The sequence below is a fragment of the Salarias fasciatus genome, chromosome 18 (genome assembly GCF_902148845.1).
Source record: "Salarias fasciatus chromosome 18, fSalaFa1.1, whole genome shotgun sequence".
Classification (NCBI taxonomy): Eukaryota; Metazoa; Chordata; class Actinopteri; order Blenniiformes; family Blenniidae; genus Salarias; species Salarias fasciatus.
In genome coordinates this window covers 27,605,615-27,676,096 of record NC_043762.1, presented here as the reverse complement: position 1 = coordinate 27,676,096, position 70,482 = coordinate 27,605,615, and the positions used below count along the sequence as shown (strand labels likewise).

General features: G+C 44.1%; 5 protein-coding genes across 5 annotated transcripts in view; 2 read left to right on the top strand and 3 right to left on the bottom strand.

Moving 5' to 3' along the window:
• samd7 (sterile alpha motif domain containing 7) overlaps positions 1-508 on the bottom strand; it is a 2,998-nt gene extending 2,490 nt beyond the window's left edge. Inside the window, exons 1-2 of the mRNA XM_030115885.1 lie at positions 406-508; positions 183-306 (exon numbers count right to left, since the gene is read on the bottom strand). Of these exons, the coding sequence (XP_029971745.1) occupies positions 183-306; positions 406-508 (227 nt within the window). The remainder of the gene's footprint in view (positions 1-182; positions 307-405) is intronic.
• Positions 509-8,475: 7,967 nt separating this feature from the next.
• LOC115405561 (apolipoprotein D-like) lies at positions 8,476-10,270 on the bottom strand. The gene is made up of 4 exons (XM_030115165.1): positions 10,148-10,270; positions 9,944-10,065; positions 8,786-8,874; positions 8,476-8,717 (listed from the first exon to the last, which is right to left on the bottom strand). Exons 1-4 carry the CDS (start codon positions 10,265-10,267, stop codon positions 8,476-8,478), a joined length of 573 nt encoding a protein of 190 aa, XP_029971025.1. The 5' UTR covers positions 10,268-10,270.
• Positions 10,271-14,474: 4,204 nt separating this feature from the next.
• Positions 14,475-17,364, bottom strand: apoda.2 (apolipoprotein Da, duplicate 2). Its single transcript, XM_030115164.1, has 5 exons — positions 17,260-17,364; positions 17,054-17,187; positions 16,844-16,965; positions 14,810-14,898; positions 14,475-14,716 (listed from the first exon to the last, which is right to left on the bottom strand). Exons 2-5 carry the CDS (start codon positions 17,171-17,173, stop codon positions 14,475-14,477), a joined length of 573 nt encoding a protein of 190 aa, XP_029971024.1. The 5' UTR covers positions 17,174-17,187; positions 17,260-17,364.
• A 5,934-nt stretch (positions 17,365-23,298) lies between these two features.
• Positions 23,299-26,479, top strand: apoda.1 (apolipoprotein Da, duplicate 1). Its single transcript, XM_030115313.1, has 5 exons — positions 23,299-23,394; positions 23,477-23,616; positions 24,381-24,502; positions 24,587-24,672; positions 26,058-26,479. Exons 2-5 carry the CDS (start codon positions 23,500-23,502, stop codon positions 26,291-26,293), a joined length of 561 nt encoding a protein of 186 aa, XP_029971173.1. The 5' UTR covers positions 23,299-23,394; positions 23,477-23,499; the 3' UTR covers positions 26,294-26,479.
• A 29,780-nt stretch (positions 26,480-56,259) lies between these two features.
• On the top strand, positions 56,260-61,320 carry and2 (actinodin2). Its single transcript, XM_030115267.1, has 5 exons — positions 56,260-56,340; positions 57,534-57,578; positions 59,328-59,488; positions 59,734-60,645; positions 60,861-61,320. Exons 1-5 carry the CDS (start codon positions 56,268-56,270, stop codon positions 61,257-61,259), a joined length of 1,590 nt encoding a protein of 529 aa, XP_029971127.1. The 5' UTR covers positions 56,260-56,267; the 3' UTR covers positions 61,260-61,320.
• The last annotated feature ends 9,162 nt before the right edge of the window (positions 61,321-70,482 follow it).

Genomic DNA, 70,482 nt, shown 5'->3' with positions numbered 1-70,482 from the left:
CTTCTCCAAAAGTTAGAATTGCTTTATATGTCGTACCTATAATACTTTAAATGTAGAAAAAGGTCCAGAAAGTTTGCTGTGCTTTTTCAAAGTCAAGCTGCTGCGGCTGCTTTTTACCCTCAAGGGTGCCTGTTAAATCCAGAGCTAAACTTCTGATTTTAAGGGCCAATTGAGTTACAAACCTCTCCATGAAGCGAGGTTCAAACTGAGCGGGGACCCCTTGCAGCCTCTGCTGCCCCTGGGCGAGGATCTGTGGAGCCATGGCCATCTGGTTCCTCATTATCATCTCCTGCCGCTGCCTCAGCTCTGCGGGAGAGGGGGGTGGAAAGCGCGGCAGGTCACCACAGGCCTCCTTCACAAGGCTCACGCTCCCGGTTTCCGCCGCTCGTCCTCCGGCGGACTCACCTCCGGCGGACATGCCGTTCACCAGTCGATACCAGTGCTTCTCATCCAGCGTGCCCTGCTCTCCCAGTGCTGTCATCTTCCTCAGCTGCTCCCGTGGGGTCATGACACACAGGCGACCTTTGACCTCCACGTGAATGCTGCTAATAAGGAGAATCAGATCAATAACTGTATGCCCATTACAGCAAAATGAGACGAATGAAAAAGATAACCTTTTAGGTGACATTTCTCCTGCTCAGTAGCTGCATGTTTAAATGAGTGTGTCCTTCTAAAACCTATTGAAATGATTATTCAGATATACATGAAAAGTAATGATTACTGCAGTTTTGACTTTCTACCACCAGATGGCAGCAGTTACCTATAACACCACGCATACAGCAGCTGCAGAAGAGTCAAAGAAATTATGAACACATGTAATCCCAAAGAATAACCCGTAGCTTTGACATCATCCACGAAAAAATAACATTTAGTGAAATATATTGTGAGTTCTGCCCAGTGGCTGTGGCTGCTGCCATCCTTTCAGCGGTTTTAAGAAACTCTTTGCAGCTCAGCCAGAATAATGAACTGTGAGTGAGATCTGTGCATGCCAGTAACTAACTGTAACCTCTAACCCCCACTCTCACCTCTTACCTTTCCCACAACCCGAGTATTAAGTGTTAATCTCCAACCAACACCACCCAGCATAATGCAAACCAATCCCGAATCTGTAAATCCAAATCCGCGCCACCATATGAGGGCCAGCAAAAACACCCCGATGTGTTTTTAACCTCCCAAGCACATTTAGTCCTCTTCTAACACACACACACACGCACGCACGCACGCACGCACGCACACACACACACACACACATGCCACTCACATTGTTCTTGGCTGAGCCAGCAGCTTGTGTACACAAGCACAAGCGACTTAGGCACCTCCAATTAGCCTTCCACACTGCAGAAATCCCATTACAAAATATGATACTGTAAACGACAGCGCACTAATCCACTTCTGCTAATCCCAGGCCAGGGTGCAAAATGAATCTGGATACATGGTTGTAAATGCTCGCCATCTGGGACTTCTCCCCTTCGGGAGGATATAATTAGCTGACGCTGCCCAGATGAGCTTTCCAGCATTACGGCCGTGTTTACAGTGTGAACATGTTGAGCGGCTTCATTTCTCCACTGCCCGTCCCTCTGACGAATGCTGCCATATGATTTGATTTGACCCAAGGACTTGTGCATTATCCAACAGGCCCTCCAGTTCCTTATGAAGCCCATCTAATCTGAAGGCTGTAATCCCCCTGTTAGCTCTGCAACAGTCTGCCACCTACATCTGCTGACCCGCCTGCAGCCTGCCCCGCCAGCCCGTCTATCCCCCATCCCCACCTTCCCCGGGCCCCTGCTACCCCCAGGATCCTATTAGCTAAGTCCTGGCTATACAGCACTTTAAAGGGATGTGTTGGAGGTAATCCGCACGTTTAGAGTTTTACCCTCAGCAAACCTTGCCTGTAAGCATCCCGGACAATACACCCTAAGTGCTAAGCCTATTAGCCTCCATTAGCTCCCAGGATGTCCTAAAAACACCTTGGGGATAAATCTGGGAATGCAATCGGTTTATGTGGAGCTATGTGGCGTGAACACATGCACCCCTCCACCACCTTTTCAGCCAATGCCACAACAGCTAGCGTCGGCAAATGTTTTTCCACATTTCTGTCTGCAATGCTCAGTGAGCAGGGAGCGTCGATCCTCCGAGTGCCATGACCTTTGCGTGACCTCTGCGGGATTGTAATAATTTCCACTTTCAGATGTGATAGGGCGAGACGTCTTGGGGTAATCAGGGAATTTCCTGCGTTCGAATGCAGCGACGGCTCACCGAACGACGTCAAATGATGAAATCTGAGGTAATCTCCGAAAAATAATATTGACATGACGGCAACAGTCCATTCAGGATTCAGTAGACTCCTTCAAAACGGCACAAAGTGTCCTTGAAGAGCGTCGCTGGGCCTCCGAGAGGCTGGAGTCTGGGAACCGGAGCCGCTTGGAGGCCCTTCGGCCACTTTGATTACCTTAAGTCTGTTAGTAAAGTTGCAGCCCTGAAACTTCTGAGACGTTCAATCCTCACCTTGGAGCTCATTTGGAGGCTTCAGAGGCTCACACATCAGAGAGCATTAAGTGAAACGAGGCGTTTCGCGAGTGAAACTATCGTCAAAGGTGAGCCCGAAACCACTCCCGTCATATTTCCCTCAAACGGGCAGAGGCCGCGCCGCAGCCGCCAGATCCGGGGATTGCTCCCTGGATTTTCTGTTGCCTGGTTAATCTCATTACAAGAATGAATTAAAGGGAAAAATTGCTGACAACTTAGCTGGAGCCCTGAGGAGGTCATATCAGACAAGACAGAAGCATTGTCTGGCTCCGGCTAATCCCTTCACACAACACACACAGCAGCTGAGGCGTTCACACTGTTCACAGGCAGACCGCGCTCTTTACTGCAGCTTCAGTGTTCCACAGCAAAACAAACTGTAGCTATCGTTCATTCAGAAAAATGTGCTATTTCACAAATTCATCTGTAAAATAAAACACTCATTAGAAGTGATTATTGAAGTTTTGTGTCATTATTTTTCTTATTTTGCTGTTTGTAGAAACTGGGATGATATAGCTTAATTATACAGATATATTAGATTCATCATTTATTCTGTAGTCTTTTAATAAAATTTCCTGCTCTCATGTATGCATGGTTGAGTTTTTTCCACATTTTTGTGACTTGTAGTCACTTCAGTTTTTAATCACATAAATAAGGAAACAAAAGAAGTTAAAAGCTATGCGATGATAATAAATGATTCTATTCATAAGAAGAAAAATGGGTATTAAAATGAAAACAAAGTAACATCTGTGGCTTACCTTTAAATTAACAGCAAGATGCAGAGCCTGGGGTTGGTTTTGGTCCCAGTCAGGTTAAAAAAAGGAAGAAAAGAAATAAACTGTTGGGTGTTGAAAGCCTCAGAGAGAGAGAGAGCGCCTCTTTCCAGTGTCCTTCTCTCGCTCCCAACCAAACAAGCCAACTGGTTGGAGTACAGTCTGCTGCCAGCTAACTGCCTTAACTAAAAAAGACCTTTTAAATACTGATTCATTTCATCTCCATTAGCTGGCCTTATCTCCTGCATTAAGCCCTCCCTGTCCTGACATCACTGTGATCTCCCGTCCAACTGCACCTTGCAACTGAAGTGTAATTACTGAAGCAGCACTGGCCCTAAGCGTGGAGTGCTAAACCTCTTTCAACGTTTACCTCACTAATCCCTTGTTAGCACTTTAGGCCATGGTTAAGACACCTAAATGCTTAGCTTCCTTTTCCAGTGGCAAAATGGCCAGCCCTTCTGGAAACTCCTCGGCGATCACATGCAGGGAAACTGCCCCACGCTGCTCGCAGACCCCCAAAACCCCCCAGGATCAGTCTGGTTTGCTTTGATTGTTTTGCCCTGCACGCTCAGCTGGAGTGTCAGAGGTATTGCTCTCCCCGGGGGTGCCAAAACAGGTTGACCCAAACATGCTCGGTGGTAATTTGCCAGAAATCCGACTAAATGTTGGCCGGATCATCCTCTCAGACCTCTTAATCTGACAGTTTGTGCTCACCGGACACTTACAGAGCAGGGGCGGGACGGGAGGGTTCCATTTTAATAAACAGCAGACAAACAGTGGAGGGGCGCTGCGTGGCGCCTCCGCAGGGAGGGAGGGATCCCCTGGAGAGGTGAGTGAACCCAGAGGTCAGAGGTCAGCCCACTGCTGGGTTGTTTACCCCGCTGCACACTGTCGTCTGGGCTCTGTGGAGGCTTAAAAACATGATTCCAGGTCCCTCAGACACTAACTTCATGTTCAATTTGTGCATTTCTCAATGTTTATTTTGGCTCCAGTACATTTTTTCTTTTAAATCCTGGCATCATCCAATCAGTCTGCTGGTCATGATTTCATGTTTTTTATTTTAATTACAGTTTAAACCCATCTGCTAGACTGCTGGACTCAACAGAAACACAACCTAATTTAATTTTTATCAGCGTCTTTAAATGCATACATTTTCACACTTTGCATGTTTTTTTCCTTAAGTAAAAGAAATAATGTCATATTATGGAGCTACATATATCATACAGCGGAACCAACCATCTTTATTTTGATTACTCAGACAGGAAATGATCTTGTACAGTGACAGACTTGACCTCATCATTCATTTTTCAGGTGTAATGCAAACTTTAATTGATAGAAATAGATGGAAAATGAAAATTATAATGAGAAATATCGAGGGCTTTACAATTTCATGAGAAAACATTAACATTTTTTAAATAATTTGGTTTCTCATGTGCACCACTGACCTTTAAATATTCTTTTCTTATTAAATTGGATGATTCCTTTTCAAAATGAACTTATGTTTGTCTTAATTAAATGATAAAATGTCTTATTTTCAACACTCGATATGTATCTCTTGTGAATAAAACAGTTTTATTTGATTTGGTCACTATCACATCCTGCTTTTGGTCATAGTTTATGTTAATTCCTTTTACGATTTGGGTTTTTCCATGACTGGATCATCTGAAATTAGTTTTCTTTCCAAGTGATTGATCAATCACAAATTCATTAATTACATATAAATAAATAGAAGAATAGAGAGTTTGACTTTTAGAGATGTAATTTGGGTAAATATAGTTAAATATGCACAAAATAAGAACGATAAAATGTCAACTGTAGGCACAGCAAGTCCAACATTTTGGTAAATATTTGGAAATATTTTGATCCTGTTGTTCTGTCATTGATGTTTCAGAACAACTACAACAGTACAAACAATCATATCAGCGGCATAGTAAGTGATCTTTTATTATTAATGACATTTTTGTGAGCTTATCAACTACTGGCAGAACATTTTGATGTAGTTTGTGGGCAAATGTAAAAAATAAAAGGAGGAGGACGAAACCACTAATAAAGGAATTAGGAATTAAGAGAACAGAGCATTAGGACATCTAAACCGCTAATTTAGGAATCTCCTGGCTGTAAGCTTTTTATAAGGGATTTCTACCTGTGTTTTCTGCACCCAGCATTATGGAGTCACAGTGAGGCAAAGGGATCAGGGCTGGTTTAACCTGGAGGAACAGGCCCCGGCTATAAATTCACTGGGTCAGTGCAGGCACGGGCAGCTCCATCCATCCTCTAATTACAGCAGCAATCTGGTGTCCGGATCACCCGGCGCTTCCTGGACTCTTCCCGGCGCTCTAATCCCTGGAAGGTGGAAGCTCCCTGAGCGCGAGATCCCCATTCATTCAGGACGAGGAACCCTGGTGAAATAAGACTTCGGGTGACTCGAAGTTTCATCAGAAACTCTGAAAGCAAGGAAGACAGATTCATTCCTGCCAGTCTCTCAAACTTTCAAAGAGAGAAATTAGAAGAAAATGATTTTTTCCCCCAAATGTATTTCGTGTTTTGCCTCATTTATCACTTGATCACATTAGTGTTCAAAAATTGACGTACTTGTGTTTGTTACATCCACTTCTCTCCTGAACTGATGACTGTTGACTCATCCTCTCCTGCTCAGTCACCTCTTCAATAACCTTCACCACCAAAGGAAACATTTTTGTCCACTTGCCGCCCAGTTAAAATTTTTGTGGAGCCACAAAACATGTTGAACCTTAAAAATGATCTCAGAAATTTAGAAACTTTTGTTAAAATCTGTGAAGTTGAAAAGCAGCAATTATGAAAACAGACATTTTATGAGAATTTTTCACAATTTTAACAAATGTTGTTGAAGCCATGTCAACTTTTTTAGCCATTTTAACTGTTCATAGGGTATTATGGCACTATTTTACCCATACAGGATATTTAAGATGAAATTCGGCTGTGTGTGGTATGTGACCCCTGAACTCAAACACTTTGATACTCCTGATTTAGACAGGCCAAATCTAGTTCTTTAATTTTGTTTTGTTATTTTTCTTTAAGAGGAGTTTTAGCTGGTTTATTGAAATGAATAAACTTAATAACAGATTGAGGATGATCTGAGCAACACTGAACAGTGAAAGAACAGAGACCACTTGCAGGTTTTATTCACTGAAAAACTGAAACAAAGAATCCGCATCCATTTTTTTTGCATTTAATTCATTGTAGTTGCGGGTGTGCAGTTCCTCTGCAGTCCAACAGGGGGTGCTGCAGCACCCTCAACACCTCTGCACTGCCCTGGCCTTGACAGAGTGAATGAGAGATTGAGTACCATCAGTGTACCAACACACACACACACACACACACACACACACACACACACACACACACACACACACACACACACACTACGTGAGCATATGCTATAAGGTAGACATCCGGTCTTCTTAACAATCAGGACACCGTGTATAGATGTGTAATAATTTGGTGAAAAGGAGAGATCCTTCCCCATCCTTTCATTACACTGAGCCGTCTCAGTGGACAAAGCAACAGCAGCAGTGTGTGTGTGTGTGTGTGTGTGTGTGTGTGTGTGTGTGTGTGTAAGTGTTCATCATCACTCTGCAGAGGACACATGAAGTTGTTGAGCTTATCCTGCAGTGTGAAGTCTTCTATCAACAACATGCCGATCTGCAACAACTGGAGTCTACAAAATTTATTAGCGTGTAAACTTGATGTCTGCACAATGTTGAGATATGGTTTATTTGAAAATGTAGTGAAATTATTGAGCTTTTTGCTAATATGTAATATGTAATAAGTTAGCTGCAAGCAAGATTCATTGGGTGCATGTTTCTGAATTTTTTTTTTTTCATGCACTGCCAGACAAAACAAAATGGTGTTTTAATGTAAAAATAGCTGTAAAATGCTTTAAAACGGTTTGATACTGAAGAAGCACATCCACAAAAAAACAAAAACAAAACATACTCACACAGATTTCAGATGAGTGAGATTAGATTGCTGCATTCAGACTCCTCGGGTTGGAGTGTCACCTGGAGCTCCACCATTCAGCTGGTGTGTCTCATTCTAAATATTCAGTCACAGGTTTAAGTGAACCTAAATTGCTGAAGTATAAAAATTCTAATTTATTGCTTGAGTCTGGTATGATAAGCTTTAGTAATGTAGGGAAATTAAATCACACAGTTCACAATATTTATAACGATTATGAGGCTTTAAAGGAATACTCCGAAGATTTTGGACCCACTCCCTATCTCTATCATTTTTATAGTGAGACAAGATCATACATACCTTTATTGTCTCTCTGCGTCCAGTGGCTGGATCCCAGCTGTTAGCATTGTAGTTAGCTTAGCTCAATTGCTGAAGGTGAATGGGAGTCAGAGTGGGACTGACGAAAGTGGACAAAATCCTCCTTCCAGTGGTCCAGGGGATGGTGTATTACCACGTGAAGTAAATCCGAATGGTAATAAAACATTTTAAAAGACGTGTCTTCTTTTTAACCCGTTTAAATAACATTTTGATACACACAGATCTGCACAAGCATAGTACTCCGTGGAAGGATATACCAGCGCACAGCGACCGAGTCTATGGCTTCTACTGCTGTGCTCCGGTATATCCTTCCACGGAGTACTATGCTTGTGCAGATCTGTGTGTATCAAAATGTTATTTAAACGGGTTAAAAAGAAGACACGTCCTTTAAAATATTTTATAACCATTTGGATTTACTTCACATGCTAATACGCCGTCCCCTGGACCACTGGGAGGAGTATTTTGTCCACTTTCGTCAGTCCGACTCTGTCTCCTGTTCACCTCCAGCTATTGAGCTAAACTAACTACGATGCTAACAGCTGGGAGCCAGCCACTGGACGCAGAGAGACAATAAAGGTATGTATGATCTTGTCTCACTATAAAAATGATAGTGATAGGGCGTGGGTCCAAAATCTTTGGAGTATTCCTTTAAGATTTCACTCCAGCAAAGAACTTCATTTCTATAAGAATCCACAAAATGTCATTGATAAAACTAGAAACATTAGTTGTCTGAAAAGTGCTTTTTGTATGTAAGGCTGAATGAAATACCACAATGCATTTCTTCTAACACTTTTATTGCATTTACTTTGCACAAAGTTGCATTAAATTACAGCCAGAATCCTGCAGACTGGTCCTGTATGTCCATTCACTGGCTCATGGGGGCGCAGTACGTCTCGTCCTGGTTGGTGGGGACCAACTTGTCGACGTGGACTCCCACAGAGGACAGGATGCTGCGCAGCTCCTGGACAGTCGCCTCAGGCAGGGTGGGCTCCCTGCTCATGATCCAGGCCAGCTCCCTGTGGAACAGACCCACCTCTCTGCAGCTGTAGACCAGAGTGTGGCCCTGGTAGTCAGTGGACAGGACCCAGTAGGGACCAGGAGGAGAGTCTGGGGCACAGAGGGTCAGGGGTCAGCGGCGGGGGTCGGTCTGTTTGAAATGACTTGACCTGATTTACCTTTGGAGAAGGAGACCTCCAGCTTGGCGGGCTCAGCAGGGTCCTTGACTGTAGCGGTGCCCTCAGTGGAACTGATGGTTCCATCATCACTTTAAATTTAAACAAAAAAAAAGTTGATTGAATCATTTTATCTAATTTTGATCTTTTAAAAAAATGTAAATCATTTATCAAGCAAGTATCTAATTGGTAACTTTCTTCTTTCAATCAATTTATCTCATCATCAAAAATATGTTGACTTGAAAATATAAATTGGCTTGAGTGAAACTTAAATTAATACAATAATTTAAGTTCTTAAACATGCATGCCAAATGCTATTAAGTCATTAGTCAATAAGTCAACTTCTTGAAATAATGTTTTACCTTAAGACTGTGGATTTTAATGGTGTAGAGCTGATCATTTATGGAAACAAAGAAAATTATCAACTCTAGAGACTTTTGAAAGTAAAAATAGTTAAAATGTGTGATTATTGGTTAGACTGACTATCTTATCATGTGGAATTAAATGTATTTTAGACTGATCTTCATCCTGATGTTACATAATATTGAGAGTATTTGTTTTTATTGGATAATTCTTTTAAGTCAGCCTTGGATATGTCAAACCTCAACCTAACATTAACAACAACAATAGAATAAAAGGTTAAAATCCTGAGAATTACTGGATGTTTTTGGTAGTTCTGTGCAGGACTGGAGTTTTGTCAGTGATGTGTGCAGAGAAAAAACATCTGCAAAGTTTGACAGCAGTTTTTGGAAGTTGGCTTTTTTGTTGATGAGGAAGGTAGTAAACACACACACACACACACACACACACACACACACACTAATATATATACATACATACATATGTGTGTGTGTGTATATATATATATATATATATATATATACACACACACATTTTTTTTCCCACAAGAAACAAACTCTCTTCCAAAAACATTTGGTACCCCACATGCACCAACACAGAGAGAGAACATTTACAGGACTTTAGCATGAGGGTTGAAGTACTGAATTATCCCTAAATAGCACCAAAAAAGTCTTCAGAAATCTTAAGAAGTGATTAAATCAGACAGAAAAAAGCCCTGTTGGTTAAGAAAATGATATGGTTACAAACAATGAATTAAAAAAAGTCTGTTTAAAGAACAAAATCCGCCATGTTTCCGCTCACCGCAGCTCACTGTTCAGGACCCCGATGACTCCGGGACTCTTCAGGGTGTAGACGGCAGTGCTGCACTGGCCTTTCTGGAAGGTCGTGGGCAGCTTCTGGATCCCATACCACTTCCCGAGGTACTGCAGAGGAAGCACAACGGTCTCAAGCACACAAGTGAATACCGAACGGAGGAAAAGTAAAGATTAGAAGTTCAGTATTCACCCTGGCAGCATCGAAGTTGGCCTGAACTGCAGGTTGTGGACATTTGCCGAGCTTCAAGCCCTGAGCGCTGGCTGCAGCAGCAAGCAGCAGAGTCAGGGAGACCACCTGCAGGGAGTTCATCTTCTCACCTCCACCTGCACAGAGAAGAACAGCGTTCTGGGAACAGATCGCCAGGAGACGGTCACTGGATGAGGAGAGCAGCTGACCTGTGTGTGAGCAGGTTCCTGTGTGCAGGACTCCCGGTGTGTGAGGCTCTTTTAAAGATCGCACCGTCGAGCCGCCTCCTTGTGATGCAGAGGTGCAGTGAATGGGAATTGCGCCACCTGTTCAAATATATAAGGTTTTCAAGGATGTATATGTTAGAGTTATGTAATCATTCTTCTCAACACCTTTCTTGTCGATCGTGATACATTAAACCAGGGGTGTTAAGCTGCATTCCTGGAGGGCCGCAGTTCTGCATGTTCTCCATGTCTCCCTACTTCAACACACCTGAATCTCATGAGGATTCATGGCCAAGTCCAGCAGAAAGCCTGGTAACGAGCATCATTACAGCAGGGAGACGTGGGCTGTGTCCCGACATCCACACTACTCCCTATAGGACACTACGTAGTGAAGACGCCATCTGTAGAGCTGTCCGAATGTCCAGATAGCAAAAAAGAAGGGCACTAGAAATTTCCCACAATGCATCTTGAAAAGTAGTGAGCATCGATGGTCCCTAGACGGCTCAATATTACCCATCGTGCATTGTGAATCTCCAGCAAAATGGCGGAAGAACAGCAGGGGGGGTGTTGGCGGTAGCGGACCGGGGGACTGCGGTGTGGTGCTCGCATGCCACGTCGCTCACTCTGTCTGAATGCATGTAAACATGCTCGCGTGCGCCCCTCCTGTGCACTGCGCCCTGACTGGGGTCTTCTGGGCCCCGCCAATAGAATCCCCCCCTCCCAGCACCCCTGTGCAAACCTATATTTGTCATTGTACTATACCAAAACAAACAACAAAAAAAAAAAAAAAACCCTGAAATATTGAGTCATTTGTCAGTCTTTGTTAGCTGGTTGTGGAGTTCTGCGGTACTTTGGCTCACACACTGTGCCCCTCCCGGGGGCTGAGCCCCCCTGAACTGAGAGCCGAGAGGCGCCCCTGACGCCCAGTGTTTCCCTCGCTTCATGTCCGCCAGTCATCGTCAGTCCTCCAGCTGTCTGCCACCTTCAAAGCCCAGCCAAGCCTCCACGGACCTTCCGAGCTTCCTCGCCTCTGGGAACTCACCTCCAGCTCCTCAGCCCGTCGCCTGCTGCTCACCTCCGTCTTCTGCCTTCCTGCTCCGGTCACCGACAGACGCCGCTCCGCTCCGCGCCGCTCCAGTCCGGGTCTTCGCTCCGCCGCCCCCTGCCTTCAGTGCAGCAGTCTGCTCATCTTCATCACCCTCTCTCTCAGCTCTAATAAACTCTTTAAGCTGGACTCACCCGGTTCTGTTTGCTTTCTGCACGTGAGCCTCTGTCCTACGCACCGTAACACCTACATAAACTTGTTCAGATTTTTTGAGTAATATTTTACCAAAGAATTTACTTTTATATGTTTACAAATGTCAGTGTAAAGTCTGATAATGAAACGTGTGAAATCTTGCCAGTTTTGAACAAACAGCAAAGTTATCCTCAAAGCTGCAGTAGTGTGACTAAATGGGGTCTGGCACTCACAACTGGAGATAATGCAAAAAAGATATTCTGGAAGTTAGAACAGCTTGTGTCAAATAAATAAGCCAAACTGTTTACAGCACAGGTATCAAGCTGTAGTCCTCGAGGACTGTAGTCCTGCATGTTTTCCATGTCTGCTTCAACACAGCTGATTGCAATGAGGCTCCTTATCTGGCTTTCAGCTGGACTTGGCCATGAATCTTCATGAGATTCAGGTGTGTTGAAGCAGGGAGACATGAGAACATGCAGGGCTGCAGTTTGACACTCCTGGTCTTCAGCATCATATTAGCATATGAGTCTATGAGAACTGACCATCTACAGCACTTTTTTCCACATCTGTTGATCTTTAAACAAGTCATTTTTTAATTTAGTGCCAAAAAATATCAATTCAAGCAGAGACGAAAAAACCATCTGTCCTTTAGTTTTAATTACAACCTGACAATAACAAGTAAACATTTTTTGGGTGAACATGATGTGAAGTCTCTGCTCATGATGAATAAGGAAAATTTACTGCCAGAAATGTGGTTTGCCTGTTGAAATATTTATGAAAAGTATAGATGTTGCTTTCATAACTGACAAATAAATTTGGTAGAAGCAAGCTTATATATTTTTGCTTCTTCTTGATTTTTCCTCGTTTGATTAATTCCACTCATCAAAAGTTATAGCTGAAAGGGCCCTTCTTGAGCAGTTATTTAAACTCAGTCGTTATGATTTTTGAGACAGGAGGATCCATGTTTTCCCCCACCATTACTGATGTACCAGTTGTTAGAGTGGAGGTCTATCTTCATTGTGGATGGTGTGACGTTCCTGATACGTAGCAATCCATCCAGTCCCAGATGTTGACACTCTTGCTGTGGGTTGGTGGCTGTGTGCTGGTGGCAGCACAGCTATGGTAAGAACAGTGTTGTTCCGATGTTCCACATATTGTCCTCACCTGTGCTCACCTTTGCCTTTAACCTAAATCCCTTGTGACGCCCCAGTACAGTATCCCTCCCAGTGGTAAAAAATAATAAAAACAACACTAACCATGCATCCATTTGCGAGTCTCAGGGCAGCAGACTATGCAGGGACGCTGCAGGGACTATGCAGACTTCCCTGTCCCCAGACACTTCCTCCAGCTCTCCCAGAAAGATCCCGAGTCATTCCCAGGAGAGGGCACAACACCTTCTTCCAGTTGAAGACCATGGCTTCGAATTTAGAAGTGCTGATCCTCATGCCCATCCCGTCGCACTCAGCTGCGAACCGTTCAAGTGCATTCTGTAAGACCAGGTTTGATTATGCCAACATGAAAACATGATCTGCAAAAAGCAGAGATAAGGTCCTATCCCCCGAACCAGACCCACTTCGACACCTCGAAATTCTGTTCATAAAAATTATGAACAAAACCGGTGACAAAAGGAAGCGATGCTGGAGTCCAACATGCATCTGGAACAGGTCCAACGTACGCCTGGCAATGTGGACCAGGGTCCTGCTTCGGTCATACAGAGACCAGAGGGCCTTTAACATGGGGCCCTGGACTCCGTACTCCTGAAGCACACACACCACAAGATACCATGAGTAGCATGGTCAAAAGCCTTCCACAAATCCACAAAACACACGTGAACTGGTTGGGCGAACTCCCACAAACCCTTGAGAGCTGGTCCAGTGTTCCACGGCCAGGATTAAAACCGCATTGTTCCTACTGCATCCAAGGTTCAACTAACGGTCAAATCCTCCTCTCCAGTACTGTGGAATAGACTTTCTCAGGGAGGCTGAGGTGTGTGAACCCTCTATAGTTGGAGCACACCCTCCGGTCCTATTTTTTTATAAGAGGAACCTCCACCCTGGTCTGGCAACCCAGAGGCACCGCCCCCGACCACCACACGGGGTTGCAGAGATGTGTTAACTAGGAATGTAACGATTACCGGTAAAAATGATAAACCGCGGTAAAATGTCTGACGGTTAGTACTACCGTTTAAAATTTTATTTACCGTTAAACCGCGTTTGATTGTCGCAATCCGGAAAATCTCAGGAGTTGTGAGAAGTGCGGCAGCAGGCAGTCGATCGGACACCGGCGCCCTGTGCGCATGCGCACTGCCAGTGGCGGTTCTAGGCATAGGCGAACTCGGTGGCCGCCTAGGGCGCCACGTACTGGGGGGGCGCCGTGGCCGTACAAGGGGCACCCTGACGCTCCGTGCTCCGTGTGAGCAGCGCTCTGCGCCGCTCTGACGGTCCGTGTGAGCGCCGCACTTCACTTCTCGGCACCACTCGGCAACTTTCGGCATCGCAACCCTGTCGTTCACCGGGGTGAACTCCAACACATGGTGGCTGAGCTGTGAGGCTATGAACAAACCCACACCAGCCCGCCGCCTCTCACAGTGGGCAACGCCAGACAAGTGGAGAGCCAAGACCATCTCGAGGGATTGCGGTCCAAGTCCAGGCTGTGTGTGGAGGTGAGCCCAACTATATCTCGCCGATACCGCTCAACCAACTCAAGTAAGATATTGAAATGTTAGTTATTTGAAAGGTGTTTTGCGTTTGCAAGGTTGAACAAAACACACACCACAGTACAGTTATTTTCAAACTTTTATTGCATTTACTTTGCACAAAGTTGCATTAAATTACAGCTTGAATCCTGCAGACTGGTCCTGTATGTCCATTTACTGGTTCAGGGGGGCGCAGTACGCCTTATCCTGGTTGGTGGGGACCAACTTGTTGATGTCGACTCCCACAGAGGACAGGATGCTGCGCAGCTCCTGGACGGTCTCCTCGGGCAGGGTGGGCCCCCTGCTCATGATCCAGGTAAACTCCATGCGGAACAGGATGAAGTCGGTGCAGCCGTAGACCAGAGCGTGGCTCTTGTAGTCAGTGGACAGGACCCAGTAGGGACCAGGAGGAGAGTCTGGAGCACAGAGGACATGGAAGAGGGTCAGGGGTCAGCGGCTCATCAGTCTGTCGTGCTTCAGTTTGTTTGTAATGATTCAAAGTGATTTACTTTCGAAGAAGGAGACCTCCAGCTTGGCGGGCTCAGCAGGGTCCTTGACTGCAGCGGTGCCCTCGATGGAATTAACAGTCCCATCATCACTTTAAACAAACAAGGTTTATAAGCTCAAGACGATGTTCAAACATGTTTTTTAATAAACAATGCAAAATATCAACATGAGACCATTCAAACTTCTGATGCAGTCAGATTATAAAATGTTAAGCCCTCATCAGGCAAGCGACTATTTGGTAACTTTCTTCTTTCAATCTAATTACCTAATCATCACAAATTTCTTTCCACAGAGAACACTTTACCAGAAAATATAAACTTTGAAAAATGAGTGAGTGAACCTGATGTGAAGGTATTTTGGACTGATCTTCATTCTGCTGGCACATGATGTTGAGAGAATATGTATTTGTATTTAATTATTCTAAGTCAGTCTTGGATATGTAAAACATTAGCCAAAATGCTGACTGTTTTGCATTACATTTATTATCAGTTTTTATGTGTTAACAATTTACTATTTAAATCATAAAATCACACATTTTTTTTATTTCCCCGAACAACAGTGACACCAAGTAATCAGATTAGTACTTAAATGGTTAAAATCCCGACAGTTACTGAATGTTTTGGTAGGTTTTTGCAGGACGGAAGTTTTTTCAGTGATTCAGTGATGTGTTGCACAGAATATCAAAAATCTCTCAAGTTTTTAAAGCAACTTTTCGGAATTTGACATTTTTATTGTGGAGAATAGTAGTAAAGAGAGAACATTTGAGGGTTGAAGTCTTGAAATATCCTTAGACAGTATGCATCCTGTTTTAAAGCCTTAAAGGAATACTCCGAAGATTTTGGACCCACGCCCTATCCCTATCATTTACAGAGTGAGATAAGCTCCTAAATACCTTTTTTGTGTCTGTGCGTCCAGTGGCTGGATCCCAGCTGTTAGCATCGAAGTTAGCTTAGCTCAGCTGCTGGAGGTGAAGAGGAAACAGAGCCGGACTGACGAAAGTGGACAAAATACTCCTTCCAGTGGTCCAGGGGACGGCGTATTAGCATGTGAAGTAAATCCGAATGGTTATAAAACATTTCAAAAGACGTGTTTTCTTTTCAATCCGTTGAAATAATGTTTTGATACACACAGACCTGCACAAGCATAGTGCTCCGCGGAAGGATATACTGGCGCACAGACTGTGAACTTTCGTCAGTCCGGCTCTGTTTCCTCTTCACTTCCAGCAGTTGAGCTAAGCTAACTATGATGCTAACAGCTGGGATCCAGCGAGTGGACGCACAGACACAAAAAAGGTATTTATGAGCTTATCTCACTTTGTAAATGATAGGGATAGGGCGTGGGTCCAAAATCTTCGGAGTATTGCTTTAAAGGGGCTCTATCATGAAAATTGGACTTTTGTGAGATTTTGACACTGCTGGTGTGTTAAGTGAACTGCAGTTCACTTGGCCTGCCAGTACCTGTCAGCTGCTTCCGGAGTCCCACAAGCCAGACTTCGTTTAAGTTGGTGTTTCTCTTCATTCATTCATATTTGAGTAATCCATATGAATATTCAGTCCAAGCTCAAAGTAAATGTTGCATCTCATATGTAGCTAAAACTTGGCTGTTTTTTCTGGGGTGTTGTGGCCTGAACATGAAGTTTAACCAAATTTAGTTTAACCTCATTTTTGGAGCCAGGTTGCTATGGTCTTCTTTTATACAGTCAATGTTTCTTCCAACTGTCCTCCTCTGCCAATCCTACCCCCGGATCACCGCAGCCTCGGGGAGCTGTCGGTGGACTGTCCGCCAGTCTCCAGGCAGATCGCATTATACTTCCTTCCCCGCAAACAGTAACTAGCGCACCTTGGCACAGCTCTGTTCGGAGATTCAAAGCCTTGAGGGTTTGTGGAGAGAATCACTGCTAGCGGCCGCTGGCCGGGCTGAGCGGCCGGGGAGACCAGACTGTGAGGCCGTCGGCAGGGGCTTTTCACCACGAATCCTCTACACACCTCACTACACACTCGTGTTCAAAGAATAAAATCTGCCATGTCTCCACTCACAGCACTTCACTGTTCAGGACTCCGACGACTCCAGGACTCTTCAGGGTGTAGACAGCAGTGCTGCATTGACCTTTCTGGAAGGTCGTGGGCAGCTTCTCGATCTCATACCACTTACCAAGGTACTGCAAAGGAAGCACAGTGGACTTCATCTCAGGAACACGAGATAATACCGAACAGAGGAAAAGTAAGCATTAGAAGTTCAGTATTCACCCTGGCAGCATCGAAGTTGGCCTGAACTGCAGGTTGTGGACATTTGCCAAACTTCAAGACTTGAGCGCTGGCTGCAGCAGCAAGCAGCAGAGCCAGGGAGACCACCTGCAGGGAGTTCATCTTCTCACCTCCACCTGCACAGAGAAGAACGGCGTTCTGAGAACAGATCGCCAGGAGACGGTCACTGGATGAGGAGAGCAGCTGACCTGTGTGTGAGCAGGTTCCTGTGTGCAGGACTCCCGGTCTGTGAGGCTCTTTTAAAGATCCAAACACCAAGCGTGTCAACACCGATTACATCGTCAAGCCGCCTCCTTGTGATGCAGAGGCGGAGTGAGTGGGAAAGTTGGCACCTGTTCAAATACATACGTTTTTCAAGGATGTCAATGTTAGAGATAGTGATATAATCCCACCTTTTTAGTGGTGTTTGTGTGAAAACATCATTTGTCCTCCTTCATCCATTCTTTTCAATAACGATGCATTAATATGAAGCTTTTAACTGAGAGGAATTTGTCTGTACATCAAAAAATACATGAAAGTTCTTTTAATGACAAGCCAGATTAATGTGTCGGTCTATTCATTGTCAGACTCTATGAAGCGCCAGCTGAGGAATTCAAACCGGGCGTGCAGGAAGATGTTCTGATCACAGCCGTCCTCCTGCAGCTCCCTCTGCCTCTGGACTCACTTCTAATCTCAGCTTCGCTCTCGACACTCAGCTTTGATGGTCCGGGGAAAAAGAAGAAGTGGGTCGCAGCTTAAACGGTTTTGGGGATGCAAGAAAACAGAACGAGGCAGAGAGCTGCAGGACGCGGAGCACTCATTAAAAACATCCAGCGCGTAAACGGCAGGACAAACGGCAGAGGAAACCCTGAAAACAGCAGCAACCTTGAATACAGAGACGTTAATTATCAGTGCGCAGAGCGTGTAGCTGCGGTGTTTGGTCTGCTTCTGTGAATCTGTGGCCTCAGAATAAAACACGTCTGTTTAGTGCAGGCTGAATTTCCTCAAAGGGAAAATGTTTTCCTAAGTCCAGAACATGTAGAGGCTAATTTTTCTGTTGATCCAGAGCCTGTGATCTGATGAAAAGACCAAACTGCAGAGCTTTAAGTTTTTCTGTAAGTCAACCAATGGGTTTTTTGGGGGGGTAATTATGTCTGTGTGTTATACAACAAAAATGTGATGTTTAAAGTTACGTTAGCAATGATTTGAGATCCATTTAGGTGTAATGATGAACCATAACACACTGACTGGCTGGTGCAGGTGTGTCGAGTTTCACTGTTGTTAGGTTTTCTAACTATTTTCAGAAAAGACCTCATTTGGAATGCTGCAGGGCTCTATACTAGGCCCCTTGCTGTAGATGATTTATATCAATGATGCGGGAAATAATGTCCAAAATACAAACCCCCATATTTACCCAGATGATACTGTCATTTATTGTTATGGGGACACTACACGAAACGAAGATAAAACAAAACTGACGATCCAGAGACAAAGTCAGCTGTACGTACGTCCTGAGGAGCTCCTGTTCAGACTGTCTCTGCTTTCAGATCCCGAGGTGTCATCCTGGATGATCATTTGTCTTTCAAACTTCGATCATGTTGAAAACCTGGCAAAGAAATTAAAAATGAGATTGGACGTTTTTGTCTTTAATAAATCTTGTTAAATCTGAATTTAGAGGAAAAAAAACACCATACAGGAGATAATGTGACACTAATCAGTCAAAGTCAAGGCAGTAGGATAAAGAAGATATACAGAAAAAGACTGAACGATGTACGGACTACATGATAGAAAAGGATCTCTGCAGCTCCTTCAGAATGTGTTAAAATCACAATCATGAACAATGCAAACATTTCCCAAGTGGTGAAAAACACATTAAGCATACTCATGTATTTTGCACAGTGGGTTAGGGTTATACACACGTTATATCTCCTCTCATGTCAATGAATCATTTTGAGTCATAATAAAGACATAAGCTTCTCTTCAGATTTTTTGGTTAATATATAATCTGAAATCGATCTTTTCTGGAATGTGTTGTTGAATTCATGCCGTTCCAGACAAAGTGGAATTGACCCAGTGGAATGACCTCTGACCTTTTCGTGTGACACATTCTCAGGCGTGTTTAACCACTTCCATGAAAACAGTTCTTATCATTCACACACTCACCTCAGGCCACGTGGCGATAAGGCTGGAGCGCTGATGCTCGGCTTCCCTCAGTCTCCATCAGAGGATGTTGAGACTCACATTACTGCTGTAGTCCGATGGACATTTGTGCAAAAACTGTTCTTCAAGTGGAGAATACGCTTCATGTAAACAACATTCAAATGCCAAAAAAAAAAAAAAAAAATTTTTTTTTTGCCATTTTTAAATGAAAATTTGTGCCATTTTATGACTGCTTTTTGCCAAGTTGCATGTATGTTTGTGACTTTGGTTGAAGTGAGGGTTAAATTCAATACAGCTTCGTGAGGATCACCTATTTTCTAATTTATTCCCATCAAACATATTTCCACTGTCTGATGATCAGAGGCTTTTATGCAACGGTTAAGACACTCACTTACAAAACACTTCTCTGAAAACACCAGCAGCTGGAGATCTGAGCGGGATCAGTTCAGTCTGGGTGAAGTCATGCACAGGAGGTCAAACGTGAAGTGTGCAGCAGGGACGGTTCTCAAGCTCTGTTTGTGTGCATTTATATTCTACAACACAGTTCGAGAACACCCCCTCTTCAACCTACCATACTCTGTGTGTATGTTTTCCTTTTGAATCACTGTAAAGCCGAACAACCCTCCAACACGTCCTGCACAAACAAAAAACAATGTTGAAAGAACCTTGTGAAACAATTTGTTTGTTCTATTCTGTGATGATGACTTCCTTTTCTCTGAGGATAAACGTCTCGAGTTGTCTGTGGGACTCAGCCGGACCTTCTCCGTCTCTGATTTGCAAACAAAATAGATCGAACAGCCTTGTTTTTCATTCATAAGGTAACATATCACCCACTTTACATGCTGAACTAATGATAAATAAATACAGAAAAATCTGAAATGTAATATAAAAAACCCTACCATAATGAAAATAAGTAAATAAACAATAATAAAAGTAGTAAATTACACTTTATGCATAATTACATTTATGTAATGCTCAAAATAGCCCTTTGCAAAATAATTTATTAGGTATTAGCATTTGTACTGATATTAACTGAGTTTTGCTTTACACTGGAATCAATGTGATGCTTTTCATTATAAGTCAGAAGTAATTTTGATCAGATTGTATTGAAGGTGTGTTTTATTTTTAACCTGATTTCGTCTGTCCATCTGGTATGTTACCGAATCCAGTGGTTCATTCAAACCTGCAATAACACGCCTGTCACTTTCTCTGTCGAGCCAAATCCGTCTCTTCCACTGCAAAACAAACAAGTTCTGATTTCATCCAACTTCTACCTGAGAGCCAGAGTGTCTAAACAGCCATCGCTTTATTTTTGAGTTCCTAATGAACCATCTGGCAAGGAAAGGTGTACTGGTTTTACTGGTGGATTAAAACATCTACAGTCCAACAGCTCATAAAAAGTCCAACATGAAGGGAAATTTCAAATTAGAATAGAAGTTCTGTTCTATTCTACACAAAAATGTCAAAATTCTCTGAAAAATGGTGGAAAACAATGACAAATCTGCTAAAATCAGGTACAAAAACAGCGAAAAATGGAGTGAAATGCTCGTAACTTCATAAATGCAACATAAGATACAGTTTTGTGTATGTCTCAAAAGTGCTGAACATATGAAAGTTTAGAGGGTGCGTTCCTCATCTTAAAGGTTAAAAGTGTTTTGTGCTTTTAGATGAATTTGATTTGGGTGAAAATCACAAAAGTCACTCTTCTGGGAGCCATTAGTGGAGCATCTGTACTGAAAGTCAGAGGAAAGAGCGCCATCTACAGAGGGGCTGAAACGGTAAATGAAGAGGAGAGGCTCAATTTACTGTGCATGTTGGAATAAAACATTCAAAAGCAACCACGCACGTGAATGTAGTGACCTTGATTCTAATGTTCTCAATTCATAGCGTGCAGAACACCCTCAGCTGTCACACAGAGCTTCCTGGAAAATAAAAAAGAAGCATTTCAGTCATATTTCTAGATCTGAAACCTGACAGAGAGCTTGTGTTGTTTAATATGGCCTTATTTCCTCGACACCACAACAAAGAAAAACTTTAAAGTTTAAATTTAAAGGTTATTATGACACAGTTTCACCGGTCCGGACCACTCCAGAGTAAATCAGACTTTATTTGACCCCTGTCTGACATGAATGTGATATCTGAAGCAGCTTTCATGAGTCTTCCAGTGTTTCCCTCCATGTCAGAGGATTTCTGCCCCATGTTCGGTTGGTGTTGCTCCTCCTCTGACGGGCTGAACTCATTGCCTCCTTGCAGTGAAAGACAAGGCTTTGATATGTAGCTAACACGTTTTTTTTTTTTTCTTTCTGATGAGCATTAGATCTGAAATTGTGCCGTTTGATCGGCTGGTCCGTTAATTCCAGAGAGCTTTATCTTCCATGTGCAGACAGCGTTTAATCATGTTTGCATGAGGTTTGGGTTTAAGTGGACATCGCTGATCATTTCGGACTGTTTTGCAGTTTTACAGGCAGATTATCTTTGTGTCTGCATCCAGATCTGTCTGTTCATTCCTCGTGGTATTTACATTCCTGTCTGTTTGTGTTTGACTTCATTCAGTACTCTACACATTTCTGGAAACCTAAAACAACAGCATCTTATGTTGTATTTATGAAGTTTCACTCTGTTTCATTAGATTGCCATTGCCTGATATTAGCTATTTCTTTTTTTTTTTTTTTTCCTTTGACAGTTTTCATATTTCTGCCGTTTTCTGCTCTTTCTTGAACAGTTTTTCATGTTTTCACTGAATAAATGCTCTGGTCAAGGCTGAGCTGAGATCAATAACCTCATATTATTAACTGGAGTCACAGCTTCTCAGAACAATGAATATGATGAAGTGTGATTCTTCACAGTCCTGGTTGATGTTTAACCCACAGCGACCATGGGGAGCGGCCGGGTGGGAGATGTGAGGAGTGGGTCCACCTCCTGCCCTGGTCTGACTAAAATATTTTTTACAACCATAATTGAGTCTGCTGCAGAGTCTGAAAAAAAACTGTAAAGAAAAGTTTTTATTTCCTAATAAATGCAGCTCTCTTCGTGTATTATTAAACGTCTTATCACACTATTAGTAAGTTATTTCAGACACAGTGGCACATTGAAAAGATTGTTTCCTTAAAATAACAACACAAAAGACTTTAAGAGCCATAGAAAGAACTCTGAGGCCGTAGGCTCATTAAAAAACTGGTGAGAAGAGTTAAAAACAATAAATAAAAAGAGCAAAACTGTAAAAACATGCATAAAACCACCAATCAACACCCTGTTACTCACACACACACACACACACACACACACACCAGCACACACACTGGACCTATGTTTACTGTAGCTGGTTATTTAACCTCGTATTGTGTTCATGTGGTCATATGTCATTGTGTGTTGCTCAGTTGGAGGCTCATCTTGTAGTTTCCTCACTTTACCCAGGAAAATATAATGATTTAATGCTAAATCCATTAAAGTGACTGTAATCATGCAAAAGTTAAATATAAATATATATTTGTTTTTTAAAAAGTGATTTTGATGTCCGGTGCTGGACAGTCAACGCACCGCCGTCCTCTCCTGTGACGAGACCAAAACAGGAAATGATCAAATCGGATCAAATCTGTTTATTCTCAGATGGTTTTGTCCAACAGGATGAAACGCGACACACACGTCTCATGACTTTGACTCACCAGTTTCAGTCTTTAAGCTCCAAATGGCTTCAGACAAGTGATAATGAAAACGCAGTGAGTCTTCTGCGCAGTGATAGAAGATTTAAGTCTCTGCTGCTCCTGATTTGAGGAGGTATAGAGGAAACTCTGAAACGCATAATACATTCACATGTTAGAAGTACTATTTCCTGAGAGATGATGGGACTTGTGAGTGTGTGTTTTGGTTTGTGACTCTGCTGCTGACTGTCTGAATAAAGACACCATGCAGCTTTAAATATAAATCCTTTGGTTAAAGAAAACAGAAATCCCATTTACTGCAGAGGAGCGGGGCTGTTTTTGCTCCGGTCCCACCCGGCATGTCCCCCATGACTCCAATTTGCTAATAGTTCACTTCATGTCTGAAATGAAGCAGGCAGCAGACAAAGACGCCTATTGATGACACAGAGCTGGAGAACGGCAAAACCTCGAGGAGAGCATCGTCCCCAGGTCAAATCCCAGAGTCTGCAGAGAGGGGACACACATCGGAACCGCCGCGACCCGAAGGTAAGACGGAAACCCCGGGACATAAACGATCACACTGCTGTGCTCAGAAGGTTTAATGGTGGCCCTGCTTTCCCCCGGTCAGTTCGCTGCTCTCTGGGCTCCATCATGAAGTTGCTCTGCGTCGTGGTCGTCGGACTCGTCCTCCCGGTCATCAGGGCTCAGGTTCCCCACTGGGGCCCGTGTCCGGACCCGGCAGTTCAGCCTGCCTTCAGCCTCAAACAGGTACCAGTGAAGCCAGCCGTGTTTCATGATCGATATGTGAGTTTTTTTTTAAGATTCTGATCAAAACACTCAAAGTTTTTTAATGAAAAAGAATCAGATTGCAAACCGACACCTTTAACCAAAAGCTGCTGAACTGCATCCATCACACGGATTCATTCTCTTTTAACTCCTTGTCTGGAATTCACGCGCTCCCCTTAATACCCCGGTCTGATCTAAATTATCATTGATAAAGCCGTTTGAAAAAGTGCTGACATCCTAATTTAAAACCCCTTTTTTGCATTTAGAGTGTTGTTTTGAAACGCTTTGCAGCTTCTTGCATTTAATCTGAATTTAAATCCACATTAATGCTCGTGATTAGATCGCGGCGTGTCGCCCTGAATGGGTTTTTGTGGCGTGGAAGTGGCTGTTTTTGTTATGTTAATCTGCAGTTCAGAGCAAAATAGCCTGCGAGACGCACGCACGTGTTGAATAAATGGAGTCACGCACAAGTACAGAGAAGTGAAAAAAAAGAAATGAGTGTGAATATTAAACAGGTCAATACTGATTGCTTTAGAAAAAGAAAAAAGAGAAGTCAAGATAATTGTCCCTGAGGGGAAATTAAAGTAAAACTTACAGCTACATGGTGGTTAATTACCGGGCGGTGCGGTGGCGAGCCATCCAGCACATGTCCTGCAGAATCTATTAAAGTATGGAGATTTATTCATAGTCTCCCCTCACACGCCTCCAAATTGTCTTTGGACTTGTGTTTGTCTTTGCCCTCGCAGTTCATGGGGAGATGGTTTGAAATTGCCAAACTGCCGGCCCAGTTCGAGAAGGGCCGCTGCATCGAGACCAACTTCACCCTGGCGACGGACAGATCGGTGCGGGTGGTCAGCTCCGAGATCCTGTGAGTCCTCGCTCAGATCACTAACTTCTCTACGCTGCTTGTTCCCCTGGACTCTACCTAACTTGTTTTGGTGGACTGAAACAGAAAAGGAGAGCTGAGGAAAATCGAAGGCACCGGCGTCGTGGAGGACATGAAGAATCCGGCCAAGCTGGGAATCAGTTACTCCTACGGTGAGATTATCTGAGAGGACGTAGAGAACATCCCTCCCTCTAACAGCTCCCACACCTCTTTAGAGACGGACCAAGGACGAAATTATGTGCAAATAAACATTTTTATCTTATTTATTTAAAAGAAAACTCTTAAATTTAACATTTAGGACAGAAAGTTCAATATTCTTTCATTGAAGCTTCATTTTTTTCTAAACTAATGAGTAAATCCAAATTAGACACATCACAGAAGTAAAACATCATATGATGGTATAGGTTTACGTGTATGTTAGAAAAGTGGAATTAAATTAATAAAGATGATTAGTAAAAAAAAAATCTATGATAAAGTGCTAATTGGAAAAAAATCTCAGACTACTATCATGGCTAAAATGGATTTAAAAACCACAAACAGCGAAATTGAATGAAATTACAAAAATTGCAAACAACTATCTTAAACAGCTTAAACTGTTATCTGTTAAACAATAGCTAATAAGGCTAAGATGTCTACAGTTATTAAAAATGTTTAAATAAGTCAAAATGACTGAATTGGTAAAAAAAACCCAAAAAACCACACTCAGTAAATGTAAAAAACTGACAAAATGTTTGAAACAGGAAAAATAACGACAAAATGGCAAAAATGATCAAATCATACGAGAAACCTTAAATAGTTAAAATTTGGAAAAGTGTTCAAAACAGGGTAAAACGAATAAAATTGTGAAAAGGTTCTTTTTTCATGACGGTTTTTCAAGTGAAAATGCATCGTATAGTTCTGTTTAAAGCAATGATGTAGTTTTCATGTACAGCCACTAGTGGGTGTTGTTTGCTTTTGTAATGAAACCACACATACAGCAATACACTCGAAGCACTAACGATCGCAAGTAAATGGACATTCTACAGACAGCTTGCAGGACAGCTATTTCCTCCAGCCATGGTGAACGCGCACAGCGTTTCAGGAAAGTTTCTCCCCGTTTCCACCTGTGGACTTTATTCTAAGACACTGTCGCACCTCAGACTTTGCAAGACGTTGCAACGGATAGCCACTTTTCTCTCTTTTTTGAAATTCAGATTTATTTGCTCTAATGATCTTATATGTTTTATAACTTTGTCCATCTTCAGCTCCAGAATATCACATTTCATTCTGTGCTCTGGGGCAGCTCAGCTCATCGTCCAATTACTTAATGGTGAATTCAAGCAAAAAAGAAAAATCAAAACAGTTTCATTTTCAGCAGATTGTTTTCTTGGAAACAGGAACTGATGTTTGCAAAACCATCATTTAAATGCATAAATCAGGCCCGTAGTTATTTTCAAGTAATCTTCTGGTCATATAGACACACACACACACACACACACACTCATCAGAGCGATGGCTGGAAACCCTGCCCTCATTGCCAGACTCTTGCTCCTGACAGTCCTCCCTTACTCCCCGTACTGGATCCTGTCCACGGACTACGTCAACACGGCCCTGGTGTACTCCTGCACGGACATCCTGCGGCTCTTCCACGTGGACTTCGCCTGGATTCTGGCCCGGACCCGCACCCTGCCGGACGCCACCCTGGAGAAGGCCAGGCAGGTCTTCGCCGATAACAACATCGACGTGAGCAGGATGATTCCCAGCAGGCAGCAGGGCTGCGACAAAACTCTGTGAGATGGCGACGGCGACGGCGACGGCGACAGCGATGGAAGGAGAGGAAGTCCATGAAAGTGTCTGGCTGATTCTCCACAGTGAGGAGAACTCAGCTCCCATTGTCTGACTTCTATAATACATAACATCTTATCGTCTGCATAGATCACCACCTACAGCACAACACTGACGATGATTTTACACTCTGAGGAGTAACTTTAAAGCGATACTTCAACATTTTGGCAAATTGGCCCATTTAGCGCAATTCCTTAGTCATTTCGAACAGTATACTTACTTTTTTTGTGAGGGTGAGCTGTTGTTTATTCAGAGGTGAGTCGGGGAAGGTTTTCAGGACGGACACAATGGAGGTGGATGGTATTTTTGTTCCCCCTCGTCAAACTCATCAAATACAAAATCCTACAACCCCAAACACTTTGGTGGACACGTTATAATCCGCACATTCACTACGCTGTGGAACACCAACAAATAATATCGTAGCGTTACGACACTGAAGCAAATACTGGGAACTACTTTTTCTTTTGAAATCACTACGCCCAGACGCCATGTTTAGTAAGTAGTTCCGTCTTAGCAATCTTCGCATAAACAACTCAATCTCGTAATTTTGCATTAATATTTCACAGCGTAGTGAATGTGCGGATTATAACGTGTCCACCAAAGTGTTTTGGGGTTGTTGGATTGTGTATTTGATGAGTTTGACGAGGGGAACCAAAAATACCATCCACTTCCATTGTGTCCGTCCCAAAAACCTTCCCCGACTCGCCTCTGAATAAACAACAGCTCGTCCTCACAAAAAAAGTAAGTATGCTGTTCGAAATGACTGAGGAATTGCACTAAATGGGCCAATTTGCCAAAATGTTGAAGTATCCCTTTAAACTCTCTGGGTCTTTTTCCAGTGTAGAGTACAGAAGCTAAAACCACCTGAATCAAATTACACTCAGTAATCTGAATTTATCCCACAAACTGGAAGCATTACAGATGTGATTAGTCTTAATAAAAGTCAGTGAAACTTCATGTGATCTCTGTTTGTTGTGATGCTTTTTTCCTCCGGTGCAGCCCAGAAGGATTATTTTTCAGCTTCCTGAAAAGAAGAAGATTTTTTTTTTAATGATTTCTCCAAAGCTGTGACTGAAACAGAAACTCACACTTCTGCTGTAGGTGAGAGATATTTAAGTTAAAACATGCAATGCTGGTGATAACATGAGGAAAACCACCATGACTTATTTATGATTTAATGACCCAAAGTTGTCATTGCATATATTTTTACACAGCCAGTTGAAGAAAACGTATCTGATGAGACACTGTCTTAACTCTGTGTTTTTCATCTTCAAAGTTATAACTGACCCTTTAAAGGCAACAATTATGGTGATAAAAATGAGTGTGACGCTCACGCTTCACAGGAGCGACTGCATGTGTTTTTATCCAAAGCTTAGTGGTTTTACTGAAAGAATAGAATTTATTTTTATCATGTTTTTATGAACTTATCTGCTGGAAATTGCCAGAATGTGCAGAGAAATTGCTGGCACAGCCCCGAACAACCTGACTGACCTGCAGAAAATGAGTTCCCTGAATAAGAGCAGACAGATACACCCCCCCCCCCCCCCCCCCCCCCCCAGCGCACCGCCAGTTTCCTCTGCTTCCTTTTTGACGTAAGTTTATTATGTTAAGATGAAGGGGGGAAAGGCTAATTTGTCCCTAATTGTTATCACAATCAGTCTTTTCAGTGGCCTGTAAGATGGTTTAATCGTTTTTTTTTTCTCAAATTTTTGCACTGCTGATGGATAATAAAGATTTTACTGGAATTTGAACCGTCAGTTGATGAGAGTAGGGTGGATGGTCGGTGAGGAGCTGCCTGGCTGGCTCTGCTGCAGGTCGTGCCTCTGAGGTGCATGTTTGCCGTGCTGCAGGCTGGGGGAGTCACAGGACTGTCCATGGACCTGGAGGCAGACGAAAAGGAGCCCATGCAGCTCATAAACGTCCTCTTTTCACCATGTATGTTTCTGATACAACAAACTTATCCTCATTTCACATGGGATGAAATGATTTTGATACAGGGCAAAAATCTACATTATGCAGCTGCAAACACAAACATCAAAAATACTCAATTATTTCTAATGCAGCCATTCCCACAATCATAAAATCTTCATTATTAACATTTTGTAATGGTAATAAAATACACAATAACTACGCATCCTGATGGAAAAACAATTAACTTCTGTGTTTTTCAACAAAATCACTGTGCTGTACAGTCCGTCACAGCCCCTCTGTTGATGGGATTTTATTTATTTATTTATTTTAAGAATTTAACAGCAAAGGGTAAAAAACAATAAATTTCCATAAATACCCAGAACATTTCATCCATGATTCTAGAACACGTATTCAAGCAAAATATGGAAGAAATTATGTGCAAACAGTTCATGACTGATTAGAAAACACTCTGTAATGTCTAAGTATTCATTACAGACACGAGGAAAAGATTGTTCAAAATGTATGAAATAGAATGTTTCAATAGAATAAACATTCTCCATTAATCCCATTTGATCAGTCAAAGGTTTTGCTGCGATTATCTCCTTCAATAAATCTAATTACAGACCTCCATTTAGCTGTAAACACATTGTTCCAGTGTTGTGTTGAAGTCTGTTTCACACTCAGAACAAAGTGCAGTTTGAAGTCGGAGGGAGTCACACCTCCAATGGAAAACTAACTTCAGCACCAAACCGGGTGATTACCATTCAATCACTCTGTGATAGAAATTTTGCTCATTTTTGATTGTTAAAATGTGTCTGTATATGTAAGTGAATCCAAACTTTCCTGTCTGTGTGTGTGTGTGTGTGTGTTGGCTGTGGGATGGACTGGCGACTGGTGCATCCCGCCCTCAGCTGGGATCAGCTCCAGCGCCCTCAGTTGGATGAAGTCTTGCAGAAGATGGCAGAGTCCACTGGATTCTTATATTTTGTTTATTTAGCGATTGCGACATGATTCCAGAGTCGCCTGCAAATGTAAACCAACCAAACTGCGATCAGGCTGTCAGCACAGATCGAAATCCATCTACAATTTGAGTTAAAGAAGGAAGGAAGTGATGAAAATCTGACGATTTCGTTTAAATTCACCGAAAAAGTCCTGGAACTAAAATGAAAGACTAAGTTAAATGAATGTCCTGTGATCATGGTTTGAGTGCAGCCATGCAGACAAAGTGAGGGTTTCTTCGTGGAGAGAATAATGAGCCTTCATTGAGAAGTGTTCCACATATTTTTGGGTGCAACTTTTATTTTTTTAACAAGTCATATTTAGAGCTTCATAGCACTTCTGAAGGTATGAAGTTAGATGATGCGATGATGAGATAAACTTTATTGTCCCTTTCGGGAAATTTGTCTTGGACAGCAGTGCTACTGGCTACAGGTACAATGTACATACAGAAAAATCACCAGACAACATAAAAACAGTTAAAAACAGCAGAGGTCAGCAACAAGCATGGTCAGTAACAAACATAGTCAGTATTGCACAGGGTTAAAGTAGTGCGGTGCTCATAAAAATCATTAAAAATAATAAGAAGTTAAATAATCGAGAATGTAAGAACAATAAACCCATGGATAAAAAAGGAATCATAACAAATAAGAGACCGGTGGCAATAAATAGCTAAAAAGAAAAAAGAAAGAAGAGAGGGGTCTATAACCTGAAATCAGTTTCAGGAGACAACTTACTCAGACTGTTTGTTAGAAGACCGTTTGTTAATCGCACACTTTGTCATGTCCGAGTGTCTGAAAAGGGAAGAGCAGGAGATCAAGGAGGCCAAGAAGACGCACGTCCTGCAGACGGACAGCTCGGTGGTGGAGACGGAGCAGGACTTGGACAGGACACACGCGCAGCGCTGGCCCGGCGTCAACGGTTGCTACGACAAGGGCGCCTGGTTCGACTGGACAGAGTGCATATCGCTGGAGCCTCACGGGGACGACAGTAGACTGAACATCCTGCCATACGTTTGCATAGACCGAGAACCACCCCCCCATAACAGAAAGCAGCAGAGTGGTTTTTTGTTTGTCCGTCGCCAGTTTGCAGGTACGAAACTCCTCCTCCTCCTCCTCTGTCTGAGATCCTCGTATGAAAAGGTTTTTTAAAACAAAAACAAAGAAGAAACAAGAAGTTGAGTTTGTGATATCAAGGGCTGTTTCTGTTTTACGTTTCAAAGTGAAAGCAACATAAATGACGAGGCCAGCGCCAAAGCGCTGCGTTCGCGCTAAACCGCCGAGGAGGCGAGGCGACGTCGGGACGCCTTTTCCAGGAGGGCTGCCGGGGGGGGGGGGGTGAGGGGTCAGCTGTGCGGTCCAGACCGGTTCCCAGAGAGTTGTTGATAGAGTTCATCTGGCACAGCCGGAGCCACGTCCGCTTCTCAAGTGTTCGGCAGTTACGAGAAGCTTTACGAGATATAAAGAATAAATTATAAATTTCATATCCTGTATTCACCTTATTCAGCCCCGCCCATTTTCCAAGGGGCGGGACTTCCTGTTTTGAGTAGCACTTCCGGTAACACGCTAATGGCGGTGTTTTCAACTGAGAAAATGTGGGAAGAAACAAAAACCTCTTTGAAAAACAGAAATGGATCGAGTCTGCCTCATCCGCGACTTATTACAGAGTGGGAGGATGACATGAAAAAGTGGCCACAGGCGATATTTATGGCGATATTTTCAACTATTTCGTGTTGTCTCTTGGCGTGGATGGCTCAGCTATGAGGAATTATAAGAGCACTGAAGCCTATCAGTATTTGCACAGCGGTAAAGTTGGCGCTGTTTTCTCACATAAAGAACGGGAATATATATTAAGTAAGCATGCCATTGTAACGTTCAGACAACGAAGTCAATTCCATACTAATCTACAGTTTAAGGTAAGTGTCTGCAACTATAACTATCTCCCAATAAAGTGAACCTCTATTTGCTTGTATACATAGCTTGTGGTTAACAACTGGTATGTACACTGAACTCACATCACAAATTGGCTTTGATGCCTTTTAAAATTAACCTTTTTTATAGCAATCGAAAAAAATGCCACATAAAGCTGTATACAGGCATCTTAAGTTCATTCAGTCTAATCACTTTTAAGCCTGAAAACTGCATATTAAGGTACAGTATTCCTTAAAAAAAACTAAAACAAGTCATGTATTTGCCATGAGCACAGTAAAATATGCTTTGTTTGTTAGGTGGTGAATGCAGTGTCCAGTGGCCTCACTGGTTTATCCTGCACTGACCAGCAGAGGCAGTGGAATAAAGGGACACAGCGGAACATCGAGCCAACGCAGGTCAGAGACGTCTCCTTCGCCCACCGTAAGCCCTCTGACACCTTTATTGGAGATGCTCAACCCAACAAGGTACGTCTACCCCCTACCCTGGTCTGTCACACACAAGAGGAGCTCCAAGAGGCCTTCAGCAGCCACACCCTGCCACCATCCAGTCTCCTCTTCAAGTGTGTGCATGCAGCACCAGCACCAGCACACCCAAAACCCCCATCTGTCCCCCTGTCTCATCATGACCACAACGGCAATAACAACTGCCCAGCCTGTGGATCATTTTATGATCAGTCTGTGGCGATCTGCAGCAAGAAGCTGGAAGCAGCCACTCGAGAGCAGAGCTCCTCCCATCTCTGGCATGACTCCAGGTGGGTGAGGATCACTGCCAGCTCTGACAAGAGGGTCCCCATCAGAGCCCACCCTGACCCCTTTCTGAAGGCTCATGTTTACCCCCGCTTTCATGGTAATGCAGCCACCAAACATGGGCTTGAGAAGGAGACTTTGGCTGTCAAGTGGCTGGAGGAGTGTGGACATGCTGTTCAGCGTAAAGGGACTGTGCTGTGTCCCCAGGAGCCCTGGCTGTCAGCAAGTCCAGATGGAGTTCTAGAGTCTGGAGACCTCTTGGAGGTAAAATGCCCCTTCCTCAAGGACAACGAGACTCTTGAGTCCCTTTTTGTGAGCCGCAGGGATGACGTGAAACTGGTGGGTGGAATTCCCCAGCTTCAGGAGAAGGGTCCCCAGGGTTTCTTCTTGCAGGTTAAGCTTGGCATGTTCTGCACGGGGCTGAGAGCATGCAAGCTTCTTATCTGGAGCCTCTCCCAGCAGGCGATTCTCCATCTTCCTTTTGATGAGGATTTCTGTACCAGAACTGTAGCTCGTCTCAAATATTTTAATTTCAAATATTTCCTTCCCTTTGTTGCTGTTGAGCACCAGGAAGGTCGCTTGGTGCTTTGTGAGCGTTATGTATTGTTATAGTTCGTGTTGGTATATGAAGCTGTGGGTGTGCAGGTGTGCGTGTTGATGTGAAGTGGTGGGAGGTAAAAAGCAAAAGTACAAGTGAAAAAATTTCTTTTCCCCGTACATTTTATGTTGGTCACCTTGTATTTTTTTGTTATTAAATTTTAAAGCCTGTATCTGTTCATTTTACTGCACTGCGTTGTTTAATGGCTTCAAAGGAAAATCATTTTCAACATATTTATTTACCGTACAAGATGAGGTCTGTGGTTCAGAGTCAGACTGGTTTGTCCTGGTTTAGCCATTGTAAAGTCCTGGTTTAGAGTTGGATTTATTCCTTGTTTAGACATGATTTAAACCTGGGTTGAATTCTAAAATCTTGAAATCTGCGTAAAATAGCTTTTTCCTCATTAAATATTTTTGAAAATTGGACCTTTACTTCAGTAGAACTTTTAACCTGATACTTTTAAGTACATTTATTGTTGCTGTATTTGTAATTTTTACTCAGTTAAGAAAAGTTAATACTTTGTTCACGACCAGTGATTTGTTTTTGACAGGAACCATTAGAAGGGGTACAATAGATGTCAGGGAAAATCCTGAAAATATGAGTATTGGAATGCTTGGTCTTGTTTACACATTATTCAGGTGGACCAGGTGTAGTTTAATACTTTGTTTTGTCAGGTAGAGATGATTTTCTTTAATGGCGTCTCTTCCTCCCGAAGTTTTGGATATAAGCCTGGTTTCAGCTGATGGTATGATGAAGAGCAAGTCTATTCTCCACAATTAATAATAAATACTTCCATAGATTTGATTAATTTAATCAGTTGTTTATCAGTTGTTGCTGAAATGGCAATTTTTGAACAGTCCAATAGATGGTGCAGTTTGAATATCAAAGGTCAAACATTAAAGTTCAAATTGTGAACAAGAGAAATCAAAACTGTCCTTTTCGTGTCCATTTTGTGTCCTTTTTGGGTCCAAAGGTTCCGGACAATTTGTCAGACGATCCAAATACAGATTTTAAACCACAGTCACTCTGAAGACGGTGAAGCAGGTGGTGCAGCATCGTGATAATAAAATAAAATGCTACAGCTCAAATAACAGTCCTTCACAGCAGGACTCACCATACAAAACTTTAGAATGCAATTTGTAGTATGTACAGATATCAGAATACTTTATAAAAAGTACACAACACAAACCCGCTCACACCTTAATTTCAAGGTAGTCATCTTTTTAATTTTCGTGGATAATTTCTCCTCGTAGATTGGACAGAGCTGCACACACTCAGGATTTTATCCATTTTGTGTGCCAGGTTGATTGGCACAGTTTGAGAGACGATTTTGTAGTTTTTCAGACGGCGAATGACCCGCTCTACATGAACTCGAACATTTGCAATTCGCCTGGTGTGGGTCGTGTCCTCCTCTGAAAGTTGCCTCCCTTTCTTGGTGAAGGCTGGGATGACGAGGTTCACCCGGCGTTCATGCAGCAGATCTGAGATGACGAATCCCCGGTCGGCCATGACAACATCACCAGGGCGCAGGCAATCCAGGAAGCCACAGTCTGAAGTGATGAACTTATCACTGCGTCTACCTCCATATGCCGCAGAGATAAACATTATCAGGCCACAGGGAGCAATCGCCACAAGGTACTTGATGGTATTCTGACCATAGCAATGACTGTAAGACGCCCCCCTAGAGTCCAGGTTGTGTGGTTTCGGAAGAGCCGTCTCAAAACAGTCAATCAAACAGGTCGTTGTTGGGTGATGCTCTTTAAAACACTGTAGCGTTGTAGCATCAATGGTCTCTCGGGGCAGCCACACAATGTAAGAACTCAACTTCTCCTCCATGATGTCCAACCATGCAGAGATGATCCTGCTGACTCCAGACTGTGACACGACAAACCTCTCAGCCAGGTCCTCCTGCACGGGGTTCTGCCGGAGCGTCATGAGTGTCATCAAGATCTAGTCTCGGACATCCAGCTGGAAGGTGCTGACGTGGTCTTTGATTAGTTCATCTGCCAAAAAGTTAAAAGTGTCCAGAGGGAGACCAGTGTAGACAAGGCAGAGATGGTCTGAGCGCAAGAGTGTTCGATGCAGCTCAGATGGTGCTGAACACTGTCTCGCTCGATGACACTGGAATGGCTGGTAGAGAACAGGACTTGAGGCATAGTCATGGTCTAGAAGGCAGGAGGCAGAACGTATAGATAAGCATAGATTCAGAACGCACACTCAGCTGACATGCACGTGTGCACACCAGTAAACATTGGGCTCCATTCAGACACCATGTTTAGTGAGATACATGTAACACTCATAGTTGTCCAGTCATGAACACTCTCAATTTCGTTTCCTGGAATGTCTGTGGGGCTGGTACAAGGGAAAAGAGATTAAAAATTACCCATCGGCTTCAGGAGTTACAGGCAGACATTGTCTTATTACAGGAAACTCATCTAACAAACTCATCAGTAGATCTTCTCCGATCAGCACAGTTTCCACTCGTGTACTCAGCCTGTTACAATTCCAGGCAAAGAGGAGTAGCAACTCTTATCATCCATCCATCCATCCATTTTCTACCGCTTATCCGGGGCCGGGTCGCGGGGGCAGCAGTCTCAGCAGGGATGCCCAGACTTCCCTGTCCCCAGACACTTCCTCCAGCTCCTCTGGGAGGATCCCAAGGCGTTCCCAGGCCAGCCGAGAGACATAGTCTCTCCAGCGTGTCCTGGGTCTTCCCCGGGGTCTCCTCCCAGTGGGACATGCCCGGAAAACCTCCCTAGGGAGGCGTCCAGGAGGCATCCTAAACAGATGTCCGAGCCACCTCAGCTGGTTCCTCTCGATGTGGAGGAGTAGCGGCTCTACTCCGAGCTCCTCCCTGGTGACTGAGCTCCTCACCTTATCTCTAAGGGAGCGCCCAGCCACCCTACGGAGGAAGCTCATTTCGGCCGCTTGTATCCGGGATCTTGTCCTTTCGGTCATGACCCAAAGCTCATGACCATAGGTGAGGGTGGGAACGTAGATTGACCGGTAAATCGAGAGCTTCGCCTTTCGGCTCAGCTCCTTCTTCACCACGACGGACCGATACAACGACTGCATCACTGCAGCCGCTGCACCGATCCGCCTGTCAATCTCACGCTTCATCCGTCCCCCACTCGTGAACAAGACCCCAAGATACTTGAACTCCTCCACTCGGGCTAGGGTCTCTCCACCAACCTGGAGGGGGCAAGCCACCTTCCTCCGGTCGAGGACCATGGCCTCGGATTTGGAGGTGCTGATCCTCATCCCTGCCGCTTCACACTCGGCTGCGAACCGCCCCAGTGCATGCTGTAGGTCCGGGTTCGATGAAGCCAACAGGACAACATCATCTGCAAAAAGCAGAGATGAAATCCTGTGGTTCCCGAACCGGACCCCCTCCGGCCCCCGGCTGCACCTAGAAATTCTGTCCATGAAGATTATGAACAGAACCGGTGACAAAGGGCAGCCCTGCCGGAGTCCAACATGCACCGGGAACAGGTCCGACTTACTGCCGGCAATGCGGACCAGACTCCTACTCCGGTCATACAAAGACCGGACGGCCCTTAACAAGGGGCCCCGGACTCCGTATTCCCGGAGCACCCCCCACAAGACACCACGAGGGACACGGTCGAATGCCTTCTCCAAATCCACAAAACACATGTGGACTGGTTGGGCAAACTCCCACGAACCCTCGAGCACCCTATGGAGGGTATAGAGCTGGTCCACTGTTCCACGACCAGGACGAAAACCGCATTGTTCCTCCTGGATCCGAGGTTCGACTATCGGTCGGATCCTCCTCTCCAGTACCCTGGAATAGACTTTCCCGGGGAGGCTGAGGAGTGTAATCCCCCTATAGTTGGAGCACACCCTCCGGTCCCCCTTTTTAAACAGGGGGACCACCACCCCGGTCTGCCAATCCAGAGGCACCGTCCCCGACCGCCACGCGATGTTGCAGAGACGTGTCAACCAAGACAGTCCCTGCACATCCAGAGACTTAAGGTACTCAGGCCGAATCTCGTCCACCCCCGGTGCCTTGCCACCGAGGAGCTTGCCAACCACCTCAGTGACTTCAGCTTGGGTGGTGGACGAGTCCACCTCTGAGACCTCAGCCTCTGCTTCCTCCACGGAAGACGTGGCGACGGGATTGAGAAGGTCCTCAAAGTATTCCTTCCACCGTCCAACAATATCCCCAGTTGAGGTCAGCAGCTCCCCACCTCCACTGTAAACAGTGTTGGCGGAGATCTGCTTTCCCCTCCTGAGGCGCCGGACGGTTTGCCAGAATTTCTTCGAGGCCGACCGATAGTCCTCCTCCATGGCCTCCCCGAACTCCTCCCAGACCCGAGTTTTTGCCTCCAACTCTTATCAGTAGAAGGTTAAACTTTTCTACTGAAAGTTCAATCATAGATCCAGAAGGCAGATTTGTTATTATCACATTATCTATGAAGAATGTTAAATTCTGCATTGCTAACGTGTATGGACCTAATGTTGACGATCCCGCCTTCTTTCACTCCCTCTTCTCTTCACTGGATGATCACTCAGGTCACACATTGATTATAGGAGGGGATTTCAACATGGTTTCTGACCCACAATTGGACAGACTGAGTACCACAGGAAGTCAACGACTCTGGCAATCCTCAGAAACTGTGAAACGGTACATGAAGGATTTTGGTATTTGCGATGCCTGGCGCTCTCACCACCCCACTGCAAGAGAATACACATTCTTCTCGTCAGTTCACCATTCCTACTCTAGATTAGATTATTTCTTAACTAGCAGCACACTGATGAATGACATCTCAGAAATCAAAATTCATCCCATCGTCATAAGTGATCATGCACCAGTTTCATTTACTCTCAGAAATAAGAAGAATAAACCACCAACTAGAAACTGGAGATTTAATACATCATTACTTAAAGATCCAGAGTTTATTAGCTATCTTACAAGAGAATGGTCTATATATTTAGAAAATAACGACTTGCCAGATACTTCAGGGCGCGTTCTTTGGGAGGCAGGGAAAGCGGTGATGAGGGGAAAAATAATTTCCTTCTCCTCGCACAAAAAAAAGAAAGAAGCTTCAAGAACTTTAGAATTGGAATTAAGAATTAAATCGCTGGAGGAGGCTTATCATGTCCCCCCACAAGAGAACATACTGAAGGATATAAGGAAAGTTAAACTTGAACTGAATGAAATTTTAGATAAAAAAACACAATTCCTGATCCAACGACTCCGTTTAGAGAATTTTGAGCATAGTAATAAATCTGGAAGATTCCTGGCGAATCAGTTAAAAACAAACAAGGAGAAAAACGCGATTTCAGCTGTTAAAGACTCAGAAGGAAACATCAGCCACGACCCAGACAAGATCAATAATATCTTTAGAGATTTCTATCAAGGATTATACCGATCACAAATAGACACAACAGATGACGAAATTAATACTTTTTTTTTTAATGATATCAACCTTCCAAAATTGAAAGATGAAAATAGAATAGGTTGGATTCTCCTCTTTCAGTGGCTAAACTCCATAAATCTCTGCAGGATATGCCCAACAATAAAGCTCCAGGTCCAGATGGCTATCCAGCAGAATTCTATAAAAAATTCTGGACCATGTTGGCTCCCACTTTTAATAAAATGGTAATGGAAATAAAAAATAAACGAACAGTACCCTCAAATATGAACTTAGCCAAAATAACTTTAATACTTAAACCAGGGAAAGACCCCACACTTCCGTCCAGTTATCGTCCTATTTCATTAATAAATGTAGATCTCAAAATAATCAGCAAAGCCCTATCCAGGAGAATAGAAAAGATAACCCCTCTCATAATACATCCTGACCAAACAGGGTTCATTAAAGGTAGACATTCATCCACTAACATGTGCAGATTAGTTAATATAATAGATTACTCTACAATACATAATCTAGAATCCATAATTATCTCTTTAGATGCTGAAAAAGCCTTTGATCGAGTAAACTGGAAATTTTTATTTGGAATATTAACCAAATTTGGGTTTGGAACAACTTTCATAAACTGGATTAAAATCTTATATAACAACCCAGCTGCATGTGTGAAGACTAACGAGCAGACTTCTCCAAGCTTCTGTCTGCAGCGAGGAACCAGACAGGGCTGTCCACTCTCTTCCTCATTGTTTACCATCTTTATCGAACCTCTGGCAGCTGCTGTAAGACAAAATAAAGACATCAGAGGGATCCTGGCCAACAACAATATAGAACATAAAATAAGTCTTTATGCAGATGATGTATTGCTTTTCCTGCTGAACTCTCCAATTTCTATCTCCCAGACAATCACACTTATTGACAAATTTTCACTAATCTCTGATTATTCTATCAACTGGTCTAAAACTACAGCCATGCCTATAAACTGTGACTTACAAAGTATACCCAATGCTACAATCCAGTCGGGAAACATTAAATATTTAGGCATAAACATTTCTCCAAGGATATCAGAACTTTCAAAACTAAATTATGTTCCGTTACTGAAATCAATAGAGGATGACCTCTTACGGTGGAGACGCTTACCAATATCTCTTATGGGGAGGGTTGCCACCATTAAAATGATGACTTTACCTAAGGTTAACTATTTATTCTCAATGATACCAACCAAACCATCGTCTGGCTGGTTCAAATCACTGGACTCATACATATCTAAATTTCTCTGGAAAAATAAACCATCACGTATCAGTTTAAAGACGTTACAACAGACTAAAGACAGAAGTGGGCTAGACTTGCCTAACTTCAGTAATTACTTCATAGCCAGCAAGCTGCACTATATCTCCAAATGGCTTAAACCTAACAATCTAGATGAGCCATGGCTGGATGTAGAGCAAGCATTATGTGAGGATCTAGTCATCTCTGACCTGCCATTCATCAATTCCACCATCAAATCCCATCGGTGTTTTAAAAGTATTAACATCAGTTCCTCTTTAATGGCTTGGTGGGACTTTCTAAAGCTAACCAAATCTTCTCTGATCCCGTGTAAACTCACACCCATCTGGAACAACCCGGACATCCTGCAAAACAAAAAGATGATAAACTTCACTCACAGTGGAGAAATAAAGGAATCAGACAGCTTGAACATATCATTGAAAACGGCAACTTTCTATCATTCAATACTCTCATCTCACAATATGGAATCAGCAGCACAGCATTTTTAGAATATCATCAACTTAAAAGAATACTCCGAAGATTTTGGACCCACGCCCTATCCCTATCATTTACAAAGTGAGATAAGCTCATAAATACCTTTTTTGTGTCTGTTCGTCCAGTGCCTGGCTAACAGCTGTTAGCATCGTAGTTAGCTTAGCTCAACTACGTCAGGTGAAGAGGAGACAGAGCCAGACTGAGAAAGTGGACAAAATACTCCTTCCAGTGGTCCAGGGGACGGCGTATTAGCAGGCAAAGTAAATCCGAATGGTTATAAAACATTTTAAAAGACATGTTTTCTTTTCAATCCCTTAAAATAGCATTTTGATACACACAGATCTGCACAAGCATAGTGCGCTGCGGAAGGATATACCAGGCGCACAGCGGCTGAGTCTACGCTTCTACTGCTGTGCTCCGGTATATCCTTCCGCGGAACGCTGCGCATACGCAGGTCTGTGAGGACCGTGCCGTAGTTGAGCTTAGCTCAACGATGCTAACAGCTGGGAGCCCGCAGCTGGATGAATGGACACAAGGAAGGTATTTATGAGCTTACCTAACTCTGTAAATGATTGGGTTAGGGCGTGGGTCCAAAATCTTCGGAGTATTCCTTTAAATCTATCATAGGTATAAAGTATACCTTTAATCAATTGCAGGGACAGCTACCTCTCGGAGTCAAAGAATTCTTAAACCTCAGTTCCCCAAAGTTGCTATCAAAGATATATAGAATATTATCAAAGGTAGAAGATAAAATCTTCCTTCCAACCTTAAAATGGGAGGCTGACTTATCTAACAACTTTGACCAAAATGCATGGTCACAAATATGTTTAAATACTTTCAAAATGACAAAGAATTCAAATATACAACTAATACAATTCAAAATTCTGCATAGAATTCATTATACAGGACGAAGGATGTTCCAGATGGGCCTATCACAATCTGATATCTGTTCACATTGCAATGATAACATGACTGACAGCTACCGCCATGCCCTGTGGTCCTGCACACCAGTGCAGAGGTTCTGGCTTCAGGTGTGTGAAGACCTGTCAACATGGTTCACATGATATATCCCTGCAACTCCCACACTGTACCTCTTAGGTGATTTGGGTGAAATTAACATGTCAATAAACTCTGTCTACATGGTTCTCACCATCTTGTGCATCGCAAAGAAAACTATTCTTGTATTTGGAAATCCAGAAATAATCTGAGTAACAGGCAGTTTAACAGTCTTTTATTAGATCATATTAGCTTGGAGACAATGTCTGTCTGTTCAGAGGACCAATCAGCTGAATCTGGTTCCCTCTGGTCCCCTGTGATCAGCTCCATCACTTAATGTAAGGGGAAGATGAGGGCCTCTCCTCTTTGAGGGTCGGTTGTTGGTGGGGGGGGCTGATGGCTGTGGGTGGTTGGCGCTGTCTTGGGTCGGGATCTGTGCTGCTTCGCTGGAGGCTGTCTTCGTGTTTGGTTTGGATTGGGGGTGGGGGGCCGCCGGTTGTTGGGGCTGTCTGGCGGCGGAGGGGCGGGGGCTCCGGGGGGGCCTGGGTCGTTGGGTGCCGGTTCATGTCCGGGTGGCCGGGGTGTCCTGGGGCGGGTGTGGCTGGAGGCCCAGGGCCCTGGTGCCTGGGGGCTGTCCCCTTCCATTAGGGTGGGGGGGTCGGCCTGGCTGGGGGTGCCGGTCAGCTCGGGCGTGCTGCCGCGGCCTGGGTCGGTGCATTCCCTGGTGTCTGGTTGCTGCCCCGGAATCCAGGGCATCGGAGTGGGTGGTTGTGGTGGTGGGGGACAGGGGGGTGGGGTGGATGGGTGGTGGGGTGGCAGACGGGCGGTGGTGGGTAGATAAGGGGGTGGTGGTGGTGGGCTGTGGGGGTTAGGGGGTTGGGGAAGGTGGGTGTGCGTGTACGTGCATGTGTATATGTGTGTGGGTGTGTATGTGTGAGTATGTATGTATGTTTTTTTATGAGTGGGTATGTATGTATGTGTATGTGGGTGTGTATCTGGATATGTATGTATATGTGTGTGACTGTGTATGTGTAAGTGTGTATGTACAGTATGTGTGGGTATGTTTCTGTGAGCATGTATGTATGTGTGTGTGGGTGTGTATCTGTAAGTATGTATGTATGTCTGTATGTGTGGGTGTATATGTGTTGGCGATTGGAGGTATGGATGTGAGGAGAGAGTGTAGTGCCCTGTGGGGGTTGGCCCCAGTGGGCCTGGGGGCGGTGGGCCCTGGGTCTGGGTCCTTCCGCTGCCCCCTGTCTGTCCTCGCCTTCACTCCTCCTGATGCATGATGGGTGTGTGCTTCTTGGGTCGGTGGCTCTCTGGCTTTGGTCGCTGTCCGCCCTGGTCCTGGGCGGGGGGGGGGGGGGGGGGGGGGGGGGGGTGGCGCTCCTGGCCCTGTCCTTCATCAGGGGCTCCTGGATGACGAGGGTGCTGCGGCATCCCCGGACCCCCCTCTCCCCCCGCTCTCATGCACACACACATAGGGCTTTGGGAGGCGGGCTTATCAGGTAGGGTGTGGTGGAGGGGGCCGTCTAAGTGGCCTCATTCACTGCATCCTTTGGTGGCTCGCCTCTCAGTCTTAATTGCACTTAGTCATCTAACACGACCAAATACATACAAACACACATGTCGGGGGGTCTTGGCGCGCCATGTCGGGGGGGGGGGGGGGGGTGTTGTTCAGGTAGATGGGACTGCTCGTTTGGCCTCACTCACGGCACGGTGTGGTTACTGCCCCTCAATTTTAATTGCAAACAACATATACTCCATCTACACTCATGAGCCGGGGGGGGGGCAATGGGGTCTTCTGCGCCCCCGTTTCTGGATTCCTTCTGGTGGGGGGGGGGGGGGGCTGTTGTTTTCCCCACAGGCCTGGGGTTTGGACTGGCTGTGGTTTGTGGGGGGCGGGGCGTGATGCCCTAGATCTCGGGGTGCGTGGCCAGAGTGCTGGGGGGTGTACTGGCCTGGGGTGTGTAGCCGCCCGTGTGGGCCGGTTCTCCCGGGTGGGTCATGGCCTGCCGCCTGTGTGGGGGGTCGGCTCTTGGGCTCTTGGGCCTTGGGCTCTCAGCTCTGCCCGCCTCGGGCATCCGGCGCCCGGGGTGGACCGACTCCTGCCGGTCATGGCTCCGCGGGGCCCGGGCCCCGGGACCACCGGAGTCCCCGGCCGGGGCTTTCCTCTGCCCCATTTCTGAACCGGAGTGGGGGCGTCTGCCTGGAGGAGCGGCTTGGATCCGGGCCCTGTGATGACCGCCGGCTGTTTGGGCACCGAGGGCCTCTCTGGCCTGCTTCTGGCCTTCTCAGGGGTCAGAGGTCATATATGCATGATCACTATCACCATCACTATCACCATCATATTTGCATGATCACGCTGATCTTTAATCACTCTTCACATACTCGGTTACCTTGTCTTCTTGTGGTGGTTAGAATAATGGTGATCTGTAGTAGCCCTCTCTTGATGCATGCCCTGAGTTTACTTCTAGTTATTACTAGCTATATTCTCAAAAAAAAAAAAAAAAAAAAAAAAAAAAAGGTTTGTGGTGTCCTTGCATTTCCTTCCTTCCCTACACCTCCTTTTATTTTTGTGGCCTGGTCTGTTCACTACTATGGTTTGTCAGGGGGGAGGAAAAAAAAAAGTGTATGCATATATATATATATATATATATATATATATATATATATATATATATATATATATATATATATATATATATATATGTATGGTTCTGTCAGTTTTTGTGTTGGTTGTCGTTGTTTTGATGTTGTCTAGATGGGGGTTTGGGATTGTTCTTGGTTGCGTGTGGTGCGTCGAAAACACTGTTTTGTACTGTGAATTTGTACATAGGTTGTGCCCCCCCCGTTCTCCCTCTCTTTATCTTTATCTCTTTCTGTCTCTCGCTCTCTGAGCGTTTCTGTCCCGGTCCTGTCCGGATGCCATACCGGATGCCAGCTTTAAATAAAGGCAGCAGCAGGAGGAGATTCAGTCTCGTCCTGCTGCTAACATTAAAATCTGTTCAGATAGTAAAAGGCTACAATTATACAATATTGCACGCCCCAGCTGCCAAACAGGACAAGGGAAAAAAAAAAAAAAAAAAAGAAAGACCAAAGATCACTGGGGGCTGGACGGAGGAGGCGGGACCCGATGAACCGCTTCTGAAATGTAAAGTAGACTTTAAAGTTTAGCAAATGCTCTATTTCATCATGTAATCCCAGTAGCCTGGAGGTAGAATACTGGCTAAAGAGAGATTAAATACTTACTTAAAGACTTCTTTAAATTGTCATTAAATGTGTTCAGTGTCTTATTGATTCCCTAAATCCTGCAAGTCACTGCTGCGGCCAGTTTCTTTTTGTCTTTCCAGACTCTCTCAGTGATGATGGCTGGTCTTGGTCCTGCACAGAGAGCACATGACACACACTTTCCCAGGTCCCAGGTCTGGCTTGGTAACAGGTCCGGGTACGTGTTGGTGGGACCGTCACTGCTCTGAGGAGGAGACCAGACCGCCGTGCCGCTGGCGTCTGACTCTAAGACATCATTAAACATAACAATAAAAATGTGACCTGTGTGTAAGCCTCATTACCTTCAATAGACAATGCTATCGGGGTTAAATTAACGGACCAATGATTTATTCAGACCTCAGCCGGTGTCCGTTAAGGAAGTTCTCTTTCTTCAATAAGGAGCCGATCATTGATAAATGAAGCTGAAGGAATTCAAGCTCCACAATATAAAAGCTAACAAACTGTCCATGCACAAGGACGACCAACAACAATGAAGACGGAGCCTGTTATGTCTCACGGCCATGCCACATTTATGAAACAGCAAACGGCTCATATTAACCGAAGGAGGCAGAAAATAAACTAATGTTGTAGTTTCACAGTATTTCCCCCAAAAACTGAGCCACAGTCTCTTTGTTTATCAAATTTATGTCAGGAAAACCATTGTAATCAGATCATATTTATCCGTCCGTCTTTGGTATTGATCTTCTGAAACGTCCGATGAATCTCCACAGAGGAACCTCGCGCCTCTGACAGCTGTAATGACTCCCTTTACAAGGCTCACAAACTGAGTTATCTGTGGCACTCTGGGTAATTTGGAGTGAGCTAAGGAGGATCCTGCCATCTTCAGACTGTCAGTCGGGGCAGATTGAATCTATTAGTGTCGTGCTGCTTCCCTCCCGGGCGTCGGAGCGCTGCTGCTTCCACAGCAGGGAGCCTCTTTACTGGCCCCCAGACATTCCTCGTGGCCGCCCCGCCTCCCCCGCTTTTTACAAACTGTGTTTTATAATGTAGTGTGATCTCTGTCCCGAGGCGCTGCTACATCAAACAGCCGCCATGTGCGACGCAGATTCCGCGCAGGCTTGTTAGCGGGCAGCTCTGTGGACGTGCTCTGTATGAGGCTCATTTAGGATGGCGGGTTTCGCCTACCCCTCCCCGATTGAGATGTGGAACGTTCCCCTGTCTCCACATCCCTGCGGCCAGCATTCGTAAAGGGATCCTAAATGTCCATTAGCTGAAACGTCCAGAGTTGACGCGGTTCGGGCCTTTCACACTAGCGAGAGTGAAGCCGGATTTGACAGTTCGTGCTCGTTTGCGGGGGAAAGAAATGGGCGCTTGTGTGGAATTAAAACTTTACGGTGGTGTGACGGTCAGAGTCCAGCTATGAAGCACCTCAGGCCGCTTTAAATAAAGGAAAGCCTCTTTGAAAACAGCAGCGCTCAGGAGAACATGCTAAAAGAAAAACTATCATCATTCTGCTTGGAAATTCTGTTTTGTGAGGCATGACGTCAAATACAGCTTTAATGCACAAGAGATTCATGGGATCCCTTTAAATCAGGGCTGTCAAGAACTTTTAATTTGAAGGGTCACTTACGTTCATCTTCAGTGGGTTTCACTGGTAAAACAGATCCAGAAGTTTTAGTTTTTTTTTTGTTGGGGTATGATAAAAATGTCCATGTTTTCCCAAAAACAGAGCAATTATGATGGAAAATAACAACAATTTCAACATAATGCCACTTTTAATGAAGCCCTCTGGTGTAAAATGCAAAGAAATGTGCAAAAAACTGTGTTTTTACTGCCCCTGACTCTGAATTCTGATTCTGAATGGATTTCATTTATTGCATTATTATTTTTAAACATCAAGCCTACAAATATTAGCTTCATGAGTATTGACATAAACATGTTCTGCACTTCATGTCTCTCCTCTGCATAGCTCTGGCTGTTTGGGTTGGACGTCTGTGAAAGAAAAACAATTACGTGCGACATGACAGCAGTTCTGTCTGCCGCCTCTCATTTCACTGTGGGTGTTGTGTGTTGTTGTCGCATCCATGAGGGCTTTAATTAGCCCTCAAAATATTGTTTTCTGCTTAAGATTTGTGTGTTTTGTGTATCTGATGACACGTTTGAAACGGCTCTTTGTGCACGAATGGAGGATTCTCAGGAGCCGTTTGCTCGCTGTGTACACAGGCAGACGAAAATAAACAGCAGCGCGTCTCCTTAAAGAGGCTCGTAATGCTCTGATGTAACAGATCTGCAACTGTTTTTACCTTTTCATCGTCAAAGACAAGTTTTGCTTGAGATCATCAGAGAAATTCACAGAGTTAAGAAAGTTCATCCAAATGAAGCCGGTACTTTTTTCTTCTTTCCTTCTTGACATTGACAGGAGGCCGATTTTCTTCTCCAGGTTTATGAGGTGGACGCACACACAAAAAAGCGTGTAGTCGAGTTCTAACTTTTCCAAATACATCCAGATTTATGGCCGAGCAGTTGGATTGCACAGGTGTTTCTTATGGTGACTGTAAAGCGCAGGTCATAATCCCAAACGAGTGATTTACTGTGGCGTCTGTGCAGCATGTTCCCTGGTCGTGTTCCTCAAAACATTGCAGTGTCAGGATCGGAACACACGTCCATGAATTAACCAGTTTGTATATATTTCATTCAAGTCTTAAAATAGCAGGAGGATACGGCCTGGGAAGCCTGACACTCTGGGGGAAAACATTGCAGAAGATCTGCAGAAGAACGATATGCTGCAGTGTTGATGTGCATGCATGGTAGCAGCATTCCAGTATTCACATGGAAACAGAGCTGGAGCATTTTCAAAAAGTCGCATTGTCCCTTGTTGTCGTGTAAACGGACACCTAAAACATAAAGAAATTTTTCTGCTTTCACTTGAAAACACTATATATATCATGCACATTCCTATGAAATCAAACATTCAACGTTGAAATTGAAACTGTGAGAATTCTAATGCTTAATCGGAAAAACTAAGTAATAAAGAGCATATTTAAGCCACTGTCTACAACCAGCCAATATCTGGTGCAAAAAATACAACATGTCAAGACAACAGTGAGGTTAAAGTAGTATCAACAAAACCACGTAGTGAGGATATATTAAATTAAATTAAATTGAATTAAATTAAATTAAAGGTATACTGGAGGATTCTCTGCCGATTTCGTACAACATGGCCGATTTGCCATTTTTGGAGCACTGCGCATGCGCGGCTCCCTCCGCATGAGGACTGTGGGAGCGCGCACATCGGCCGCATGTCAGTTTGTTTACATCCGCGGGGCTGGAGCATCATCTTTCCGCATAGGGTTTTAAAACACATTTGTAATCATGCCGGACTCTTCTTCCAATCATCCATAAGAATACGATCTGTAAAGTAGTTTCTTACGTGTTTATGCAACAGAAACACATTAGAATGGGATAATCAGCATGTTACCTGTCCAGCAGAAACTTCCCCACGTCCTGATCAGTCCTAAATCCCTTTTGTGCTTTGAATATCCGCCGCCTCGTAAAGGAATCTCCCAGTAAAACACGGGTTCTTCCTTCTTTTCAATGGCCTTTCTTCTATCCTCCGGGAGCTTCGTTTGGAGACCCGTTTTATCCGATAATAACCCGAGAGCGGACACGACACGCACACAGGCCGGGGGGGGGGGGGGCGGGGGGGCTTGTGGCCACCGGCCCGGAACACACCAGCCGTTCGGGAAACCTTCCGAACCTCCCGATGGCCACCCCGCCCCTGTTCGGAGGTGTTCGCGAGGGGAACAAGCTGCTTCTGCAGCTTCTACGATGATCGCTCCCGCTGCATGTCACTTCCTAAACAATGTTCTGCGCATGCGCGGCTCGAGACAAGCGCGCGCACAGAGGCGGTGACTCGACATGATACGTCATCACGCAAACACGTTCCCACATTGATTGGCATTACGACTGCCCAATCATAAGTTGGAACATTACAATTCTGATTGGTTCTAAGGATCCTCCAGTATACCTTTAAATTAAATGTAATTTTATGTGCACTAACCGGTTGATTTGTTATGGTTGAGAATTTGTTCATGTGTCATTTTAATGTCTTTGGTTTCATTCTCCGTCTGGTGTCTGATTGCTGCTCCCCACCCTGATGTGTTTCACCTGAACCTGAGTGTGTGATTGTCTTCACCTGGTTTCTTTGGTAAATGTTGGGGTTTTTCTTGTGTGTCTTGTTTGCCGGTTCGTCTGTGTTTCCGCAGCGTTGGTTGTGTTCCTGTGACTTCTGCGTTCCTTGCGCTTCTGGCTTTTCTCTGTTTGGGTTTTTTGGATTCATGTCTTTGGCTTTGTTGTGAGGTTGTGATACTCCCTCCATGTAATGTCAGCTGATTCTCCCTGGAGCTGAGCTGTTAAATACAGGCTGCCTGCAGAAAGGGAGGATGTGGCGCGTATTCCTGTGCATGTTCATACAGTTCTGCCGCTGACCTCCGACCTCACAAAGCGTCAGACCCACAGGAAGGCCCTTCTGCGCTCCACTGGCCCAAGTGCATTCCCAGATCCTCTCACTTTTATCAGCCCGAGGGCTCGCGACCCACCGACCCCGGGGAAGTCTTTACGAGAAAACCCCCGGCGGCGCAGAAACAATTGAGATAACAGCCGCGGCTTCGCTCGGTTATGTAACCTCAGAGCGATATTGGAGCATCAGATCCTTACATCTGCTTTGGGACGATGGCATCCAGCACCTTTTTTTTTTCTTTTCTCCTCGACATATTTTGCGGAAAGCAAACTGAACATTAACCGAGTAATGACATGTCATTTCCCTTCATAGTTTTCCCAGTTTCAAACATCCTCAAAAAGTTGTCACCCCACTCCTCCAGATGTTGTGGAATTCTTCAGATCGCGAGGACTCGCCGCGTTTAAATTACGAGCCTGAATCGCGCTCGCGTCTCTCGCCGCTCTGGGGCTGGATTGCAGGTTTGGGTGCGCTGGAGAACACCTGTTCGGGGTGTAATTACACCAATCGCAGGCAGGGGCTCGGCGTGCCGCGGCCCTTCGGCATGCCGTCGGCGGAGTGTGATAAATGACGGCCTGACTGAACCGCTTGGAAACATTTGGATGACATTTGGGTGACGGTCGCCTTTTCCAGCTTCTGCTGTTACGTCATGAATGTTCTCCACTGCTGTGTGACAAAAATCACCCTGCATCTTCAAAACAAAGACTGGATTATCTTGATTAGATTACTTCTTGATAAGAAAACAACCTTTGCATTCATTCATATTGTGTACCTGTTTAATCCTGGAGTTTGAATGTTCCTCTGTTACATCCCAAACACTTGCTTGTTTGATTGAATAAATTACTCATAAATTAAGAATTACTTTTTATTTAAGCTCAATAAACCTCCTTTGCTTGGTTCAAAGCTTATATTTTCATTCTTTCTGAATGATGAAGGTTTAATCTGTGGCGCCTGCAGCTGCAGGCGTCCTAAAATTTAATGTGATGCACTCAAATGCTGCACCCAATAAACCGGATGAAACATGGGAAGTTTTGGAGAAAAGCTTTACTGAGGGAGTCGAATACTTTCCATGCATAAGAGACTCGGCAAGGTTTTCAAATATAATGTGATAGCGGTGTGAAGCTGCAGTCGTTTTTTTACTCAGCACACCGACTCTGAATCACAACACTACAAATAAAATAAAATGACACTATACAATAGCATACATCGTCTTTAGAACATACAAACATCTGGAAAGCTTTCTGCATTAGAGACTCCTTCAGCATGAGCAGCAGTGTGAAAGTTGATCCCAGGGTCAAGTTTACTTTCTGTCAGTGTGGTTTTATTACGATTCAGGACAGCTCCTGATAGGAATTCTGCAGAATATAAAATGCAAAATGCAGGATTTAAGATGCTGGCAGTGCAAGTTCAGTGTTGCTGTTACATAGCAAAGAATTACAACCCAAACACACTCATGATTTAACCAAGAGGTTGGGTCTGAGGTGTATTTTATGCTTTTCAATAATCGAGATAACACAAAAAATAAATCTGGTGATCTTTCCTTATTCCTGTCTCTTCTTAGGAGCTAACGATGTGAGGGGGGCTCATGGTGGGACAATCTGTCCACAGGACAACATCAGTGTGAAATCAAATCAGCCTCTATGGAAGAGAGGCAAGAAGAAAGGCATTGGTGAAACAAAGCCAGAACACAAGCCATTTTGCAGACACAGCACAAAAAACAAACCAAAAAGGAAGCGGTCTGGTCAGATGAGAACAAAATTTTACTTTTTGGACTCAATATGAAATGCTATGCGTGAAAGCAAGCTGCACGTGACCCTGAACACTGCATCCCCACTGGGAAACATGGTGGTGGCAGCATCATGCTGTAGGGATGCTTTGCTGCTCAGAGTTGAGGGAATCAGATACAAGACAATCTTGAAACCTGTTCGTGTCTGAAAAAGCAAAATAAAGACCAAAAACACTGAACCAGAGCTACAGTGAATTGATTTAGAACAAATCATGCTCATGTGTGAGGAGGGACTAATCCAAGTCCAGACTCTCATACATGAGCTTGTGCTATTTATAAAAGAAGAAAAGGAAAAAAAATATTAATAAAAAAATTAAAAACCAAAAAACATTCAAGTTATATGAATACTTGTGGAAGCCACTGCTTATGCAAAATAATGGGAATAAAGAGAATCAGGGTGAGTACAATGACAACTCTTAAAATGTTAGAAACTGGTGTAAAATAGACAAATATTCAGCTGTAAGGTACCAGAAAGACTTCATATGGAAAAGTAATCTTCAAATGAAGCATTATTTAAGAGCCAAAATCTGTACAGGACAATTAAAAGAATTAGATCAACTAAATGCAGATGGGAAGTCTACAGTAAAGCCATGGATGTGAACAGTTTTAACAGTATTAATGAGCTACTATCTAAAAATGGCTCACCTAAACACCAGGACTGAATTTACTTCCTATTGCAGACTTTAAATTTGAAACCAAATTACTTGAAACACGAAGTGACAAAAGTTCATTCTTGTGTCAGAATTTATGGCAATTCATCAAAAAAAAAAAAAAAATTGGAACATTTTGTTCAGATTGAAGAAATTGACCCAGAAACTAAAATTTTTCACCAACTTTCCATCCTGAAAGAGTAATCTCTAATAAACACCCTCGCAGCTTTGAGCCACAACCTGAACAATCTGAAACTGCTTTTTTTCCACATCCATGACTGAATAATCTCATTTTTTTCAACACAGGCCTGACAATTGATGTTTAAAAGTTGTTCTTAATAATCGGAGACTTTCTGTTGATGCAAACCAAACCACAGCGGAGTGAAGTGCTTCCATAAAAGCTTCTGACACGAACCGTCCTTTAACAAGGCTCCATGCTTTTAATGAGCTTTTCTCTCACAAGTAGCACTTTGCTGGTTTTTCTGAATTTCTGCCGAGCCACGGTGTGATTACAACCGAGAGAGAGAGAGAGAGAGAGAGAGAGAGAGAGCGAGGCAGACGTCTCCCGATGGCCTTTCTGATTTAAGCTCAAGGCGACAGCGGTTCGTCTCCTCCTGCGGCGGCCGTGGCGGTTCAGAAATGTGCAAATTGCCGGGATCACATCCAAGGCTGAGTCATCATCAGTCAGGCGAGAGCGGCACGTGTCCGGAGGGACTGAATGAACGCCGTGAGAGGAGGAGAGGCGTCGCCGAGTGGCAGACGGAGGCGACGCCAGACTCCAGCGTCAGGGGGTGGCTGCAGGGCGGCAGCGGCTTTATCAGAGGAGACGAAAAAAAACGCAGAAATCTCCATTGTCGGCTCTTATGCAGAATAAAACAGCCCTGGTTACTCATCCAGGATTTGTTAGATGGGTCTTATGTGACCACATTTCTTTGAAAGCTTCCTTTTAAACTCAACTGAATCATGACGCAGCGTTGAGTCATGCGGTTTAGTCATTTAACTTATGCAACAGCAAACAAGATAAACAGACATAAATATTTGACATTTTTAATGCAGTGATGTATGTGTGTGTGCTATGCAGTAAAAATCTTGGTGATTTCAGCCAAAAATCAGCCAAAACAAAATGTATTTCCTATTTTATGGCTTCTCTGTAAATGTCTTCATCCTGTAAATCTTTGAGTTCTACTGTCTGGCAGCAGGTTGTGACATGAACTGGACATGAGTCTCATGTTTACAGTGTGTTCAGACATAATTAATGCTGAGAGCATCGGTCATAAACTCAGAGTCCAAACAGCTGCATGTCATTCTGAGATTCTTCCAGAGGGTTGCACTCATGATTTTCTCATTCGAGGAATCCTCTGGAAGCAGCAGCTGCCTCCACATTCGGTGACTGTCGTCAATCAACCACGGTTCGGCTGGAAGAAATGCACAAGTTACCAGACATGCTTCAGTAAATCAGTGATTAATAACCACAACACTTATATGAGATTTTAAAGAAGATGAAGTTGAGACGATCTCTCTTGTTGGAAAATCTTTAATGGTCTCTCTTTGTTGATCCTCGCTCCTCACGGTCACAAATCACACTGTAAGAAGACTGAACAAAACACCAGTGAGGTGTATTGATACTGTCACAGCAGACTACAGCCCTGCACTTTCTTTTGTCTCAGTACTTTATCGATCGGCCTCCGACTGCATTAATTACGTCACACCGTGAGCCTCGTTCCCTCTGTTATTATTCTCTAGTGCTTTTGTTCCGAGCGCGGCGTCCCAGCGGTCCATCCCGTCCCCAAAACAGTCCTGACCGTGAAACCAGCTCTCGCCCACACATGCGTCAGAGTTCAGGTGCTGCTGGTAGTTATGTGAGATTTCATATATGATCAAGCAGCTGAAGCAGAACAACCTGGAGCCAAAAGTACACTCCATTTATCCTCAATGTTTCTGTTTTTTTTTTTGTTTTTTTTTTTTAAATCAGACCTTCAAAAACACTCAGTAATGTGTATGCTGTGTCGAGAAAAAAAAAAAAAAGGATTTGTGGAATGGTTTTGCATAAAAGCCCGAACACTTTGAACAGAATATATTAAAATGAGCAATGCACTCAGTGCAACTGGGAAAGATGCAGAACAGTGCAGGTGCAGAAAAGGAAGCATTTTGGTGCTTTGATGAGCTGCAGCAACACCGTATATGAAGTGAATGAGACGAAAATGATCGATGTATTCATGTTGAATCCTTCAATAGGTTTATAACAGACGTTTCTGCTCAATCCAGGACTTACACATTGATTATACTTTTTTTATTCAGATAAAGGAGGAAACGTTGCTTGATTTCATGACATGAACGAAAAATGAATTTATTATACTTGCAACTTACACAAGCTGGAAAATGAAAATGAGACTTTACTCTTTCAAGCGTCATGTGGCCCCGCCCTCTTGTCCTTTTCTTATTGTGGTTTTCAAGGTTAAGCAGGTTGAGAATCTGTTTACGTGGCAGCTTTTCAAGTGAAAATATATTGTTATTGTGTTTTTGTTTCAGTAAGGTTTTTGTGCAGGAAAACTGTTGACTGTGCAGATGTAGAAGGAGCTTTTCAAAACGTTGTGTTTTACCTCGTTTCCATGGAGATGGAGTTGGAGTTTTGAATAAAAGTTCCACCTTGGGAGTCCAGTTCTGTATTCAGAGGAGTTCAGCTGATTCTGCAGTCAGCTGACGTTCCTGTGACCCTCCTGTATCTAATACAACATTTACTGGACATGCCGTTCCAGATTAGGTCTTTTTAATCATCTTGTTTACTCTTGAAGAAAAATGCAGAAATAAACTGATTCCAGCACCGTGTTCATAAACGCATACGTAAACCACAGGTGGAGGTGGAGAGTGAACGTGGTGAAAATGTCCCTATTTTCACAAAATCAAACAATATCTTCCAGAAATGACTGCAGTCTCAACATAAAGCCGATTTTATTGATGCTGTCTGGTGCAAAATGCAGTGAAATATCCAGAAAACTTCTCCTCTAACTGTTGCATTATGGGTGTTTTTACAAACTCCCCCTGACAGAATGGCTTTGATGCCAGTTTGATTGAAAAAAGGTAACTAACCTCCAGAGGTCAGGGACGTGGAGCAGTGGCAGACACTTCCACCAGGACAGAGATAAGACCCGCCCACCGCCGGCCGTCGCTCCCACCCCACCAAATCTAGACCAGTATACCCAGTCCAGGGCGGAGCTCCACAGAGCTCCCACACAGGAACCAAGTCCAGACAGCAGAACCCTGCGGGGCCTCCGGGTGACGGAGGTCGCCTGTGCATCCTTTGTCCGGTGGAGATAATCGCATTGGTTGCTGACAAATTTAAAACAGCTTGAGTATTTTGAGATTTGGAGATTTAAATGAACTTGTGCTGTAATGAACGCAGCCTGAATGATTGATTCAGGTTGAAGGGTTTCCAGGAAGTTGATTTCACTGATGGTTCAGCTAAAGGAATAAATGAATGTTGTTCAGGATTATTTGTTTTGTCATGGTGAAAAGAATCTGGGTATCTCTCTTTGAGACATTCTTCCAGACAGGTGTGACGAGTGGAGAGTTTCCATCAAACTGTCAGAGACGTGTTGATGTTGACACTTTAAAAATAACGCGACTGGAAAAAAATCGAAGGTTTCAGTTTCTGAGACTTTCATGTCTTTTCGATATCTGTCGCGCTTTTATCCGAGGAACTCTGTCTTCCTATTTCAAAATGTACAGTGAGACACTACCTATATGTTTTTTTTGTGTGTTTTTTTTTTAACTTCACAAAGAGCTGAATGTGTTTTTCCAGCTCGAGTGTTGCTGTTTCCACTCAGCAGCTGTATTCCACCGGCGCTCTGCAGGCGACGTGGCAGAACCCAGGCGTGGGGCTCGCGCTGCCGGCTCCGGCGGCGGCGGCTCGGCGTGCTTCATTAGTGGCTCTCCCTGTGAGACCTGCTCCAACTAATGACTAAAGCTCCTTCATGGAAAACATGTGTGAGCATGTCAACAAGTTTAGAGGCAGGTAAAAGTAGAAGAAAGCACCTTCCTGATCAGACCAGCGCTGTTTCACAGTTCATTCTTAGCGGGTTAAAGGTCTACAACGCCATCATTTCTCAACAGCTTTCTGTCAAAAGCAGACTGCAGACTCCCGACACCACCGGCTGACACAGGTTGGGAAACTTAATCAAACACGCTGCTGCAACTGCTGCTTGGATGTGTGTTGCGTCAGTGGAATGAAATGAGTCCTGCTCCTGTCATCATGGACAATATTGCTCAAACACTTGTCAATATACTGATGCAACAAGGTGCTTATTCCAGAAATACTTTTTTTTTGTCTTTTGCAGCGAGTTTGTGCACAGAGGCTTTTCTCGGGGAGATGAAGGAGTTGAAGACTCTTTTAGTCTTTTCACGGTGACACAAGTTGCTGTTGAAGTGAACATAAGTCGCAGGAACATGTCTTTTGTAACTTCAGGCTGTGTAGATTTGTTGTGCCTCCCACCCACTCAGCCGCTTAAGCTAAACTGCAAATGTCCAAATCATCTCTTGCCTCCTCGGCCTCCAAATTCCAAACCTGTGAGGAAAGCGGCTCGCTGCTAAATGGCAGCTTGTTGACGGTTCTCCGCTGGAGCATCACCTTTCTTAATGACAGGACCCCCATTGGCTGGACTGGCGGCGGCGCAGGAGCCAATCCTGCGGCGCCTAACAGCACGACATGCCTTTTTCTTTTTAATGGTCCGGGGGGGCTCCTTAAAAATGTTTCCCAGCCGGTCCGTCCCATACAGGGAGCAGAGCGGTGCAGGGTTCAGTCAGCTCAGATCAGCACAGAGCAGCCAGGCTTCCCCCCACCCCTCCCCTCCAGAGAGCATCGAGAGCTGAACCCAGGAGGCCACCACTTCACCACCTTCTGCAGGTAAGCGCTGCGGCTCCGGCTGCCACCTCCATTCGTTTTGCGAGAGACAACTTCAACCACTTTGAGCGAAACGCTGCAGAAGGCCGCCTGTCCGTCCCAGCAGCCGTAATTCAAAAGCCTCCCGCACGGAAAGAGGAAAGAGCACCTCAAACTTTCCAACGTGTGATTGCCTGGCTTTTGTTTGATATTTTGATATTCAGAAGCAGAGTGTTATTTCCCTCAGTAATCCTTGAAAAGCTCTGTTACAGCCTGTCCCCAATCCCCTCCATTGTTTTGGCATGAGCCGGTAAAAGAGAAGCTTTCACTTTGTTGCGAGTTCATTGTCTTTCTCAGGGATTTCCATATCTTAACGGTGAGCCCGGCGACTCTGCACACAAAAAAACCAACAAAACACCGGGATCAATCAGAGCAGAGCCGCATCGTAACGTCGGCGCGCGCTGCCAGGAGTTCACGCTGTGAATGCACTGAGCCCTGTTTGCTGTGTGTTTCCTCAGGAGGCGCACGAGACGGGAGAATGGCACGAGCAGGGCGACCGGCGCTGTCCCTCATCCACACTGGCTTCCTGTTGGCCATGGTCGTGTTACCAGGTGAGAGTTTTCCACAAAGCTTCATCCTCCTAATGACACAATATTCATGAATCCAGATTGTTTCTTGGTGTGGCTGTGTGACTGACAGTGTTTTTGTAGTAGTTTTTATGTTTCAAGCTGCATTTTTCTTTAACTGACTGCAACAATTTGCTTGCATCTGAAGTTGTACTTTTGCAATTAATCAGTGTTTCTATGTTAAATGAAGCACAGGTGGTCAGGATCAGTTGACAACATGAAGAAATACACTAAAGAAGGAACTTAAACAGTAGCTTGTGAGGAATTTAACAATTTTATAACCATATATTTTCATATGATGAATCAAATTCAAATGTTTTTTTTTAATAAAATAGAAAATAAAAACCATCAATTTCCAACATTTTAAGCATGATGTGATTAAAGAAATGAGTGTGTGTGTGTGTGTGTGTGTGTGTGTGTGTGTGTGTGTGTGTGTGTGTGTGTGTGTGTACTACTCTGGCATTCCCAGACTCTACTTAGTTCATATAAGACCTATTTTGAAAGTATTTTTTCAGTCACCTGTGGACCTCATGTTTGGGTCACAGAGCAATAACCATATGATCTCTTAAGTATTTCAAACAGTAAGCGTGTTCTGATGGCGTCCTTCAGAGGTGCCAGACTTTTCCGGAGTCGTAAAAAGGCATTTCTCCCAGCCCCTCGGGGAGAGTTTCCGCGATAATAAGCGAGGAAAACCTGAAGTTTGAGCAATAATCAGCTGAGACGGCGGTTTTCTCATCGTCATAAACATGAGCAGGAAGCTCCTGTTGGAGCAGAAGACACTCGGAGCGGCTCCTCGCCCCCCAAACAGGCTCTTTTACAGTGGATTGGTAATTGGTTTGTGTGAGGGCCCGCTCTTTGTAGTTTTACAGGTTCACCGTTAAGGAGGCCCCTCAGTAGGTTGGAAGCCCTTACCGGTTTTTTTTTTGGTTCAAAGCCGGCGTGGAGCTGGGGAGGGGGCTCCGATGCTGGAGGGGAGGGGGCGTTTAATGTGCAGGATGCTGCCTCCGTCGGGCGCCAGCGCCCCGGCACCTGCCGAGCTTCACCCGGGGGCTTATTAGTGGGTCAGCGTTTTTTCTTTTTTTTTTCCCCCTGGAGGTTGAGGGGAGGCGTGCAACATCTGGTCCAAGTCAGACAACGCCAGCTCTGCTGCTAATGTGGCTCCTGCTCGTGTTTTACAGAGTTCCTGGGGGCCGTTCCACTGGAGCAGCACAAGGACGAGGAAGGTGAGGAGATGTGACGTGGCACCAGGACACGATTGTTTCAGTGACTTTCAATTCAAAGCCATTGCATCTTTTTTTTTTCATTGATTGATTCTTTTTTTTTAAAAAAATAGGATACAACTTTCAGAAATATGCTTTCTTAATAAGCCTGAGTATTCAATAACTATCAGTGCTTTACTTGTTTTATTCCAGAAATACATCAAATATTTAAAGGAATAAGACACAAATCCAAAAAGCAGATTAAATAAAAAGAAAACATATTTGATCAATTGCCTTGGGCAAATTATTTCTCTGTGTTGCAATGGGATTCAAGCCTGCTTATATTCAACGACAAGCTTGTTTCTGTAACATCGAGACCAGTGAACCCCCTTAAAAGACATCTGTTGGGTAAAATCACACTCACTGAAGCCAAGACGACAAAAGCAATAGCTGAAATGTGGCTCGAAATAATCTAATAAATAAGACAGTTTATTGATGTCAGACAGTAAACCAAAGAAACGCAAAGTGACAACAAATTGTCACAAAATGATAAAAATGTGAATCCGGGGTTTGAAAAAATTCAGTCCACTTGTATTAATATTGTACAACATTCAAGAAGTTTCAAGTCACTCGAAGTTCTAATAAAAAACATCAAGTGAAGCTCAGTGGATGAAAGAGTGTTTAAGAAAAGTCTTCAGATTCGCCCAAAACTATCCACAAAGTAAATGACCTGCAAGACAAAAATGTGAAAAGATGCAAAATAAAAAAATAAAATAAAATAAAATAAAATAAAATAAATAAATAAATAAAGGGCTTTTCCTCTGTTACATTTCATAAAGGACAAATCTTTCAATCACGGTGAAAGCACAAAAACCCTGGTTGGCGGGTTTAACTGCAGCCAAGAAGTTAGTCCAGCGGTGGAGAGTGCCTCATGATGTCTCAAAATCTGATTGGCTCTGGAGTTTTTCAGATGTCTTATACAGAAATATCATCAGCATTTAGATTCATACAGCAGGACAAACACTCCAATGTGGACAGATGTAATCTGACTTCAAAGAAATTTTGTCTTTGACTTTTGGGCACAAATATGGAAAAATAAAATTGTAAAGGCTTTTGCTTTGTTTTTAATTAAAAAAAAAAAGATTACTTGAAGAACACACAGAGCTACCAGAGGTCTAACCCCCCCACTGTAGCTTCCACTACTCACAGTAGCTGTGTGGCCTGGGCTTACGAAACGGAGATAGGCGCCGTCTCACGCACTCGTGCTAGGGAGACTTTTTTTGACTTGAAGACATACATCTGGACTCAGACACCAGTAAAGCCCTTCATGAAATTATTTTCAAATTAGAGCAGCTTTCATCAAAACTATGACTTCTTTTTGTATGTGCAACTCTTTAATTGAAATGATGCTGTGCAAAACATATTCTTATTTTACCCAATAGGAGGCTTCATTGTGTGCCGTGCTGGTGAGTGTTGTACCAGCAGTGTTATTACACATGTATGTTCCCGTGCTGTGGAATTGTATTGATCTGGACCATGATATTATTTAGATCTAATGAAAGTGAGGGAACATACGGTGCTATCAGTGTTAGAGATGGAGCTTTCAGTTAACACCAACCGTTTTTGTTTGTTTAAATGTTTTCATGAAAAAATGGCACCATGTCATGTTTGTGGAGCTGTTTTAAAGACTGCAGGTATACTAACAGGTCTGTCTGGGATAGGTATACTCATTTTGTTTACTCTCTCTCCAATTTCCTTCCTCACTTCACCCAGTTGCAGTGTCCGGTGACGTGAAAGCTGAGGCAATGGCCAACCTGAAGAAGCTGGTTCGCAACAGGAGGAACGTCGCTTATGTACCTTTGCCCCAGTTCAAGAGGCTTCCCGACTTCTGGGGATGGTACAAGTACTTCATGGACTCCCACAACCAGGAGGGAGTGAGTGGAGTGTGCTGCACACTCAGCATTCAATTTCAAGACACCGTGTTTCACCCAGAATCACCATTTTGAATTTCAAGAAGTTGGACTTTTAGCAGTTTCAGGCGAGATCTCGCTGGGTTCTGACTTAGTTTAAATGATTCCCTGTTCCGTCAATCTCCTAATAGTGTGAGATATCTTTCTATACTCAGTACTCTGTAATGTAATTTTTCTCCGTTTATCTCCTTTTCCCCCTCCTCATTCAGGTTGAGGACCTGGACCGCCTGTACCTGGCTTACCTGCAGAACAAGCATAGGTCAGAGGAAGGACCCACCTTCAACCACTACCTCAGCCACCTTAGTGAGATCTATAAGTCCTGTGCCAATTCTGACGACCCGGAGTGCATCGCCGAGTCTACCAGCAAGCCAAAGGCTGCCGTGGTCATGCCAGCTCCCATCAAATCTGCCGCCGTCAGGCTGTGCAACCCTTACCTGGACCCCTACTGCCTCTTTCCTCTGGTTCCCAAGGCTGCCCTCCCTGAGCCTGAGCCTGAGCCTGAGCCTGCTCCAGCCAAGGTACCAGCCCCTATCCTCACCCCCCTGCTCCCCATGCCTCTGAAGAGCCCCACTGGGTACTACTACTACGCTCCTGTCCTGGAGCCCTTCCTGAGCGCTGATCAGAGGACCGAGCTGCTCAGGATCTGCAACCCCGAGGATGTGGAGTGTCTTCAGTACCACCTGAGGGCAGCGTACGGCTACCGCCCGGCCGCCGGTCCACTTCCATCCTACGCCGCCCTCAAGTGCGACCCCAAGGACCCGTACTGCATGCCTCTCCTCGTCCAGAAGGCCCCCACCGGCTTCTACCACATGCTGTACCCCAGCTGCGACCCAGAGGTGGATCCTCTGTGCGTGACCAGCGTGGCGGCTCCGGCCGCCCTGAGCGCTGACGAGCCTCCCAAAGAGCAGAGCTGCAACCCTCTGTTTGAGGCCGGCTGCAACCCTCTGACGGCCACCAAGCTGTCTGGCCTCACCAAGCCCGTCCTGGAGTACATGCCCAACGACGCCCCCGCGCCTGCTGCCGCCGCCCCTCTGTCCTGCGACCCCCGCGTCGACCCATACTGCATTCTGGCAGCCGCCGCTGCCCTGCGCAAGCCCCGTCCGCCGATCCCCGAACACCAGGTCTGACTCTAAAGTCCTGTTAGTAGGTTTGAATAGTTCACTGTTTTGACTAATCTAGTGTAATCTTACTCAATGAATGATTCAGTTATTTGTCTATTCATTAACAGTTGAATAATTAAATGGTGTAGTAAAATAAAATGGGTGTTGAATAGTGTATCTGTGAACTGCTTTTTGAACTGAACCAAAAACACAAATCAATTAAATCAATCAACCAGGTCCGCTACAAGCTCGGCGTCCCTGGCAAGACCAAGGAGGGCTACGATTGCTATGTGCACTATGACAAAGACTGCACCCCGATCGAGACTGGCGCCGAAGCCAAGGCTGACATCAAGGCTCCAGCCAAGCCCTTCTGCCATCCCTTCGACCCCAACTGCGGAAAGTTTGCTTCACCTCCAAACACCGGGGCCACAAAACCCGTCAAGGACGGCCTCGTACTGCCCGATCCAGACTGCGACCCCGAGTACGACTACAACTGCCGCCTGCGCCGCGCTGACGTCGCCGCCGATGATCCCGCCGCTGCTAAAGACCAGGCAGCCGACGAACCGGCCAAGGAAGCCGCCGCCGCCCCGCGCTTTGAAGATTTTCTTCGCGGCGTAATGAGCCAGCACAAATAGAAATGCATCAAATTCAAAGAATCAACACATATCAGACAATCAAGCTGACGGAAGTGGACCTTCAACTCTTCAGTCGCTAACATGAACGTCATGGAACAAAACATCCCACAATACCATCGAGGCCTTTCCAGAGACTTCAAATCAATCATGACACTTTCACACAATAAATTCATTTTCCCCAGAAAATCTGAAGGTTTTATAGCTGTACTCTTCATTAGAGATACCCAAGATACATACAAGAATATGTAAAACTTGTGGGTAAAGTACTTCATGTTTGTATGTTTGTAGAAAAGAGTCTGTATGTATAGAAGTGTTATAGAGTAGGGCTAGTTAATGTTTTCGAACTCTGTTGTACATTCTTTTGTCACGACTGTATTTAAAGTTGTTCCACATTTCTCTGTAACATCAACCCTCCAAATGCTTCGCCTGTTTAGTTTTTATAAAGTTCCATGTAATAAACTAAACAATCTGTCTGAGTTTTATTTCCACAGGCTGAACACACTTCACACCCAGTTCACAGCCTTCTACCAGATGAGAAACTCTCACGTGGACTGAATTTGTTCTCTCAGTGTATGCATACTTATATAGCTACAGCTACAGCAGCATATAGCAGCGGCAGCTGTTGCTGCATACTGTGCTTCACAAGTTGGCTCCACTTATTTTGAAATGGATCCTTCCAACATCTGCAGTGCCCTGCTTGTCATGTAAAATCTCTCTAAATATAGGCTTTGCTAAAAAAAAGGGGGAAAAAGCATAACACACCATAATAGCTGTGATAAATTTGAGATGTGTTGGCACAGGACATTTGCTGGCATTTTGCCTGTATTTGAAAGGGTAGCAGGAATCCAGACAAAATATGCAGCAGTTTTCTCAACTTCTGCACTCTTGACCTGTTAAATCCAGTATTTATTAGCAGGGATGCAGCAGTATCGGGTATCGTGTCTTATACAGCACAGCGATTTTTATACTTGTGTAGGATCCCTGATGCAACCTGGTGAATATTATGAGACATCATTAGTCAGTAAAGTCAGCAACAGGTAGCAAGCCATGTCAGCGGTGTGGAAATTCTTTAATATTAAAAGAACGCTAAATAGTTTGCACATTTCATGTGAAACAATGGCCCCTTCAGGCCTTGGGCGTAACTGCACCTTAGTGAAACGCTCGTGCCTGTGGCGTGCATCCATGTACGTGCACGGAAGAGGGGAATAAAACTGCATTAGCAGCCTTGGCACACAACAGAGGTGATCGATTCACAAGAATGGCTTCAACTGAGGTAAGTAAAGTTATATTTGTAACTATTGGTCAACCTCCTTCCTCGCTCTTTTTGTAGCACTCAAGTAAAATTTAAGTTTCTTTTACCTGGTGGAGTCTGTGTTGGAGTTGTGGCAGTGCTACAAGCCGGTCTTTTCTTACTTTCTGGAAGATCTATCCTCAATACTGCTCAGTTGTTGCTCGCTAAGCATCTGGCGGAGTAATGGCGGATGAAACGAAAGTTAAGTGAGTCAGGCCAGCGGGAGCGCGCGTTACGCCACATCCTCTCAAATTCTCCCCAAGAAATACTGGTGCCAGACCGGCTCTGCAACTTTCAACTGACAAGTTAGTGTTGTTAGCAGTACTTGCAATGAATATGTCAGGGCACATTCTACACATCATTGAATATATGTAGCATATTTATGGTGGAAAATAAGTACTTTTAATGTTTCAAACTCCTTAATGCACCTTTAATGAGAATTATAGCTGCAAGCAGCGTTGGATTGGTCCTTGCACCCTTGATGATCAGTGAATGGAAGGCCACCTTATGGTCTGGATGTTGGTGGTGGTGGTGGTGGTGGTGGTGGTGGTGGTGGTGGTGGGGGGGGGCTGATAGCTGGGGTGCGGATCTGGGCTGCTTCGCTGTGGGGGCGACTTCGTGTACGTGTTCATACTTCTGTATATAGGATCCTCTTGGAAGAGCAAATCTGTCGGGCACATTACAGCAGCCACACCTCCATGCTGCTGAACAGGACAGGTTAAAAAACAAGGAAGCATGTCCCATTTCCTGCCCACCCATCAGGTGGCGCTCTCACTGTGATGGAGGGCTGGCCTGTGATCAAACATGTGAAAGTTCAGTGTGATTTAAGCATACATAGCAGAGTTCCTGCTTCCAGCAGATGGTGCTTTGACCAATGGTTCTTATCATGAGATAGTCGTGAGCAGATATGGACACTCATGCAACATGTGAAGTTTGAGCCACATCAGGCCATAAACATCCCACTTCCTGCTTCCAGCACATGGTACTATGACTGATGGTGGTTATTCTGTGATCGGATCCGGACTGTGATGCAGCATGTCCAGATTGACCCAGATCAGACCATGTTCAGGCTATTTATATACACTTCCTGTTTTATGGCGAGTGTGGCCATAGCCAAGCTCCTAAGAAACGCCACAACTCAGAGTCATCTTAAGGCTGTGATGGGAGCCAGACAGTGAGGCAGTGTGTCAATTTCTAGGCAAAGAGGCGCCTTCTCAGGTTTCCAACAACAATCTGCCATATTTTTCAAAATATCTGACGTCCTTTTTGTTTCATGATGTGTACCTCGGACTTTTTTGTGCGTCTTGGGTTTTTACATATGTGTACTGAATTTTGTATCTGTAGGTGAAACAGGATGCTTGATGTTCTAAATTTTGCAGGTTGGCACCGTTGAGTCATTTTGCCACTCACACGTGTATTTTCCCCCAAAATATCACAACACTCACCAGGTCTGATGTGAATACCACGTTTGGTAATGTTCTGAGTTTGTCCAGGCTTCAGAATTTTTCTATTTCCCTGAGCAATTCTGACAAGGTCCTACTCTGCCTTGGCACACTCGGGTTCGGACCCTATTGACAGAAATAAGACAGACTGTAAATTATGTATCAAGAGGAGAGGAAAGTCAGTTTGTGCAACACCGGTAACTTTCCCACCAGAGACATTCGGCGCAGCAGCGTTAGCCAGATGTCGCTCATTACGTTAAATACTTTACTGTGAGCCGTGCTACATGTTAAAGAGCTTCAGGACTCACATCAGCGATGCTACATGCTAATCATGATTAAAGCGTGACTGATAGGCTCATCAGCAAGCTTGATCCCTATGTGTGCCGCAGCATAGACCCGGTAAACTGCAGCCCGCAGGTGTGTGTAGCGTTAACACAGGCTGTGCAGAGGTGGTTCGCAGCAACACACAGCCTTTACATTTGATATTGGAGTACAAATGAAACTTAATGGCGCCTAATAGGTACTTATTTTGGTACTTGGGATTGGCGAGTAGCTTCAGGTTAGTACTCATACTTGTACTCAACCTTTAAATAAGTGGTATCACTGCATCCCAATTTATTCGTTAATTATGCTTCAGTCCTTAATTCATTACTATGCAGTATTGCAGTTACATGATTTCATAATTGTTTCATTAAGTGTAATTTCCCATAAACAATCATCACAAATGGTGATAGAAAAACTGTTTAGGTAAAGAGAAACAGATTTGTTAGTTTGGGAATGTCACCAGTTTGAGAAATATATGCCAGATTGCCAAATATATAAACCCTATTATTGCAACATTATTCACGATGGGCACTAGCAGGGCCTTTTCCACCTCCAACACCACGCCTAAAAGCTCCACTCACCAGAGACATGAAAAGAACATTGGTGCTTACTTTTTACTTTATATGAGATTTAGCAATTTGGGCAGACGTAGACTTCCAGATAAAGTGTTGATAACAGAATTCCTTTCCAGATCACCAAGCTCAATGTCATCCAGTCTTTGTTTGAATTTCTTGCAGCTTACATGAAGCTTGGATAAGTGTTCTTAATTTTCAAGATGTTTCACAAGAGCAGCATGTCGCAGCTGGACCACGCTCCACCACCACAGATATCCTTAGGCAGTACGGTAGATCCTGGGTATGGATCAGTGAGTCGATTTCTTGCTCATTCTTGGGGTACAGCTTGATTTCCTCCATGTAGAGCATCTGAATCAGTATCTATAGCCAGTATTTGTGGTGATGTGACTGAGGGAGTTCAGGCCTCTGGAGAACTGCAGTAGTGATAGTCCATCCCCTTGATATATGCTGCACTTGATGTTACCTTGGGAAATTGGCTTCGAGTTGGAGCCCAGGGTCGTGTTTCACATGGAGTGTCATAGTGAAGGCTCTTAGGCCCAATCCCATTTCTCTTTCCAGCCCTCCCCCTTAGCCCTACCCCTTTGAAATGGAGTGCTAGGGGGTAGGGCTGAAAGTAAACCCCTCCAAATTGGAACACCCCTTCGAAAATCGCGTACGTCATCAGTAGTCGCCGCTGCTGATGACGTAGGCAGAAGCGACAATTGTTTGCCGAAGAAGAAAGTTTTTCTTACATTTTAAAACTTTATTTATTGACAAAATACTGACATTTATGAACTTCTTTCGTTGCGGACGCCGCCATCTTGCCGATCTTGGAAGGCTTTCTGGGAAATCTGTCATCCAATGGCGGCCCGGTGGCAAGGGGCGCTTCTTTTGTCTGCTTACACTGTGACTGGCGGGCGGGGTTACTTCACTTCCGCATTTGCGGGGGCGCTCGTTTCCCACCCGCGCATTCCAGGCGGGCGGTGTTGAAGAAACCAGTTTATTGAAAATAATCGTCTATCTGTTGTGTTTGGAATGCGCCTGGAATGTGTAGGCTGACGAAGCAAGCGCCCCTCGCCACCAGCCGCCACTGGATCATACCCCTCCGTTTGAAGTGTGATTCGGGAGAATCTCCTTTTGGAGGGTGACTGGCCCTCCTTCTTGGCCCTACCCCTACGTCATAATGACAATTGGGACACTCCTACCCTCCACGCAAACGCGCAAAACAAGGGCCAAGGGGGAGGGCTAAGGGGTGAAATGGGATTCAGCCTTAGTGTCCTCTTCATCTCATACAGTTCTGACAATCCAGTATCCATGCATGTGACACCGGGCTGTAAACCTTTCTGTAATCAATCCAGCAGTCACACAACTCTCTGCCAACTGCTCTGTCAGCCTCTGGTAATAATACCAATTATTTTTAATTCATTTGCTCAGGAGAGTCAAACTGGCAGAGATAATGATGATATCAGGATGACCAGCAATTTCTCAGCTGGCCCCCCCTTGACTTTTATTTTTGGTTTGCACCTCTTCTAAAGTCTGTCAGTCATTACTGACTGCAGTCTTGCTTCTGTTTTCCTCTCACAGATCATCTCTCACATTGTTTTTTTTCCCCCCCAGCTATCCATTCTCATGTAAACAGTGCTGAAAGCCTCACTTGAATATTCCGATTTGCACTTGAGATCACTCATGGTCTTATTCTGAGAAGATCATGTCCAGGACGCACACAAACAGGAAGCAATCTACGGTGTAATTCAGCACACTTTAAAAATGCTTGTTGTTGCTAAAGTGTTTACTTCTGGGTTGTTACAATGTGACTGTGCTCTTGTCTCACAGTTGTACATAAAGTCATGCACACACTTAAATAAAATGATGGTAAACAAGCCACAAGATGTGACAGTTTTATGTTTCTGCGGATACATAATGAAGTGTGTGACTTCTTAACAGACAGCTTACCAGATGTTCATAACAGGAAATATTCACCTTTTCTTTTTTAGGGTCTTCCAATCTGTGTTTGAGAGATTCCGACTGACACAGTGTGTTGTTTCCACTCTGAAAACGCTACATTTGAGAAGTGAATTGCAGCCATAGGCCACATGTTCTGCAGCTCTGCTTTTCAATAATCAGCATTTTTTCAGCAGTGCCGGCTCACAGCCGACTAAAACGGTGCTTATACAGACAGTTTTAAAGGCGGATGACTCACAGCAAGAGTCAATAATTGCTTCCTCAAGACAACACGCTCTCCAGAGAGCCAATTGTACTTTGTTACTTTAATCACGTAGATTTTTTTCTGGCATTTGCACTTTACTTGAACGTTTATTTTTCCGATTACTTCTGACCTTCACAGTTCTCCAAGCTGAAGCTCCAGAAACCGATGCAGTGGAGAGAGATGTAACTGCATCAATAATGATCGGAAGCAAAGACTTCCTGTTTCTGTTTAAAAACGATCAACTTTTTAATCAATTACTTTCACCCATAGCATGAATGCCTAAAGATTCAAAACAGAATGATATTTGAAAATGTTATTATGTCTTAATCATGTTTTCCTTTGCATTACAGATTAAGATACAAATCTTAACATTACAGTTTTATGCATTAGAAACACCTTATCATGTGAAAACATCTACATTTAAAATGCAAAACACATTTTATACAAAGAGAAAACTCAGAAGTGATCACTCTGACCTTTCATGGTGCATCATTTTTGACTAAAGCGAAATAAAATGATCTGCCAACCGTGATAGAAACTTCTGAGCTTTGCAGAGAAATTGTTAGTAAAACAACAAAGACAAGCGTTTTGTGAAAAAGAAAATGTTGCTGTTGAGTCAAATGTGGTGCAAGATTGTATGTTTTTCTTGAAAATGAATGAATTTCACAAAGGTTTAGGAACAGTTTACATGACAACATTCCAAATGAAAACGCGTCAGTTTTGTGTTTTCATTTCAGATAAATTTTGTGTCCACATGGCAAAGTTTTGAAAACGATTCCTGTCATGAAAAAGCAGAAACACTGAGAGCGATTTTTACTCTGGCATGCCAGGCCAGGTCTCAGGACAATATGGACTGGGAGTCATGACACTCTGGAGGCCGCCAGTGTTGTTATTGTCCATCAACTCGCACAACAACTGTTTACTACAGCTGTGGTGCACAGAGTACCGTTCTACCTTGATAACCGTTTTTAAAAACCTGTGTTTTCAATGGCTTTGACGACAGCTTTCATTTCAACAGACATCCAAAAAGCAGTTAAGGTGTTTTCACTGTAAAACATTCTCGTGTAAACAGGCCTTAAAGCGTTTCGCTTGTGAGGTGTTTTTCAGCAAGAGATAAATCCAGCAAAAAAACGCATTCAAGCAAAAAGTGAATAGATTTTAATGTTTTAGACAAATTCCAACATAAATGTTGATGAAGGATCTGTGCTCATGATGAGGCTGCAGGATTCAACTGGCACTTACAACAATTATAACTGTGTGAAAATGTAATCATGTCGATTTTTGCTTGCATAAACTATAAGTGAATCAAAAACAGCAGTCACTCTTATTGGGAAAAAAAAAAAAAGAAATGGCCACCAGTGTTGTGTTGCCATGTCCTTCTACCCCCGCCAACAGGTGGCGCTCATCCGTCAGAGCTAATTACAGACGCTAACGTCAGCTGAGTAAATCTCCTTCTTTCTCCGACTGTCCCGACCGTTTCACTATCAATCAAGGTCTTTCCCTCCATTAATTAAGCAGTCTATCCATCAGCGGCTGTCAGCAGATCAACTCAGTGCCGACATTTCATAATCCAAGTCGAACACAAAGATCCACCGCAGATCAAAGCGTGACACCTTGGGTGAGCTTCATGCGTGTGGTGCGACGTGTCGCCGCTCGCGTTTCAATTTAATTAAAGGTCGTCTCGGGAGAGCAAAGATCAAACAGCGAGGAGCAGAAAAACGAAAATGTTTGGAATCAATTTCACGCCTGCATGAAGAATAATTGAGGTGGATTTCAAACATTATGATATTAAGATAAGCGCCTTTCAGCCTGTCGCGGTGGAACGTATTTAGTCTGCTGCTTCATCACGGCTGCCTGTTTGTGTTAATCACTTCAAAACAGATTAATTTATTCACCATGAAAAACCTTTCTCCTCCCTCACATCTTTGATTTTAACAGATAGATAGATAGATAGATAGATAGATAGATAGATAGATAGATGGAACTTGATGAGATGCATGTTGACACAATCATCAACACTCTATTGATTTATTGTGTTTGCCATGAATGTGGAACATCAGATGTGGATTCCAGATCATGCATGCAGAATAAACAAAATATAACAATCTAATGCAAGAAGTGAAACTGTTTGCATTGTTTGACATCAAAAGGAGGCCTGGATTATCTCAGCCTGTAGCAGAGAGCTGTGACTGAGGTGAGAGACACTTCCTCAGCTGGCCCTCCATGACTTTTGCTTGCAGACTTTATTGAGAAAGACTTATTGTGTTTTTCACCAAGAGTTTTAAGTTAAAGACTGATTATCTCAGATTTTCTTATTGTTCTTAGTTTGCTATGTTTTTTTGTTTTTCTCCAAACTTGGATTTAATTGTTGTAACACTGACAGGTTCGATAACTTCCGCCATAAATCCATCCAACTCCATGGGGTCACATTTCATGTTTTGCTTGTTTGGCGTCACTGCAAGGTGAATACAATCCAATGAACATAAACACAAAACTCTCATTGGAATATTTTTGGTGTCAGTTTGTGAGAACTTATAATATTATCATTTGATGACCTGGCAAGACATATATGAACCAAAAGTGCAATCTATTTGCGAAGACATACAGTTTTGCATGCTTTAAATGGGATCTAGGTGACTCTCAACTACAATACTACCAAGTCCCAGGAGAATATGAACTGCGAGTCATGACCGCGGGGAGGCAAATGTGTTTTTCCATCTACTTGCACATGTGCAGACAAACTATTTACTGCATGCATATTAAAAAAAGTTGTTGTGTAAATGGGGCCTGACTTGCAAAGATCAGACAGAAAATTGACATGTATTCATTTAAATCATTGGTCATGCACAAGACAACGCTGAAAAAGAATTCCACAAAGGAAAAGTCAAATAGCAAGCCACGCTCACAGCAGTGAAACTGTTGATCCATCCAGCCGCCCCAATCTCCTCCTTCAAACATCAGCTGCAATTAAGCATCTAATGTTATCTGTCACATTCCTGTGTGATGTTGAAACATTCTGTTTAAACGTTGCTCCCGGATGCCTTCACACCTCCTCACTGTGTCTGCATTGTGCTGTGCATGAACACGTCGCCGGTTCATTTTTGAGATTTGGATTTTCACGACTGAGTGTCCGTCAGCCGCTGAATTTTAAGAGCGTCAGGAATCCGGCAGCGGAGTACGAGGAGCATGGTGATGGAGATTGATATTTCGTCTCCTCTCCCTGCACTGGGTGAAACAGAAAATCAAACTTTTTTAGAAACTCTCAGAATTATAGATATTTTTACAGTGTTAATGATGGCGCAGGATGAGTAGCAAACATGCCAATATAGCTTGAGCCATGTATATCCCCCTGACGTTTCCTCTGAATTATTCATGTCTGAGCATTTATATTTATGTGCAACAGACA

What these genes read in the sequence shown, in the direction of transcription:
- and2 (XM_030115267.1), top strand. Translation starts at nt 56,268, where the DNA reads ATGGCACGAGCAGGGCGACCGGCGCTGTCCCTCATCCACACTGGCTTC. An exon ending in GGCCATGGTCGTGTTACCAG is followed by an intron (nt 56,341 to 57,533) that starts GTGAGAGTTTTC and finishes CGTGTTTTACAG; the next exon opens with AGTTCCTGGGGGCCGTTCCA. An exon ending in CGCCGATCCCCGAACACCAG is followed by an intron (nt 60,646 to 60,860) that starts GTCTGACTCTAA and finishes TCAATCAACCAG; the next exon opens with GTCCGCTACAAGCTCGGCGT.
- apoda.2 (XM_030115164.1), bottom strand. Translation starts at nt 17,173, where the DNA reads ATGAACTCCCTGCAGGTGGTCTCCCTGGCTCTGCTGCTTGCTGCTGCA. An exon ending in CCAACTTCGATGCTGCCAGG is followed by an intron (nt 16,966 to 17,053) that starts GTGAATACTGAA and finishes CTTCCTTTGCAG; the next exon opens with TACCTTGGTAAGTGGTATGA. An exon ending in GTCCTGAACAGTGAAGTGCT is followed by an intron (nt 14,899 to 16,843) that starts GTGAGTGGAGAC and finishes GTTTGTTTAAAG; the next exon opens with TGATGATGGGACTGTTAATT.
- LOC115405561 (XM_030115165.1), bottom strand. Translation starts at nt 10,267, where the DNA reads ATGAACTCCCTGCAGGTGGTCTCCCTGACTCTGCTGCTTGCTGCTGCA. An exon ending in CCAACTTCGATGCTGCCAGG is followed by an intron (nt 10,066 to 10,147) that starts GTGAATACTGAA and finishes CTTCCTCTGCAG; the next exon opens with TACCTCGGGAAGTGGTATGG. An exon ending in GGAGGTCTCCTTCTCCAAAG is followed by an intron (nt 8,718 to 8,785) that starts GTAAATCAGGTC and finishes TCTGTGCCCCAG; the next exon opens with ACTCTCCTCCTGGTCCCTAC.
- apoda.1 (XM_030115313.1), top strand. Translation starts at nt 23,500, where the DNA reads ATGAAGTTGCTCTGCGTCGTGGTCGTCGGACTCGTCCTCCCGGTCATC. An exon ending in GTGGTCAGCTCCGAGATCCT is followed by an intron (nt 24,503 to 24,586) that starts GTGAGTCCTCGC and finishes GGACTGAAACAG; the next exon opens with AAAAGGAGAGCTGAGGAAAA. An exon ending in GGGAATCAGTTACTCCTACG is followed by an intron (nt 24,673 to 26,057) that starts GTGAGATTATCT and finishes TGCTCCTGACAG; the next exon opens with TCCTCCCTTACTCCCCGTAC.